The sequence below is a fragment of the Trichomycterus rosablanca genome, chromosome 7 (assembly GCF_030014385.1).
Source record: "Trichomycterus rosablanca isolate fTriRos1 chromosome 7, fTriRos1.hap1, whole genome shotgun sequence".
NCBI lineage: Eukaryota > Metazoa > Chordata > Actinopteri > Siluriformes > Trichomycteridae > Trichomycterus > Trichomycterus rosablanca.
The window spans coordinates 4441112-4504442 of NC_085994.1; the positions used below are offsets into that span (position 1 = coordinate 4441112).

Below are 63331 nucleotides of genomic sequence, written 5' to 3' on the forward strand. Positions count from 1 at the left end.
AGTTTCCGTAAAACAAGCCTCAGCCACTCGTTTAACATGCATTTAGAGGATACTTTTCTAAGCATGGAGGTTTCACAAGCACAGATACATACTGTCACAGCTTAGATCAAGCCTGGTCTTGCTCTCACCATAGTTACAGAAAGTACATTATATATCACTTCTGATAATTACAGCTAATGATTGTTAGTATCTTTTTTAAACAGTTTTGATTACTTGATTTGTGTTAAGAAAGTTACCCTTACACATTCCTTAAATCGGTTTTGCTCTTTAATCTACTCAATACGTTTCATAACTTGCTATATTTATTCACAGAGTGCATTAAAGATTGTATTATAATTACTCTGATCATTCGATAACTGCATTTCACCTACAGAAGAATGCAGGACATCTGAAATACACTGACTGGCTACTTCTAAGATTTGGAAATTTGGAAGCTTTGTAAAGTTTATGTTATAATGTGAGATGAAACATCGTGACAAAGGGAAAGCTTTAGGTTATCCTCAGTCAAAATTATCCTCCAGGAGCTGCACTTACTGTCCTAAACACACAGAATGTCCACGCAGGAGACTTTAATCGAAACCATCACAATGACAGACTCAGCAAACCCCCCTGAAATCCCACCGAAACCTGCTCTGGACACTCGCGTCAGATGTGAACGTTCTTCTCCATGAATCCTCCCACTTCTTTCTGTTTCACGGACTTCGCTATATGACACGGATCCTACCTGCTTCACGTCTTCGGTTGGCTCAGAAGGCAAGGTCAAAGGTGAGAGGTGATGGAGAGACAGACATTTGGCAAAGTACCCAAAAAGGGACAGTGAAAAAGGACAGTGCTTTCACCAACGCTACGAGAGACATCAGCTGTCCGGAGTTAGCTGGGTCTCAATGTCTACCCTGCAAATTGGACACTTCTTGTTGGTCGCGAGCCACTGGTCGACGCAGGCCTGATGGAAGAGGTGCATGCAGGGTAATCTCCTGATGAAAAAAAAGACAAAAATAAATGATTTTAATTTGCAGTACAAACAATAAATACTGCACATAAGCCTGATTAATAAAAAAAAACCCCGAAGATCATAAAATGAATCCTCTTGGATGGCGTATTCTGAATATACAGTATACACTATATGGACTAAAGCAGTGGTCCCCACATTACCTGGCTGCACAGAAAAAATAAATAATTAGAGATCGCTACAAGAGCAATTACATTTCCAATACTCTTTGGGTGTTATTGTCTCCAATCACCACTAGGTGGGAGCAGCGTCTTGTTGCATTGAAAAAAAGCTCAAGATTCACACTGATTTTCCATTCTATAGTTCTTCTATTTTAAATCCCAACCCCCGCCCTGCCGGTCCGTGAAATTATATCTTATATGAAACCGGTCCGTGGTGCAAAAATGGTTGGCAACCGCTAATCTAAAGTATTAGGACACCTACAAATTACACCTATACGAGCTTTTATGACATTTTATTTTAAATCAACATTTTTTGCATATTCATCCAGAAGAGCATTTGTGAGTTTAGACATCAATGTATTCGCTAATCTGTTAAAGCATATAATTTATTTTATATAACAGGTTTTTTTTTTTACATCTGTTAGCAAGGACTGTGTCTGAAACACCTAAGCTCTGTATTAAGACAGACATCCAAATACGTTTAGCTACATACTGCATGCTGGAGGTACTTCTTTAGTATTATTTATTCATTAGGGTAGTTAAGTAGGGAAGTTAAACATACAGACCTCACATCCTCTCCATCCTCGAGCATTGACAGGCAGATTGTACACTTTTCATCTGTGTCCAGCTCGTCCTCATCCATCCCGATTTTCAACTCCAGTGGTCGTCTCTGTTACAGTGAAACAATTATACATGTCAGAGAGGATTCAAAAACATGATAGAACATTATATACTATATACTATATACTTTATACGTTATATACACCGATCAGCCATAAGCACCTCCTTGTTTCTACACACATTGTCCATTTTATCAGCTCCACTTACCATATAGAAGCAATTTGTGGTCCTACAATTACTGACTGTAATCCATCTGTTTCTCTGCATGCTTTGTTAGCCCCCTTTCACCCTGTTCTACAGAGCAGGTATTATTTAGGTGGTGGATCATTCTCAGCACTGCAGTGATACTGACATGGCGGTGGTGTGTTAGTGTGTGTTGTGCTGGTATGAGTGGATCAGACACAGCAGCGCTGCTGGAATTTTTAAACACCTCACTGTCACTGCTGGACTGAGAATAGTCCACCAACCAAAAATATCCAACCAACAGCGCCCCGTGAGCAGCGTCCTGTGACCACTGATAAAGGTCTAGAAGATGACCGACTCAAACAGCAGCAATAGATGAGCGATCGTCTCCGACTTTACATCTACGAGGTGGACCAACTAGGTAGGAGTGTCTAATAGAGTGGACAGTGAGTGGACACGGTATTTAAAAACTCCAGCAGCGCTGCTGTGTCTTATCCACTCATACCAGCACAACACACACTAACACACCACCACCATGTCAGTGTCACTGCAGTGCTGAGAATGATCCACCACCTAAATAATACCTGCTCTGTGGTGGTCCTGTGGGGGTCCTGACCATTGAAGAACAGGGTGAAAGCAGGTTAAAAAAGTATGTTGAGAAACAGATGGACTACAGTCAGTAATTGTAGAACTACAAAGTGCTTCTATATGGTAAGTGGAGCTGATAAAATGGACAGTGAGTGTAGAAACAAGGAGGTGGTTTTAATGTTCTGGCTGATCGGTGTACATTATACACTAAGAGAGTTTTGCAAAATATAAATGACTAAACCAATTCCAATGAATGCATGATAATAGTAACATATTTAGAATGCCTTTAAACTAGTGGTACATCATAGTTTAATACACATTTTACTGGATACTGGTATTTTTGTCTTCACTTAGTTCACTAGACTTCAGATTTTTTTTGTATTTTTGAAAAAAAAAAACATGCTTAAGCTTCATAGTTTCTCAATGTTGTTTTCAGTGGTGCTTTTGAGGGTGTCAGTAACAGGGAATACATGAAATTTATCATACATTTTATTATAACTAGTCCTTTCAGCAAAGTCCCAAAACAATAATCATCTTGTGTTGTTATTAATATTAAAAATAGACAATAAATTTATTAGTTTAACAATAATCTTTTTAACACAACACACAAGTGACTTCGGAATACGTTTCTGAGCGTTCTTGAGTGGCCCAGACCAGATTAAAACCTCATCAAACTTCAGTAAAGAGACGTGAAGATTAAATTTAACAGACACACATTGTCTAATGTGGCAAAGCTTGAGAGGATCTCCAACTGCAAATCTGAGCAGTGTGCAATGCTAAAGGTAGCTAAATGGCCTCACTAATGCAAAACAGCTTTGCTACTTAGAGTTAGAAAGCAACCCAAGAGCAGGTATGGATGAGAATTCAAGAGTTTGGCCATCAGCAGACTTCTCTTGTATACTGCTAGCAAGAACGCCAAAATAAAAAGATAGGCAAATCTAGAACCCAAATGTGCAAGACCGAATAAACAATGGCTAAGAAAAGAATGTCTTGTTTAAAGGAAAACCCATCCTCCTCTGGGTAACCCTTTGAGATTTAGTGTTTAGAGAGTCCCAGTTTAATGTTACACAACATATGGTACACATATAAACAATGTTAGGTATAAATGCTGCTAATTAAAACCTTGTTGTTAGAAAAAAGGGTTAGTTAAACTGGAACAGCAGTTATTCAAAAGTGCCGGTCCCTAATCTTGGGGTCCAATCCCATGTTGGGTCATCTTATCCTTATCCTCAGATGGCATTTTCTCAAATCTCTAAACAATGGATGATTTAAAATAATTATTTTTAAAGTATTCTAAAATTATTCTATATTTAAGTATTCTAAAATGTCATTGGAATGGGCTCTTTATTACTCTAGATTTTGTATCTCCCTCTATCATTAAATGTTATTTGCAATCTTTAAATAAGAAACATACACAGCCAACATGCTAAAATGCTGTGGAACGTGTACTTTATAAATTTATATACATTCCTACAGCTAAAAAGTAATATGCTGGAACGAGGAGTGGTGGTATTGCAAAAAAAAAACCTTTGCTCAAGGCATTCAGGTGTAATTATGAAAGATGAAGATTGGGATGCTGTACAGACTGAGGAAGAAGGTTTGGATTTGAGTAAATCCAGAGAGGGAGCTGCAAGCACAGATAAGGTCAACCTGCATCAAGGACAGTTATAAGGGTCATTCCTGGGATTGGGCACCTTTTGGACCTTAAAACTTTTTGAAAATGAAACACTGTTTTAATTAGTTTTTCATGTTTTATTATAAAAAGGACGTGTTATACTTTTCTAAACTAATATTGGTCAAGCTAAATTACACATGAACCTCATACACTGTGACATCCACCCTCCAAAAAGATCATGTGAGCTCCAGGAAATGATGTCAGTATGCAAAACAGAGGGACTTAAGCAAACCTTTTAAACAGTATTGCAAGACTGAGATATTGTCCTGATTAAACCTCATATATCATCACTAAATCAGAATGTACAGCACTGGGGACATGGTAAAACATCTGCTATCTAACAGATAAAACAGTATGTATACAGTCATTTTATTTGGGGGGGGGGGGGGGGGGGGGGGGGGGGGTAGAAAACATTGTGTTTAGTATTTGAAAGTGTTTAGAAATTGTATTGTTTAAAATTTAATTCATAAATACAATGATCAGTACTGGCAACACAAAAGGCACCAAATTGTAGGAATGACCCATAAGTGTCTGGACATCCTTCAGTCAGTTGATAGCCAAAATGCAATAAAAAGTAGGAGGACAGCAATGTCTAAGCTAAGACAGTTTAAAAGGGCTAAATGATTAAGTAGACCAGGAATGTAAATGTCATTTCATTCAAACAATCTGTCAGCACTTAATTATTATGTGTAGAGAAAACGCAAGCTGCTGACCTAAGAGAAAATCCATCCAAGACACAAAAGCACTTGACCCAAACTCTATCCAGAAATAATGTATGAAAGGTCTACAGGAAATCCCAAGTAATGAGCTCCAAACATGTCTTGAACAGGGGGTGTTGATAGAAGAAAAGCAGAGCAGAAACCAAGGTAAGATAAGCCTGGCCATGGAATGTAGCACTTACAGATATCAGAGGTGGCTGACATATACCAATGACTTGAAAGGACAGGAATAAAGGACAGAACTAAGGCATGATGAAATCACAAAAGGGAAACTCTAGCTCCATCAAATGGCCAAAACACTGATAAGTCTGCTGAAGTTTATAAAAGTTAGCTGACAAAACGTTATGAAGATTTAAACTCTAAGATTACAAATAGTACTTTATCCAAAGACTTGTTTAGTTAATTGTATTATTTTTCAATAGGTCTATCATAGGTTACCACTTGTAAAACGTTAGATTTACTGAACCGTTTATCCTTTTTTATTTGCACTGTTTAAAATGTGTCTTGTTTTATTGTAACTACAACATAAGTAAAAATAAATCACTGCTCATGTTTTCAGTGAGTCTGAGTGATTTTGAGATTTTCCTTGAATAACTATGAATGAATGTTGAAGGGGGCTCATTTATATAATCTCAACACTGGCCCCTCATTTTTTAATAAACCTTGAAATCAATTATTTTTATCTAACCAAATGCATTAAACGAAGGTTTTTTAGGCAAAGAGCGCATTTATCCAGCCTGCAGTACTACTGCTAGCACATGACTGAACACACTTTTTTTTTTTTTTATGCATTTTCTCCCCATTTTCCTCACAATTTAGCGCACTCAATTTTGTCTTCCGCTGCTACCAGAGATACCAGATTGCATCCAAGGAGAGCACGTCGCTGTACACGCCTCATTCAACACGTGCACAGCTCTCCACTTTTCGCCCCTGCTTTCTGCACAGGCGTCTCTTCCGCCAATCAGGGTCCTTACATAGTCCGGCCCCCACCCTGCAGATACGGTGGCCAATTAGTATCTGCTGCAGGCACTGCCAATTATGCCCGCCAGATGGCGCCCAGCCGACCAGGGGCAACCGGGTGCTGGTGTGCAAGCGGAATAACCTGCTGTCCCACCTGGGCGCCCAGAACACACATTTTTTGACTGAAACCCTTGTCTCAATAGATGTGTCTGTAGATTTTACATGTCTATTGCAGGGGACAGTGGTAGCTTAGTGGGGGACAGTGCCAAGTTGCCACTGTTGAGCCCCTGAGCAAGGCCCTAAATTGCTTGAATTGTATAAGCTCACAACTGAAATTCACTTTGGATAAAAGTACAATGCCAGAGTGGGCTTGATCTCACCTATATAAGGAAAACTGTAGCTGTATTAATTTACATTTATACCATATGGGAATTCCCCAAATGTCTGGTTTAAGTTAAAAAATATATTAATGCAAGTGTACTAAAATGGGATTAAGTACAAGCAAATTGTTCATTAAACAATGCAGATACATTTTCTAATGTTTTGTATTTGCTTTATATATTTGTTCTTTAAAAATTCATCCAATTTAAAAAATGGTTGATGGTTGTAATTGAATCGTGCTGATCAAAATTATTTGTATTATTTCTGATTTCCTCAGTAGGACATAGATATCATTTAGTAGAGCTCACCTTTTTGTACTTATGGGGAAATGTAAACCTCTCAATGGTGGTCTGCACAGCTCCTCGGTTCACATTACCAAGTCTATCTTCCAGCTGTAATAGTTCCTGTAAATGAAAAGCACATGCATTTGTAGTTGCTGAAGCAGTTCATTGTATACATGCAGTCAGATGTGCTTCTATACACAACTGGATGAGTGATCTTGATGATCTACTCTGTAAACAACTTTAAAGAACTAAATACTTTTACGGAACTGTTATTAATTGGTACATGTTTTGTTCTGGTACATGTTTGGGAAACCTCTAAGCTTTGCATGTTCCTTCCATGTGCTTGTGCATTTTTTAAAAGACAGAATTTAATCCCATTTAATGAGATGAGATTGGAGCTGTGGGCTGTACATCCTGAAGAGTCATCAACACCACAACATGGACGGGTGAAGATAAAAACAAAGCCAAAGGAAACAGAAAGATCTGCAATAGTCCATAAACTTGTTTATAAAAGAGCAGTTTTTGTGAACAAGTTGATGTGAATTGTGTTCATGGAAGAACACCACCAAGAAAACCATACGGCTGCATTTACCAAGTTTGCAGACCATCTGACTATTCTACATAGAACCATTTTCAAATGACAAAGGGCACACAAACATTAAAACATTGTGCCAACTGTGAAATATGGTGGAGGAAGCAACATATTTCAGGTCGTGTTTTTTCCTCATGGCCTGAAAAGCTTGTTTTTAGCAAAATAATGATTTCACTTTAAGATACCTTAAGATCTTGTCGCATGACCTTAAGGGAACAGTTTGTGCAAAAATACAACAATGATTTAAAATTGTTTCTTATAGTTCTACAGGTCTATTCAACAGCTAAACAAAACTGTACATGGCACATCAATCACCGACCCGTCCGTGTTCCTTCTGCCAGCCAAAAATGGCAATTCAGATAGACACGACTCCAACATCATTGCCAAACTCCCTCAGCAGCTGAGCCACGTTACAACTTCCAAAGATTTGTAACTATCTTGCACCTGTACATGTTTTAGCTAAAATGAATCAGGTTTGGATCAGACAGTACCTCATAGCTTTCTCTCACAGCAGTGGCATGACGAGAGGGATTGAGGCCTTGCAGGGTCAATAGATGTAACTGTGGGTAGGGGTAGTTCCTGATCTCATGGACAACCTGTAAAAGAGCACAATTATCTGTATCTGTAATTATAATAAAAGTCAGGTTGATCTTAAATATATAATAATTATAAATCATTTAATACATTAAAAATAAGATGACCAATTAAGTCTCAATTAAGACTAAAATGCTGTACCAAATGCATAAGTAAAATAATAACAAGCATGTGTGAAGTTGCAATCATCTGCACAGGTTGACAGCAAGTTTAAGCATTAAAAGAGCTTTGACAATCAGCACTTAATATAAAAGATCTTAACGCAATAAACAAAGTTTCAAACGGTACAAATCATGGGTACCTACAATGCAGGTGCATTAATCAAAACAACCTTATAATAGGTGCATTAAGGGTAACAGTCCTTAAAGTCATAGAAGTGTAAGGATGCTTTCACATGATAAGCGTTTTGTGCTTCGTTCCTTGCAAGACTGAATGCATATTGCCGCTTATCTCAGCGTTGCACCAAGCTTGAAATAATAAAAGCTATATTGACAATATTGACTGACAGTATTGGCAGTGTATTCAAGTAAAGTTTTGATAGGATAGGATAGGATAGGATAGGATAGGATAGGATAGGATAGGATAGGATAGGATAGGATAGGATAGGATAGGATAGGATAGGATAGGATAGGATAGGATAGGATAGGATAGGATAGGATAGGATAGGATAGGATAGGATAGGATAGGTTATATTGATATATAATGTATAATGTATAATGTATAATATATAATGTAAGGTATCGAGCTGCTAGAAAAAATTGCACACAGTGTGCAAAACAAGTAATGTACTTTGTTATATTATTATGAATATAATATATACATGTAAATATGAATAATATATTATATATTGCACCTTGGTATTGCACTTATAGGAGGAGTATTACAAATGTTTTATCCAAGGCAACATGACTATAATACAAGCGATTAGGGAACCAACACTGTCAACTTGATGGAGTTTGAACCAGTAACCTTCTGATCACTAGTCCAGCGCCTTCAACAATGATCTGCCACTGTCTTTATTTAATATGAGTCATTTCTAAACAAATGTACCAGCAACTCTACTGAGCCACTGTAAAGACAACATAGAAGACATACCACTTGTGCTGAGGATGCATTTCTGGGGAAGTGATGCAGTCTGGGAGAGGCCAGGTAGTGCTGATAGTGCTGTGGGAGCTGAGGAACATGGTAGTGTGAATGTGGCAGCCCAGGGTCTACACTCAGGTCCCTGTAAAAGAGGACAGGAGAGAGTAAAAATCAGGTGCACTTCATTTCCTCTTTTGATAACAGTTCAATTTTATCAAGTTTTAATTAAATAACTATAAAATAATCTCTCTTTATGCCATAACATAATACACTATGTGGCTAAAAGTATGTGGCCACTCTTCCTCATTTGTAAATGCAGGTCTTCTGATGCTAAAAGAAACAAAAATGTTGAAAGCACATTTTTTATTTTAACAAAACCTCACAGACATCAATTGTAAGTCAGGCTCTCTTGTCCAAAATCAACCCCTGACCTCATAAAACCTCTTTTTAATAAATTGGCACAAATTTCAAAAGACTTTCAATTGTTAAAAGCCCTCCCAGAAGAGTGGAGATTGCTTTAGCCACAAAGGATATGAGGAAGGGAATGACTCTAAATAAACGCCAATGTTTTTGGAAAAGTTTCCGCACTTTTATATTTTGGTTATAAGCGGTGAGGGTGTAGTAGTAGGAGGAGTAATCTGTCATGTCTGAGAGACTGAGACACGCTTATAGTCCGGATTTTGCGCCATCTGATTTCCACCTTTTGGACGCTCAAAGAAGCTTTAAGGGGAAGAAGATGGCATTCCTGATGGCATTAAAAAGTTGGTACGTGTTGGGGAAATGAATCGGAAGGCGATTGTGTTGAAACGTGATGGAGTTTGTTTTTGAAATTCTTAATAAATAAAAGTGCGGAAACTTTTTGAAGTACCCTCGTAATTTGTGAGATTTAAACATAAATTTAAAAATAGGCTTTTCCTTAATATAACATTACCAGTCTGTTCCTTCAGCAAGGTAGCGGGGTTGCTGCGGTGCAGGTGGGGGAGGAGGAACGTGCATGGACGGGGCATATTCATAGGGGGTGCGCATCGTCTGAGGATGGTGTGCCGTCCTGTCTTGGGCATGTCTGTTTAAATAACCCAAGGGTGATACCAGCTATTATACTGAAAGCTTTTTCCCATCTCCATTTATTCTATATTCATATGATTTACAAGACTGAGGCACTGACCTGGGCTGTGGAAGGAACCTCCTGTGCTGTGCCTCCAGGATCTGCTGCTGGATGAGGTATTGCTGGTGTAAAGCCTGAGGTAGGAAGGGGGAACCTTGGATGTCCTGGAACTGTGGCGCTGGTATGTGGCCGAGGGGTGGATGCAGCGAGGTGGCTGGCTGGTGTGTCGGGCCGAGATGCGGGTTCATACCCGCCTGAGATTGTCCTGGATGGGGCATTGGGAAGTCAACAGGGATCTGGGTCTGGGGCCCTACGTGGAAATGCCGGCAAGAGGTAGCATGGCTATGCTGATGCCTGTTAAACTGAGATCCTGCAACAACAATGACACCACGTCAAATAACGTCGGGCTCATGGATGCTGGTGTATGTGCAGGCCCTGGTGTTTATTTGTCCTGAGCTGTTAGTATGTTTAAAAGAAAATTAAGGTCGGCGGCGATGGGAGGGATAAAGAATGTAGGGTGAAGCATGAGTGCTGGGAACAGATCTACAGGCTTGTAATACTAGCAGGGTGTCCTGGGGGTATTCGGCAGCAATGCATGTCATTCGGTTTGAGATTTCTCATGGTCGCTTCTCGTTTCTCCGCAGCTGACACTTAAACGACAGATGCAAGCGAGTTTACAATTATTTACTGTCTATTCCAAGCAGCTATCTGACTCTCAGAGGAAACTCCTTGGCCACACCTGTTGCTTCAAGGACTGTTAAAACTATGGGCTTTGGCTCTGATGGAATTTTTAGGTGACCCTACAAGTGAGCTGGCAAAGCACACAGTGAACTTACTTTACTATTTAGTCTTGGTTATATTTGTGCTATTTTTTTTCGAATTTATATTGTTGAATGTTATAGCGTGTATTTGATATATCATGCAACTGGGACTTTAATTTCCTTCGGGATCAATAAAGTATCTATCTATCTATCTATCTATCTATCTATCTATCTATCTATCTATCTATCATCTATGTATCTATGTATCTATGTATCTATGTATCTATCTATCTATCTATCTATCTATCTATCTATCTATCTATCTATCTATCTATCTATCTATCATTTATCTATCTATCTATCTATCTATCTATCTATCTATCTAGCTAGAGAAACAGTCAAAAAGAGGACTCATTTACATAAATTCATCCTAAAAGTATTAATAATTTAAGTTTTTTTTAATCCACATGAACGTGTATGAACTAAGGGGTATGTTATCTAACTATTTTTGTTAGTTACATTTCAATCCAAAATGATTTTCTTTAATTTCTAGTGAATAAACCAAAGCTCTGATTACTGACAATCAAAACTAAATATCCATGAGCGATCTAACAAGCCAAGTGTGTAATTAAAGGGTGAATTCATTCAGCCATTCATTTTTATTAACCACTTCATCCTGGTCAAGTGGGAATTTACCCTACACAGTTCATTTATCCACTGCCGGGCGATACACACTATTTCTATCACTCACACTTAGAGGCAATTTGAATTAGCCAATCCATCCTCTGCGAGAAATCATCAGAAGAACATGTTAAACTTCTTACAGGTTCTAACTTCCCACTCCGTTTGAACCACCGTTTGGTGTAATCAAAGTCTAAGATTTACTGTATACACCAATCAGCCATAACATTAAAAATCACCTCGTTTCTACACTCACTGTTTATTTTATCAGCTCCACTTACCATATAGAAGCACTTTGTAGTTCTACAATTACTGACATGGTGGTGGTGTGTTAGTGTGTGTTGTGCTGGTATGACTGATGGAGTTAAACACCTCACTGTCACTGCTGGACTGAGAATAGTCCACCAACCAAAAATATCCAGCCAACAGCGCCCCATGGGCAGCGTCCTGTAACCACTGATGAAGGTCTAAAAGATGACCAACTCAAACAGCAGCAATAGATGAGCGATCGTCTCTGACTTTACATCTACAAGGTGGACCAACTAGGTAGGAGTGTCTAATAGAGTGGACAGTGAGTGGACACGGTATTTAAAAACTCTAGCAGCGCTGCTGTGTCTGATCCACTCATACCAGCACAACACACACTAACACACCACCATGTCAGTGTCACTGCAGTGCTGAGAATGATCCACCACCTAAATAATACCTGCTCTGTGGGGGTCCTGACCATTGAAGAACAGGGTGAAAGGGGGCTAACAAAGTATGTAGAGAAACAGATGGACTACAGTCAGTAATTGTAGAACTACAAAGTGCTTTTATATGGTAAGTGAAGCTGATAAAATGGACAGTGAGTGTTGAAACGAGGAGGTGGTTTTAATGTTATGGCTGATCAGTGTATATTCAAACTCATTTTCACCGAGGGTCACATCTACATTCTGGTGGCCCTCAAAGGGTCGATTGTAACGTATCCTGCTGTGATTGCAGTCGCCTTTTAAGTCTTGGACAATTTGTTGTTTTTCTTGGAGGCTAAATTCTGTTTGGTATCAAAATGCCAAATTTATTCTGTATATTTATAATGTATATCTACATTCATATTGTACTCCTTTACCACAGACACGGCCTCATAACTCAAGAGACAAACTGTTTTTTCTTCTTAAAGCACAAACTTGTTTTCACTTTCCCATCTTTCATTAAATTACCTCCTTCTGCTTCAATTTTCTCTTCTTGTACATTTTGGGATTATTTGTAAATATTTCTTAACATCACTTGTTGGAAAACCGCCTCAGTTAAACGCTGATGTGGAAACACTGTCATCTAGTGGCGGGATGCGGTCACTTTGCAGGTCATACGTCTTCTACGTCGTGGGACACATAAAATGACGTGGCGGGCCGGATTTGGCTTGGGTTTGACACATGTGCTCTAGTACAAGAACATGAGTCTGCTGGTAGGAAAAAGATATAAAAGTGAAACAAAAGGGTTTTTGGTCCAATAAACCTTCAAGAATTTAAGTTCCTTTACAAGTTTATTGCCTGTACTTTCTAACGAATGAAATCAAACTGGCCTTATTTATAAGGGCTTAGAAAAGTCACCTGCTGTAGTCAATCAAAACCATTACTAAGTTTGTTTATTAGGATTTTAACATCATGTTTTACACTCTTTGGTCACATTCATGACAGAAACGATAGTTACTCATTACACAAGATTCATCAGTTCACAAGTTTAATACCAAACACAGTCATGGACAATTTTGTATCTCCAGTGCACCTCACTTGCATGTCTTTGGACTGTGGGAGGAAACCGGAGCTCCCAGAGGAAACCCTCGCAGACACAGGGAGAACATGCAAACTCCACACAGAAAAGGACATGGACCACCCCGCCTGGGGATCGAACCCAGGAACTTCTTGCTGTGAGACGACAGTGCTACCCACCGAGCCATCATGCCACCCAAACCGTTACTAAGACGTTAGGAGGAAATGCAGTAAAGTTTATGACATTTTAGGACTTTCTAGCCACCAAATGATTAGTCACTGTGTGTATATTTTTCATTATATTTTTTCATTTTACTCTCCTACTTGTGTATGTAAAAGTTCAACTGTAAGTAATTAAATGAATGATTTTGTGATAAACCTGAAATATTGATGAATAATTAATTGTTTTAACAGTTCACTTTGTTTTTAGTTATAATAGACATAATTCCAATAGACATAATACAACCATGGACACAGAGTGTGTTTAGATGTTGCACTTTTACGCCTTTTTAAACACTGCTTTTTTAACATGTATTCTAATGTAGTTATACTGTAGAAAAATACGAGTAAATGTGGGGTCAGCAGTGCATTCACAGCTAAGGGAACTCCTTATAAGTTGTAAGAACTAAACTGAAACACATTTAGGCTTTTTTAAGACTGGGCAACACCTGTCTCTTACAATCTGACCTGGCATTTGCTTGCGTCTCAAATGTGTCTCCAATGATCACAAAAGAACTGGATTTTCCACAACCGGAGCTGCGGAATTCTTATGAAAGCAGCTCAGTGTCATAGAACAGCCTGATACCAAAACTTAAAGTGTGTATTTACAATATACTGTAGACACCACTGACTGATGATATCATTAAGCACTAAGACAGTATCTGTACTTGAGGGATTAATTAGGATAAAAAATCTTTATCACAGAGCAGAAAGTTACACAGATCAGGCATAACATAATGACCACCTTCCTAATATTGTGTTGATCCCCCTTTTGCGGCCAAAACAGCCCCATACACAACAAACTGCGATGCACTGTGTATTCTCACACCTTTCTATCAGAACCAGCATTAACTTCTTCAGCAGCTCGTTGGATCGGACCACACAAGCCAGTCTTCTCTTCCCACGTGCATCAATAAGCCTTGGCTGCCCATGACCCTGTCTCTGGTTTATCACTTCCTTGGACCACTTTTGATAGATACTGACCACTGCAGACCGGAAACACCCCACAACAGCTGCAGTTTTGGAGATGCTCTGACCCAGTCGTCTAGCCATCACAATTTGGCCCTTGTCAAACTCGCTCAAATGCTTACGCTTGATCATTTTTCCTTCTTCTAACACATCAACTTTGAGGATAAAATGTTCACTTGCTGCCTAATATATCCCACCCACTAACAGGTGCCGTGATGAAGAGACAATCAGTGTTATTCACTTCACCTGTCAGTGCTCATAATGTTATGCCTAGTCGGTGTATAAACTTATTTAATAAATGTATTTAATTATTTAAATGTTTTAATGCTGTAAAAATAGTGGTAACAGCGTTCCTGTATGGTATTTATAGGTTTTGTATTTCTAGAACACTAAACAGTTTTATACTTGCTTTACCAGGGTTTTCTGTAGCAGTCCCATCCAAATACCACTAGTGCATGTTTCAGATTTCATTCATATGTATGCAATATGCAAAACTCACTGGAAAGAAACTATCATACAGCAATGCTGAGTAGTTTTAAAGCAGCCTGTGAGAAAACCGCAAGCTCAACAAAACTGATAAGCAGACCGTCCTGAAACAGAATTGGAATGCACCAACGTGTAAATGCTTCAAATGTTACAGCGAGTTGGAAGGGGTGGGGGGCTTCCTGAAACGTCCTGTTCTTATATCTGCTTTATGTCTACAGGCAAAAGTTTGAGCTTTAATTAAAAAATAACTTTATTATTTTAATAAAAAGTATGCATTTTAGGCATAAACAGGAACATGAGTCTGCTGGTAGGAAAAATATATAAAAGTAAAATGAAAGGGTTTTTTGTCCAATAAACCTTCATGAATTTAAGCTCTTTACAAGTTTATTGCCTGTACTTTCTAACAAGTGAAATCAAACTGGTCTTATTTATAAGGGCTTAGAAAAGTCACCATCTGTAGCCAATTTAAAGCAGTACTAATAAATTAGGAGGAAATGCAATACAATTAATGACAATTTAGGACTTTATGCTGCTTTATGTCTACAGGCAAAAGTTTAAACTTCAATTAAAAAATAACTTTAATATTTTAACAAAAAGTGTGTATTTTAGGCTAAACAAATATATGCGTTCTAAGTTTCTCAGTGATAAAATGATTTAAATTAAATCAATTGAATGGAAAAAGCTACAGAACCAAAGCAAACACCTTAAACAGCCATCAGTACAACTGGTTTAATAATCTGCAAGTAAACATTTATATTTATAGTATTTAGCAGACGTTTTCTATCCAAAGTGACTTACATTTATTATCGAAAATCATGAGGGTTAAGTGATTTACTCAGGGTCCCAACAGTGGCAACTTGGCAGTAGTGGGGATTGAATTAGCAACCTTCTGATTACCAATTCAGTACATTAAGCACTGAGCCACCACGATCCCTAATCAGTTTATGGAACAACAAGAAGTTGTTCACTGACTGCTGAGCCACAGAAAACTTAACTTTGTGCTCTAGAACTTATTTATTTATTAGGATTTTAACGTCATGTTTTTCACACTTTGGTTACATTCATGACAGGAACGGTAGTTACTTGTTACACAAGACTGATTGGTTCAAGTTTAATATCAAACACAGTCATGGACAATTTTGTATCTCCAATTCACCTCACTTGCATGTTTTTGGACTGTGGGAGGAAACCGGAGCTTCCGGAGGAAACCCATGCAGACACGGGCAGAACATGCAAACTCCACACAGAAAGGACCCGGATTGCACCCAGGACCTTCTTGCTGTAAGGCGAGACAAATCAAACAGAACTCTTTGGAAATAAGGAAGTTTGATATGTTTGGAAGAAGAAGGAAGAAATTTATACCCACAGTAAAATAGGGAAGTGTAAGCATCATGATATGGGACTGCCTTTTTGCCAGCTGTACTGGGGCACTGCATTTAATGACAAGAAAAGTTCCCAATAATCCCATTAAACATATACAAAGTATTTTGAAACCTGTGTTACCTTGAAGAAATGAAAGAATATGCCGGGAGATACGTCATCAAAAAAATTTAACCTTAATGCTGCACTTTATACTGTAGACAATTTGCCACTGTTATTGTCAAAAATGGCTTTGCAACCAGGTCCTAATGTTACCAATTTGTTTATGCTGAAAATGCATACTTTATTGTTCATATTTAGAGGAACAAAGTCAAAAAACATGGTGTGTAAAGTCACATGTGGAAATATGCTGGAGTATTTTTTAGTAATATAATAAAAAATAGGGTAGCACTGTCGCCTCACAGCAAGAAGGTCCTGGGTTCAATCCTCAGGCCGGGGCGGTCCGGGTCATTTCTGTGAGGAGTTCTCCCCGTGTCTGCGTGGGTTTCCTCCGGGTGCTCTGGTTTTCTCCCACAGTCTAAAGTCATGCAAGTGAGGTAAATTGGAGATACAAAATTGTATCCATGACTGTGTTTGACGTTAAACTTGAACTGATGAATCTTGGTCAGGTTAATTGGAGACACTGAATTGCCCTATAAGTGAATGGGTGTGTGTATGTGTGGTGTATGTGTGTCTGCCCTGCGATGGACTGGCATCCCGTCCAGGGTGTTACTGTGTGCCTTGCGCCCACTGAAAAGCTGGGATAGACTCCAGCACCCCTCCGCAACCCTAACTGGATAAGCGGATAAGAAAATGGATGAATAAATAATTAAATATAGGTTTCCCCCGTATTTTTCGTGACTGCGTCTCACCAACCACCAAGCACTGAAATCTCTGTGATGCCATTTGACCCAGTTTATACTTGTGATTAGCAACTTAACTCTTACAAACAAAAGTTTTGCAGCTAAATGTAAATAAACTCATCAACGGCCACAACTGGACTAGTCGTTTACCAAAACCTATGAACCTGTTTCCTGTCTTTTTTGCATTTCTGGGAATCCTCTAAGGTAAAGCACGGTGCAGAGTGAATGGAATGTAAATGAAAATGCGAACACAAAATTAAAAAAGCATGAGAGACTCAGACAGCAGAACAACAATTAAGCTACCTATGACATCTGGTTTAAGTCTCATGTAATGAGCTTCTTATGCACACTGAAGGATCCCCTTAAACCGCCGAATTTCTTTACAGAGTAAATGGGTCCATTCTTTTGTTAACTGAAAATGTTACAATACTTCACCCATTCCATGGGGTCTTAAATACAATGCTCATTTTCTAAATACTTAAATATTGAATTATTATTATTATAATTTTGGTTCCTTGGTTGGTGGACCATTTTCAGCACTGCCATGACGCTAGCATGGTAATAACATGGTAGTGTTCTGTACTGATATGAGGTTTGTTTGTTTGTTTGCTTATTAGGATTTTAACGTCATGTTTTACACTTTGGTTACACAAGATTCGTCAGTTCACAAGGTTATATCAAACAGAGTCATGGACAATTTTGTATCTCCAGTTCACCTCACTTGCACGTCTTTGGACTGTGGGAGGAAACCGGAGCACCTGGAGTAAACCCACACAGACACAGAACATGCAAACTCCACACAGAAAGGACCGGGACCGCCCCACCTGGGGATCGAACCCAGGACCTCCTTGCTGGGAGGCGACAGTGCTACCCACTTAGCCACCGTGCCACCCGTACTGAAATGAGGTAATACATGCAGTAGTGTTGTTGGGAATTTTAAACACCTCACAATAGTGCTCCAACCGAAAATATAAAGCCAACAGTGTCATGTGATCAGAAAGCGTCCACTGATAAGACTAGAGGAAGATTAACACATGATAGCTCTAGACCCTGTTTGCTAAAAGAGTGTTACAGTGTGCAGTAAGTTTAAACAGGATTTTAAAAATCCCAACAACACTGCTGCACCTGATACACTCATACCAAAACAACACACACTACCATGTCAGTGTTCTTAAAGTGCTGAGAATGGACCACCACCCAAACATCATTTGGTCACAGTTTTGTCTAATTAAAGGGGTACAGGAGGTGACAAAATGTACAGAACAATATATGGGCAACAGTCTGTAATTGTATACCCACAAAGTTCATCAACATGGTAGGTGTAGCTTATAAAATTATCAGTACGTTTGCTGAGCGAGTTATGTATGCATAAATAAATCTCAAATACTACCCCCTTTTGTACAATGTAATAAAAATGATTTGTTCATTCTCTTAAACCTTGACTTACCTGACAAACATAAAAAAGAGTGAATTTTAATGTTTTGTTTAACTTTGTATGCTTTGTTTTGTAATGTTTTGGCTAATTAAATAGATAGTTTTTGTAAATACACCGATCAGCCATAACATTAAAACCACCTTCTTGTTTCTATTTTATCAGCTCCACTTACCATATAGAAGCACTTTGTAGTTCTACAATCACTGACTGTAGTCCATCTGTTTCTCTGCATGCATTGTTAGCCTCCTTTCACCCTGTTCTACAGAGCAGGTATTATTTAGGTGGTGGATCATTCTCAGCACTGCACTGACACTGACATGGTGGTGGTGTGTTAGTGTGTGTTGTGCTGGTATGAGTGGATCAGACACAGCAGCGCTGCTGGAGTTTTTAAATACCGTGTTCACTCACTGTCCACTCTATTAGACACTCCTACCTGGTTGGTCCACCTTGTAGATGTAAAGTCAGAGACGATCGCTCATCTATTGCTGCTGTTTGAGTTGGTCATCTTCTAGACCTTCATCAGTGGTCACAGGACGCTGCCCACGGGGCGCTGTTGTCTGGATATATTTGGTTGGTGGACTATTCTCAGTCCAGCAGTGACAGTGAGGTGTTTAAAAACTCATACCAGCACAACACACACTAACACACCACCACCATGTCAGTGTCACTGCAGTGCTGAGAATGATCCACCACCCAAATAATACCTGCTCTGTGGTGGTCCTGTGGGGGTCCTGACCATCGAAGAACAGGGTGAAAGCAGGCTAAAAAGCTATGTAGAGAAATAGATGGACTACAGTCAGTAATTGTAGAGCTGACAAAGTGCTTCTATATGGTAAGTGGAGCTGATAAAATGGACAGTAAGTGTAGAAACAAGGAGGTGGTTTTAATCTTATGGCTGATCGGTGTATAGAACATTGAAGTTTTGACATCTTCCATAAAAAGCAGATGAACTGGTAACACGTATCATGATCGAGTATAAACGTTGGATTCACCAAAGACTTCTATTTTGCCTCAACATGTCTCGTGACTCACCAAATTCTGCCAAACTTTGTGAAGATTGTCAGTCAGTTCTCGACACGATTCCACAAAAAGAAAGACACACGGCAAAAATGGCATCCAAGTTACAAACCAAGGTGCAGACCAGAAAGACTCGTCACCTGTTCGCCAAAAATATCTAGATGACCCCCAGTATTTTTGGGATAATAATTAGTGGACTGATGAGTCAAAGGTGGATCTTTTCGAGAGACATGGAGCCGGTTACATGTGGCATAAAGCTAACACTGCATTTCACTACAAGTTACTACAAAGGGTGGCACAACCAGTTACTAGGTTTAGGGGAGCTATCACTCCTTACAGATTTAGATTTTTAATAAATCTTTATTTCTAATAGACAAAACAATCATTTAAAAGCTGCATGTTGCGTTTATTTATGTCGTAAAATTAGTTCGAAGATCTAAAACATTTAAATGTGAAATTTAACAAAAATAAAAACAAATCGATATTCACTTCAACAGCAGAGAGCACTGGTGCTATTCACCTCGCCTGGTTGATGGCACTTCACAAAGTTGCCAGGTTCAGAATTTTCCAGCCAAATGTATTAATGTGAGGATACTTTCTTTTTTTGTATTATTCGTTTATTTATATAATGTTGGATTTGTTTTAAAATTTCATTTCAGTTTTTTTTTTTACACAATAAGCATTATTTGGCATAGTTTGTACCTACCTCAGATATAAAAGGACATTCATTATTTAGATAAATAAAATATTTTATTTTATTGTTTTAAGAGAAATAATAAAAGGAAACTTTGTCTTCATTTCATTTTGTTTAAAAAAATCAGGAAAAATCATATCGTGAACCCAGTATGTGAAAATGTGAAAATATTAGTAAAAGTAAAAGAAATTGGGTGAGGAATAAATACTTTTTCACAGCACTGTGTAACAACAATGTGTAACAATATGTTTTAAGGTGGAAATTAATTCAGTAACATAATTCTGAGTTACAGCCCAATGAGCTTTTAAAGTTTCAGTCTGTGTTCATTTTGTTGTAAAATTAAATGGTGTAAGAATTTTAAAATAAATCAATGAATGGCCAAAGACAAGTTTAGCCTTAAATTAGTCTTTAAAAGTAGTCAGTTTAACCTTTGAATACCTAGACATTAAAATTTGAGCTAAAGAGCTACAGTATCTACATGGAAAATACTATTTATGAAGTTACTGTATGATGTCTCTTCTTACTATACTGTGAGTAACAAGAGACCTCTGTTGGATTAAGCAAGAATGAGCAAAAATAGCACAAAAGTGTAATTAATAGGTAAGATGATGTAACAGTAGTAAACATGCCTGTCACTCTTTCAAGTGCATTGCAGGCATAAAACTTTACATTTGTTAATATTTAGACAATTGAATTAAAGTGGTTATTCTAAATCTTGGGTTTGACTTTCTTACTCCACTGCATGTAGAAATATATACAATATAAAGGGACGTCTGTACCAGTGGCGGCTGCTGGTCTTTCAAAGAGGGGAAGCTCATTGTCGGCTTACATCATAAAATTTGTCAATTTATTTACACATAAATTCTGCCCTCTGTTCCTTTTACAAGAAAATGGCCTGAAATGGGTTGCAGCAGTTTGTCTTTCGACTTCACTCGCAAAATCCGCGATGGGACTGAAGCTCCCAGTGATTAAGTGACTAATGAAGTGTATTGCTTTGGCAATACGAATGTCCCTATTTGTCATGCCAATAAAGCTTCTTTTGAGTTTGAGAAGTGACGGTGTAGCGCTCAAACGAGCTGTCAATCAAAACGGGATTCAGCCTTTCCACTGATACTCCAATCATCTTGCAGAAGCTCAGCGTCCAGACCCGCCCACAGCTCCATTCACCCCCCAGAGACGCTCAGCGTCCGGGGGCGGGACAAAATTGAGGCATTTATCCAATGACCGGCGAGTTTCGGAGCATAAAAAAACCTCAGCGCAGTCCCATAGAAGTGAAGAGACGCTCAGCTTCTGCGGGCAAATGCATTGACGCTACGGGAATGTATGAGTTAAAATAAGAAAATCGAGTCGATTTGTGATATTTAGCTGATTCTGAACGAACTCGTCTTCGAGATGAACGTGTTCTAACGCATTTGTAGTCAATGAAACGTTAACACAACTGTACATATTTGACCATTTAATTTTGGACATTTTAGGGGAAGCTGAGCTTCCCTTGCAGTCTTAGAGAAATCGCCACTGGTCTGTACCTTTACCCATAACTTTGACAAATGTTGATCAATTTTCACATTTTTTTCACTGTTGCAGCACCAGGTCACGATGAATGATTCAGACTGATGATTGGTTACATCCAGTCTGAGGTGTGTCCTCATGCCTGAGCACCAGTTCCTGAACTCGCGCTATGCTTTCGTAGGTCAGCGCGCTTTTCGGTCGGTCGCTTCGTTTTCATCTTTCATATCAGTCTCAGATCTTACACTGCAATTTTTTAAATTTAATTTAATTTCTCTGGAAATTCAGCAAGTTTATTCATCTCATAGGGTTTATAACCTTTAATCAGATACGAGTTCATTTGATCTTGTGGTCTGATATTGTCGTCTGCTGCGGTTGAGCAAAACACAAATGGTTGTCATGGTAACAAATATGTGCAAAAAATTGAAAGTTGATCAACATTTGCCAAAGTTAAGGGCAAAAGTACAGACGTCCCTTTATGTTGTATATATTTCTACATGCAGTGGAGTAAGAAAGTCAAACCCAAGATTTAGAATAACGACTTTAATTCAATTGTCTAAATATTAACAAATGTAAAGTTTTATGCCTGCAATGCACTTGAAAGAGTGACAGGCATGTTTACTACTGTTACATCATCGTACCTATTAATTACACTTATGTGCTATTTTTGCTCATTCTTGCTTAATCCAACACTTTAGCTGCTCAGCAGGCTGTACAGTCTGTTGTCTGATTGTCCTCTTCATTATGCACATACTAATTTCAAAAGGAGACAGAAGACTTGACAACAGGCAGGTCAGTCAAGCACACGTACTCTCTGTCTGCAAAGCCACACTTAGTAAAGAATGAGGCCTGGCATTGTCTTGCTGAAATGACCATGACCGTCAAAGACAAAGATGTTGCCTCCACGGCAGCACACAGTGCTGTGATTAAGTATTTCTTCTATTTTTGCTACTTTGTCAAATTTTAATGATTAATATCATCCAACTATTTTATTATAAGATAAATACAAGTAAACACATCATGAATCTTTTAAATTATTATTTCATTCATTAAAAAAAGAATATTTAAAACCTGTATTACCCATGTGAAAAAGTAATTGCCCCTTAACCTACCATCTGGTTGTGCAACCCTTGATAATGACAACTGCAATTCAAAGTTTGTGATAACTTGAAATGAGTCTTTTACATCACTGTGGAGAAATGTTGACCCACTCGCCTTTCCCAAATTGTTTTGATTCGGCTACATTAGAAGGTTAAAGTCCACCTTTAAATCATCTGTCCACATTAATTATACCCCAATTTTTTTTATATTTATATAATTTATTTATTTATTATGATTTTAATGTCATGTTTTACACTTTGGTTACATTCATGACAGGAACGGTAGTTACTCATTACACAAGATTCATCACTTCTCAAGGTTATATCAAACACAGTCATGGACAATTTAGTATCTCCAATTCACCTCACTTGCATGTTTTTGGACTGTGGGAAGAAACCAGAGCACCCGGAGGAAACCCACGCAGACATGGGGAGAACATGCAAACTCCACACAGAAAGGACCCGGACCGCCCCACCTAGGGATCGAACCCAGGACCTTCTTGCTGTGAGGAGAGTCCTACCCACTTAGCCACTGTGCCGCCCGTGCAATCATGTAAATTGACCTTCATTTAAAGTAAGGCCTGCAGTTCTTTAGATGTTTTTCTGGGTTCTTGGTGAATTTTTTTATGCAATTTTCTCCGATTTTCTCCAAATTTAGTGTAGTCAATTTGTGTTCCGCTGCTGGGAATCCCTGATATTTTGCAGTCGAGGTGGGTATATTGCTGCTCACGCCTCCTCCAACCTGTGTGCAGCCCTCAACGGAACCCTTTCCCACCCATGCACTCTGCACAGGCGCCTCTATCCGCCAATCAGAGTCCTTACACAGTGTTTGAAGCGGTGGCAATGCCGAGTTTCACTGCACAACGGTAAGAACCTCGGTGCTGGTGTGCTAGCGGAATATCCCGCTATGCCACCTGGGTGCCGCCCTGGTGAAATTTTGGTAGGCCTGCCACTCCTGGATAGGTTCACCACTGTTCTACATTCTCTCCGTTTGTGGAAAATGGCTCTCACTGTGGTTCATGGGAGACCAAGCACCTTGGCAATGGTTTTGTAACCGTTTCAGATGGGTAGATTTCAATGATTTTGTTTCACATCTCACATTTGAGTCGCTTTAAGACGTGGCGTCATGTGCAAATAACTAACATTCAAGAAAATGTATTACTCAATGCTCTGCACAAATAACATGCTGTTTGGGACAAGATGCATACCCAGTATTCATACACACGACTCATGTAATTTATGTACTTTTAAATAGAATTCTGGTCAGAACTGGTCATTTAGTCCATTAACATGTATCCTCAGATCCTTAAATGTCATTAATCATGCTCTTTGCAGTATTTAACTTATTATTTTATAAATTGCACCCAGTTTGCTTAAAGGTTTAGTTACTTGCTGCAGTGCTGACACTAAATTAGAAGTAGAAAAGTGAAAGCAGAGGGATGATCAGTGAAAGCTACACTACTGCAAAATGTACTTGATACATGTGTAATGAATTCCATCCAGTGCCAAAATGTTTTCCAGGTGTTAGTGGAAAAAAGAACAATTGATCACAGAGATGGAATGGTGGATACCTTCACACACCACAGGAATGGGACATGTACAGTGTCAGAATCATATACAGTACCAAGAAAAGACTTAAAGGTGCAGTTCTAAATATTAATAGCCCACACCCCTTTAAATATTTGGGTTTTATAATTTCCAGTCGGTATTAACGAAAATCCTAAAGCTTTTACACTATAGTAATGTTCATGTTAGTTTAATGAAAGCTAACGTTCACACTGCACCTTTCACAAGTACCTAAAAATCAACATAAATAAGCACATAAAAACATACTGAGATCTCATGATGAAAAAGCAAAGAAATCAATCTATCTTTGTCACAGCAGGAGGGAGGAGGTGGGGGGGGGGGGATAAATGGAAATCAGCAAGAAGCACACTGGAGGTTAGGAAAATTACTATATTCTTTATTGAAAAATATTAGTATAGGTGGATTTGTGTCATAATAATAATTCCATGCAACAAATAAAACAACATTGACCAAAGGCAAGGCCCACCATGCTCCGTACAGGGTTAAACAGAACAAAAGCAGCATCCAATGAGCAGATGTGTTGGCTACAGCACATTACAGTACAGCAGGGTACATCTTTTCTACAGAAAGATTACATTGGAGTCTAATCAATGTTGAATAAATAAAAAAAAAATAATATGAATAATGTGATTCATGCATTGAAGTCTATTTTAGAACAAAAGGTAGAGAAACCACAACCAAACAATAGACATTTCCACTCTAATAGAGGATATTTGTAGCAATGCAGGAAATAAAACATCCCTGTGAAATGGATAGCATTTTGGAATTTGTTAGTGCTTAGATTTGGGTAAAGTGCATCAGTAATTGGGTGATTTTGAAGCAATTATCAAAGTAAAATAAGCCTTATTTAGGCGTATGGGCTCATGTCCGGGTTATTAACACAGGTGCAGTGTAGCTAACATATGGGCATTCAGTTAGTTTCAGCTTATTATAGAGATTTAAGTTGTTTTAAGTCCCTTCAGTATTAATGTAAGGTCACGGTATTCCATAAAGCTGCTCCTCAGAGTTGGAACTTTGTTAATTATGTTGTACCACAAATACCACAGCAAACTGTGATCCTGCTTCGTTCGCCACCAGTCAAATGAGAATCCACACACTTGCTAGTGCAAAGTGAGTGAATAATAATAATAATTAATAATAATAATGCAACATGTGAGGAATACAAATGGCAGCATGGAACGAATCTGAAGATGGGATGTAGATGTTGGGGTAACGATTAGAAAGCACTGTGTGGATTCCTGTTAACATTTTTAGTATTTCACTCAGCGAGCAGCCAGATGATTTTGGCTTTGCTGTTGTTACCGAACTATGAACTATGTTATCGCCTAGTGGGTAGAGCTTTGGGCCATCAACCAGAAGATTGGCGGTTTAAATCCCGGCTCTGCTATGCAGCCACTGTTGGGTCCTTGAGCAAGGCCCTTAACCCTGTCTGCTCCAGGGGCGCCGTACAACGGCTGACCCTGCGCTCTGACCCCAGCTTCCAAACAAGCTGGGATATGCGAAGAAAGAATTTAATTGTACTGTACGTCTGTATATGTATACACGACAAATAAAGGATGTCCTATCTTATAATGAACTAGTAAACTTGACTTGACTCTGGTTAACAGCTTGTTAGAAAACGCAACCAAATTAAATAGCAGAGATTCAGATGTGCATTCAGACATAATTTGTTGTTCCCAGTGAATGAAGGTTAAATTTGCGACGTACATCAGATCTCAAACACTTTGTATCATCCAGAATCTGTGTTGCCACTCCTTGGGATCCTGCCCAAGATCCTGGGATTTAGGGGATCAGCTTGGGATTTGGGGATTTTGGCAAGTAATCTTGGCACCCAAGCAATTAAAAAATCTGCACATAATTGTATGGTCTACAGTCATGAATAAGAAATGACAAAGCGAACTACTACTAAATAATAACCTCTGGTTGTCGCTGGCCATTTCTAGACTACATTTTCTTGGACGCAAGTTTGTTTGTTTATTATGATTTTAATGTCATGTTTTACACTTTGGTTACATTCATGACAGGAACAGTAGTCACTCATTACACAAGATTCATCAGTTCACAAGTTTAATGTCAAACACAGTCATGGACAGTTTAGTATCTATTGTGTTTGACTGTGGGAGGAAACCGGAGCCCCCGAAAGAAACCCACACAGACACGGGGAGAACATGCAAACTCCACACAGAAAGGATCCGGACCGCCCCACCTGGGGATCGAACCCAAGACCTTCTTGCTGTGAGCCACCGTGCCGCCCTGAATCAGTAATGAAGATTTATTTATTTATTAGGATTTTAACGTCATGTTTTACACTCTTGGTTACATTTATGACAGGAACGGTATTTACTGGTAACACAGTCATGGACAAACTCCACACAGAAAGGACCCAGACCGCGCCACCTGGGGATCGAACCCAGGACAGTGCTACCCACTTAGCCACCGTGCCCCCCCGCGTCAACAGTCGTAAGCAGTTTAAAATCTTCTCATGGCATCGTTTGATGATTGTGAATCAGATAGACATTAAGACATTAATATATATTTTTTAAATATTACAATGTGTAAATATTGATACTGATAATGATCCCACTTTTTCTTTATCGGTTAACTTTTAGTTTTTGTGAATAATTTTGAAAATACGTTTTGCCCTTTTCAGGTACTTGGGATTTTTGTGGTAAGATCTTGGGAATTCTTAAAATTGAGAGTGGCAACACTGTCCAGAATCAAGAGTTTACCAGTTGTAAATTTGTCATTGCTGGCACTTTGAGGACAATTTCCCAAAAAAGAAAACTCGAGCAGAGACGGGAACTAACTAGCGCTACGTAATACACTTCCCAGGAATATATATATATATATATTTATTTATTTTTGGTACTTTACTTAACTTGTATTTTATGTCTGTCTACAATGTCTGTGCAGTATATATATATATATTTTTTTTACTTAACGTATATTTTTTTGAACTTAATGTATATTTTGTCTTTTTTTTTCTTCATATTTTGCACATTGGAGCTTGAGAAACGCAATCTCGTTCAGCTGTGCGCTCCTAGTTGTATAGTCTGAATGACAATAAAGTCCACTTTGACTTCGACTTTGATAAATAACTGAACACCTTGACCTTACGGGCGGCACGGTGGCTCGGTGGGTAGCACTGCCGCCTCACAGCAAGAAGGTCCTGGGTTCGATCCCCAGGTGGGGAGGTCCGGGTCCTTTCTGTGTGGAGTTTGCACGTTCTCCCCGTGTCTGTGCGGGTTTCCTCCGGGAGCTCCGGTTTCCTCCCACAGTCCAAAGGCGTGCAAGTGAGGTGAATTGGAGATACAAAATTGTCCATGACTGACTGTGTTAGATATAACCTTGTGAACTGATGAACCTTGTGTAATGAGTAACTACTGTTTCTGTCATGAATTTAACTGTTAGATCTTAGTTACACTTATGTCCATATACTTATGGTATGATTAGTATTTCTGCTTTTCTCACCGCTTTTGTTGATCAAAACTAGCCTTCTCTCTAAAATTCTCATGTAGGCAAGCCGTAGCCTAGTGGTTAAGGTACTGGACTAGTAATCAGAATGTCACTGGTTCAAGCCTTACAGCTGCCAGGTTGCTGCTGTTGGGCCCTTGAGCAAGGCCCTTAACCCTCAGTTGCTCAGACTGTATACTGTAATGTAAGTCGCTTTGGATAAAGGCGTCTGCTAAATGCTGAAAATATAAATGTAAATGTTTAGCCTAAACACTCACTCACACACACACACACACACACACACACTTTTCTGGTCTTTATAAAAACTCTGTTTTATTTTAATAAACTAAGGCATTCATACTTTGACTTGGTGTCTGGTCTGGGTGCTTTCCTCGTACGGGATTCAACGAACGATTCTTCTCCTGGTTACGTTCCAGTCTAGTTTAAGGGACAGGACTTTGAGTGAATTTGAGAAACTACCTACATTTTACATTTTCAGCATTTAGCAGACACCTTTATCCAAAGCGACTTACGTTACAGTTACAGTCTGAGCAATTGAGGGTTAAGAGCCTTGCTCAAGGGCCCAGCAGCAGCAACCTGGCAGTGGTGGGGCTTGAACCAGCGACCTTCTGGTTACTAGTCCAGTTTTAACGTCATGTTACAATTACTAGTCCAGTACCTTAACCACTAGGCTATGGCTTGCCCTACCTAACAAATGTTAATACCTAACGGTAACCAAAGTGTAAAAACAAGATGTTAAAATCCTAATAAACAAACAAACAAACAAACCTTGACCTTACGTTAAACAGGGAATCTCATTAGAAAATGTAAAGAAAATGCTAGAAAAATAAATAAGCCCACGTGTTAGAGGTACAGTGCACCTTTGTGTACGACTAGATGTGATTAAACTACAAAATGCTTCCACTTGACAGGAATTTACACATGTTGACTACCAAGGCTGGATGGGAAGTACATGAGTCACTTGTCTAGAGCTGATAACGGGTTAACTGTGCTATTTAACATAGAGAAACACATCTGAGCTAAGTGTTATGGGTCTTATTATGAATTATTTTTAGTCTGTTTCATACGGGAACACAGTTCTTGGGTGCTCAAATACCAATGTCGTCTTCGGATGGAAAGAGGAAATGAAGAAGGGGGATCACAAAACAGCTAAATGCAGAGAACAGGCAGAGGCCACACCACACAGCAGCAGATGATCATTAGCTACACAATGGAGGGGGGACGACAAAGATCGGATAATGCAGAATGTAGAGCCAGCCTCGATACTATGAGACAGGAAATAAGAAACAGAAATAAAAGCACAATGAAATCGTTGATGCCATTTCTCCACGGAGAAAACAATCAGTGCGGCGCTAGCTCAGTTAATCAAACCAGCTAGGTTCGAGACCATGGGAGCAAGCTAGGCAGAGCTAGGTTAGCCAGCTAGCACGGGATTTCTCGGTGTTTTGAGTTATTTTGTTTTATATTTATATATAAATACTACTACTAAGGTACTACAGAAATAAATAAATAAATAAATAGAACACATACTAAGTGTGTGTGAGTTATGTTATGCAGTGCACATTGACCAATTAATAGGCGGTGCAGCTACTGTGCTGTAGGCCTTTGTTGTGTATCTTTAGCAGCCTATTATTAGCATCCTTAGCCACACACACACACTTGAATGAATTTGGTTCATTTCTGTACATTAAACGTGTCTTAATTCAATAATCCAACCAATGGCTTATTTATTTATTTATTTATTTATTTATTTGTCAAAAACATCCAGCTGCTAGCTGCCTAGCTAACGCGTTAGCTTGCCCTCGAACAGAACTCAGTCATGCAGCGATGTTGAAATCCTCCTATAGCCGCTTGGCTTGCTCGCTTTAGCCGACACGAACGAGGGCAAAACCCGCCACGATGTGTCATTATTACCAATCCAAAAAAACCTTCCAACCCGACCGCAATTCCCCCACCAAGGTCGCTGCCTGGTTCATCCACAGCCTCGAGTCCCAGCAGCTCAGCAAGCAAGTGCTATTTAGGGAAGATTTCGTCCCGTCGTTAATGTTAATCGTTTAAGACAAAGTAAACACAACAAATACCTCTATTTCTCACCGAGCCGAACACGGGAAGAACCAGGTATCCGACATGTACTAACACCATCTTTCGATCCTTCCGCTCGCCTAACAGTCTGTAAAAATTAAATGGCTCAGAATGACTCTCCGCTAGAAATAAAAAACGAGCTTCGGTTACATTCAGGCGGAGCGCAGCGCCGTGAGGACAAAGACGGAGAGAAGAGCAGCGAACTGCCGAGCTGCTGCTGCTGGAACCGGACGGGAACGCGGCTGGGCTGTACCGCCAGTCACCACCAGGGGGCGCAATGGGTCCCAAAATACACTCGCATCAATTACACTTTGGGTTACATTCATGACAGAAACGGTAGTTACGCCATATACAAGATTCATCAGTTCACACGTTTAATGTCAAACACAGTCATGGACAATTTTGTATCTCCAATTCACCTCACTTGCACGTCTTTGGACTGTGGGAGGAAACCGGAGCTCCCGGAGGAAACCCACCTAGGACCTGGACCGCCCTACCTGGAGATCGAATGCTTTTTGTTTTTGTAAATAAAAACATTTATAAATTGAACATTGTTGTATTTTATTATATTTTATGTTGACCGTGGTTTTATAAAATTGACATTAAACTTGTGAACTGATGAATCTCGTGTAATGAGTAAGATTTAAACTTATTCATGAATAAGTTTCTGTCATGAATGTAACCAAAGTGTAAAATATAAAGCAATAAGCCACAAGAGACCGTGCGTTACTGCGATTTTATCACGGGGAAGGTTGTTTTGGCACGACGCGAAGCGGAGCAGGAATGGTAGTTACTCATTACACAAGGTTCATCAGTTCACACGTTTAATGTCAAACACAGTCATGGACAACTTTGTATCTCCAGTTCATCTCACTTGCACGTCTTTGGACTGTAGGAGGAAACCGGAGCTCCCAGAGGAAACCCACACAGACACGGGGAGAACATGCAAACTCCACACAGAAAGAACCCGGACTTTCTTGCTGTGAGGCGACAGTGCTACCCAGTCACCATGCCAACCCATTTTAAAACTAAAATATTAAATAAACCTTAGATGATCTATCTTTATTCTAGAAAACCTTTCTATTTTTTAATATATTTACTTTATGCATTTTCTCCCTTTTTTCCTCCCTTTTTAGCGCGTCCAATTGCCCGATTGCAACACGCTTCCTCTCCACCAATGTCGATCCCTGCTCTGATTGAGGAGAACGAAGCTAACCCACATATGCATTTTATCACCTACCTTTGATAAGTGTAGTGCAGCTTAGCGTTGTGTATGGAGAGACACACCCTAAGAGCACTCTTTTCTCATCTCTGTGCAGGCGCCACCAATCAGCCAGCAGAGTCATGAATTGCATCAGTCATGAGAGTGAGACCCCATCCGGCTTAGTCCCGCCCATATCTGAACAGCAGGCCAATCGTTGTTCATGTGGCCGCTCAGCCTCAGCCTCAGCCGGCAGGCAGGGCTGGGATTCGATACGATGTATTCGAGATCCAAGCTCTGGTTCCAGCGTGTGTTTTTAACACTGTGCCACCTGAGCGGCCTGAAAACCTTTCTTTAAAAACAAATCTTCATTCATGTTTTCATTTTCACCAACTGCCTTATCCTGGTCAGGGTTGTGGTGAGAGGGACAGGATTAAATATGCTTCCGGTTGGTGTATTTATTGCATTGTTTTTTTTTAACATATTATTAATAATAATAATTTAAGATCCCAGTCAAGAATATTTAATAGTAACATAACATTGAAAGGACTGAATTTGACTTGTACTTACTCTTTTCTATTCTTTCCTCTCCTGTGATCTCTCTGATTTTGTTTTTTTATTCCCTTTTAATTAAAATTTTAGGTTATATGAAGAGCTTTTTCAAACTTTTGGACTGTCCTTTTTATTTGCTTTTTATTGTCTATTAACTAATCTATTAAATATACCTCAGGCGATCTATATATTCTATATATATTCTATATAATATTATCTTTTATAATAATTAGAGATTTTATTGAGAACATTTAATAGTAACACAACATTAAAAGGACTGAATTTGACTTGCACATACTCTCTTCTATTCTTGCCTTTCCTGTACTCCCTCTTCTCCCTTCTGTCTCATTTGTTTAATTATTAAGACATGTTCTGTTTAATTTGTTTATTATAAAAACTTGGTACATGTCCCAAATGTCTCATTTGTTTAATATTAAAATGTTGGTACATGTCCCAAAATGTCTCATTTGTTTAATATTAAAATGTTGGTACATGGGTACTTGTAGCCTAGCAGTTATGGTGCAGGATTAGAAATCTAAAGGTGCTAGTTCAAGCCACATCACTGCAAGGTTGTCACTGTTGGGCCCTGGAGCAAGGCCCTAACCCACAATTGCTCAGACAGTATACTGTTGCAGTACTATAAGTCGCTTTGGATAAAACCATCTGCTAAATGCTGAAAATGTCAGTGTGAGAAGGACAGGATTGAATATGTTTCCACTTGTGTCTGTTGCCCTGTTGGTGTTATTGCATTGCTTTTTGTTTTATTATCAATAATATTATTATATTATTATATTTTATAATAATTTCAGATCCCAGTAAAGAACATTTAATAATAAAACCCCATTAAAATGACTGAATTTGACTTGTACTTACTCTTTTCTGTTCTTTTCTCTCCTGTACTCTCTTCTCCTCTCTGATCCTCGTTGTTTGTTAACAATTTTGTTGTTTTATTTTCTTTCTGATTAGAATTTCAGGCTATATGAAGAACTGTTGGACAGTTCCTTCCATTTGCTTTCTAAAGTCTATTATTTAAACTAATCAATTAAATTTACTTATTAAATAACATCACATGATACATCCTGGTCAGGGTTGTGGTGAGACAGACAGGATTAAATGTGTTTTCTTGTTGGTGTGTTTATTGCATTGTTTGTACTTTTCTTTGCACATTTGCACTTTATATAGTCTTACAGTATAGTCCAGTGTTGTGTTTTTGATGCACCACAGTCCCAGAGAAACGTTACTTTATTTTATTGTGTATTTCTATATACAGTCATGACAGAGGTGTTACTAAGATATCATCGTTGTTGTTGTTGTTGTGTTGAAAAGCCCTGTTTTAAAGTTTGTTGCCTTTTCTCTTTAACCTAAATACAAAGTAAAAGATGGTAAATGTGTGAATAAAACATGTGAAGTTTGATCATTTAAATTATTTAAATTTACAGGAAGAATAAAAATCATCAATGCAAACTTTCCACGTTAGTGCGCATGCGGGTTCACGCATTAGTTTAGATATCCACGAAGCAGCGGTGCGGTTATGTGACGTGCAGTGGTCCAGGTCGCGGTGCTGCAGGTCCTTAAGGAGGATGATGACTTCATCACTTCATTACTGCACGTGTGAAGGAAGCATCGCAGAGAGAGAGAGAGAGAGAGAGAGAGAGAGAGATGTGAGTACAAATACTATCTGATCTCATTTATTCTAGATAATCTATAGATAATCTAATCTGATATAATCTAATTTGATCTAATATAATCTAGTCTAATCTGATTTCTCATTTGTTTAATATGAAAACATATTTGGACATGTCCTGAAATATCTTATTTGTTTAAAATAAAAACATTTTGGGACATGTCTTAAAGTGTTTTATTTATTTAATAATCTGATTCAGTCTCATCTGATCTAATTTGACCTAATATAATCTGATCTGATCTAATTAACATTTACATTTTTTGAACTATTATTTTTATGTGAGAAATTAGACACTACAGGTCATATCCAATGTGTTTTAATTTTTTTATTATTAATATCAATAGTTGTAGCCAAAATAACTTTTGTAGTTTGTCTACTTTAAAGGTTTAAAGGTAATTAAATAAATAAAACATTTACCCTAACATTTTTTAATTATAAATAAATTATACATTTTAGTTCATGTCTCAACATTTTTATATTAAACAAAAAGATATTTTAGATAAAAGATATTCTTGCCAAAATGTTTTAATATTAAACTAATGAGACATTTTGGGACATGTCCCAATAATTGTAATTATTAAACAAATGAGAGCTTTGGGGCATGGTCCAATTTTTTTTAATATTAAACAAATTAGACATTTTAGGACATGTCCCAATATTTTTAAATTTAAATAAATTAGACATTTAGCACATGTCCAATTTTTAATATTGAATAAATTAGACAATTTAGGACATGTCCCATTATTTTTTATATTAAATAAATGAGACATTTATGACATGTTCCGTTATTTTTTAATACTGAATAAATGAGACATTTTAGGACACGTCCCAATATTTTTAGATAAAAACAATTATGTATAATATTACTAACTTAATTAATCTAAATGAATGTAAATTAAATAATATCAGTTAGTTATATCAATATTAAATAAATTATACATTTTAGGGCATGTCCCAACATTTTTATATTAATCAAATAAGATATTTTAGGAAATGATGTTTTAATATTAAACAAATGAGACATTTTAGAACATGTCCCAATATTTCTTAATATTAAACAAATGAGGCATTGAATAAATTAGACAATTTAGGACATGTCCCGGGCGGCACAGTGGCTCGGTGGGTAGCACTGTCGCCTCACAGCAAGAAGGTCCTGGGTTCTATCCCCAGGCTGGGTGGTCTGGATCCTTTCTGTGTGGAGTTTGCATGTTCTCCCCGTGTCTGCGTGGGTTTTCTCCGGGAGCTCTGGTTTCCTCCCACAGTCCAAAAACATGCAGTCAGGTTAATTGGAGACACTGAATTGCCCTATAGGTGAATAGGTGTCTGTGCCTTGCGCCCATTGAAAAGCTGGGATAGGCTCCAAAAAGAGTGAGACATTTTAGGACATGTTCCAATATTTTTAGATTAAATTAAAGAAATTATTTTAATTTACTTTCTTCTCCTCAGTGAAACATTGAATTTAGAGAAAATAATCAGCTATGGATCGTCCTCGTTCATCCACTCAGATGATTCCACCAGAAAACAGTAACGCCATCAAGGAAATTTTCAGTGGCATCCTGAAGCAGATACAGGAGGAATTATCCAGCTTGGATTCCAGTCTGCCAGGATCATCCTCTTCATCAGGAAGCAGCAACATAATATCCCTGACAGAAAATCTGAGGGTTCAGTCTGGTTTAAAGGAGAAGCAAGACAGAAAGATCTCAGCTTCTGTCAGCAGTCCTGCTTCTGTAAAATCTACAGATCTCATTACCGAGCCAGAAAGATCCTCCGATGAGAGGCAGAAGAACGACAATGATGACCACAAGAAGACAATTAGGCAGATCTTTAGCAAGTTCAACAGTAAAAAAGACCAAGCGGAAACTGTTGAAAATCTCACCAAGTCACTGAGTGATGCCCTCTGCAAACATCTGCTGGAGAAATGCCAACCAGAGATTCAGAAGATAAATGAATACACCAGCTCTCAGGTTGAGAGCATTCTCTCCTGCACCAGTGTGGCCTCATCGGCTCTTCAGGTGGCCTCTTCTCCAACGACTGAATCTGTGCTGAATCAGCTGGTCACTTTTGGAAAAAAGGTGAAGAACCTCACCAGTAGTGAAGGTCAACCAACAGTTAATACAACCCTCAAAAAGCTCCTTGTTCAGCCATTCAAGAACAACACTGACTTGACTGTCGGCAGAATTACTGTTGAGGAGGTATCTAGAGATCTGAGGAAGGTTTTCCATAAGGTCTCTGATGGCAGCAGCAAATCTCCAGGTTCTGCTGGTCTGATCAACCTGTCTGGATTCCACAGCAGAATTCTGGAGAAGGTGGTGAGCAACATAGTATCAAAAATGCTCATGGAGAAGTTCAATCTTCCTAAGTCTGTCTTTAATAAAGAAATCGTTTCCGACCAGGAATCAAGTAGATCTTTGTCTCCTCCATTAAACCTGCTGCAAGATTTGATTGTGGCGAAGATCATGGAGAATCTGTTTCCTACACCAGCTGGTAACATAATAATTCTAAATTAATAGAATTTTAAAATGATCAATGTTTCATATCTGTTTATTTGTGCAAAATTTATTCATCCAACAGAGACAAAGAACAGTGCAGTGAAGGAATCAGTCAGAAATGTTCCGCCCATACAAAAGGCTGATTTAAGAGATGAACCCAGTGCAGCTGAGGCTTTGGGTGCAGCAGGAGCTTCAGCTAGCAAAACTCCAAACAAAAAATCAACTGGTGAGTAACAGCTTCACATACACCGATCAGCCATAACATTAAAACCACCTCCTTGTTTCAACACTCACTGTCCATGTTATCAGCTCCACTTACCATATAGAAACACTTACTGACTGTAGTCCATCTATTACTCTGCATGCTTTGTTAGCCCCCTTTCACGCTGTTCTTCAATGATCAGGACCCCCACAGGACCACCACAGAGCAGGTATTATTTAGGTGGTGGATCATTCTCAGCACTGCAGTGACACTGACATGTGGTGGTGTGTTACTGTGTGTTGTGCTGGTATGAGTGGATAAGACACCTCACTGTCACTGCTGGACTGAGAGTAGTCCACCAACCAAAAATATCCAGCCAACAGCGCCCCGTGGGCAGCGTCCTGTGACCACTGATGAAGGTCTAGAAGATGACCAACTCAAACAGCAGCAATAGATGAGCGATCGTCTCTGACTTTACATCTACAAGGTGGACCAACTAGGTAGGAGTGTCTAATAGAGTGGACAGTGAGTGGACACGGTATTTAAAAACTCCAGCAGCGCTGCTGTGTCTGATCCACTCATACCAGCACAACACACACTAACACACCACCACCATGTCAGTGTCACTGCAGTGCTGAGAATGATCCACCACCTAAATAATACCTGCTCCGTGATGGTCCTGTGGGGTCCTGACCATTGAAGAACAGCATGAAAGGGGGCTAACAAAGCATGCAGAGAAACAGATGGACTACAGTCAGTAATTGTAGAACTACAAAGTGCTTCTATATGACAAGTGGAGCTGATAAAATGGACAGTGAGTGTAGAAACAAGGAGGTGGTTTTAATGTTATGGCTGATCAGTGTAGATTTCTACATCAAATGATCATGAATTATTGTTTCATCTGAAATTATATTTCATTGTTCTGTTCTCTGATCCAAAGGTACCACAGTGAAGGAGATCATCCAGGTCTGTGCTTTACAGGCAGTGAAAAAGACCTTCACCAAATGATCAAACTAGATTTCCCCTGCCGAGTTCTTCTCACAATTCATTTCTTCTCAAGCCAGAAAGAAGCAAAATTATATTCATTCCTCAGCCAGTATCAACATCATCAGGGATTTATTCTCCGTGCAAGCAGAAGCTTTACAATTGAGAGCTCTGCTGTACCAGAATCTTCTCTGGTGCTTTTGGGGTAGGGGACTTGGTGTAGGGTACGATTGCTGTTCCTGGTTCCTGGTGTTTCTAAGAAGTGCTGATTGATAAAATCTGGAAACAAAATGAATTCTCCGACCAGCTGGTTTCTTCTCTGCCTCATTCCATTAAATAAAGCTTCTGTTGGACGAACATTGGTGTAGGAGTTGTGTTTGTGTTTGTGATAAAATCATTAACCTGTAATGTAAAGCATGTAATGAAAGCTTTTTGACGGCTGTGGTAAATTGTTAAAGTGCGCACCCTGGGACCTTTACATTTTCACCCACAACTGCTTTCTCAAACAAGCCCAAATTGGTGGGAAACACAACCCTGGCAATTTATAGGTAAGGCCCTACCGTGAAAATCGCATCACGGACGAGCCTTACCTGGGTAATATGCAATTTGCTGTGTTTGTTTGTTTATTAGGATTTTAACGTCATGTTTTACACTTTGGTTACATTCATGACAGGAACGGTAGTTACTCATTACACAAGATTCATCAGTTCACAAGTTTGTCAAACACAGTCATGGACAATTTTGTATCTTCAATTCACCTCACTTGCACGTCTTTGGACTGTGGGAGGAAACCGGAGGTTCATTAAAACACGGACAAAAATTTCCATCTTTAAGACAGAACATGACGCCTTGCACCATCGCTGGATGTTCTAGGTTTATATTTCACCATTGCTGTGCTGTGTATTGTGGGCCCCATTTATTCTAGCATTCAATTTATGAGTGTTATTTAATTACTGGATTTAGCCAGAACTGACCTGCAGAAGACACAATCCTTCTGTGAGAGTGTCCTATTGACAAATGAGACGAAAAAACATCATTGCATTTACACAAAAAATGAGCCTTTTTAAAAAACTATTAACCCAGTAGATTTACTGTCTTCTGAAAATAACTCAACACCCAGCCATTAATGTCTAAATAGCTGGCAACATAAGTGAGTACACCCCACAGTGAACATGTCCAAATTGTGCCCAAATGTGTCGTTGTCCCTCCCTGGTGTCATGTGTCAAGGTCCCAGGTGTAAATGGGGAGCAGGGCTGTTAAATTTGGTGTTTTGGGTACAATTCTCTCATACTGGCCACTGGATATTCAACATGGCACCTCATGGCAAAGAACTCTCTGAGAATGTGAGAAATAGAATTGTTGCTCTCCACAAAGATGGCCTGGGCTATAAGAAGATTGCTAACACCCTGAAACTGAGCTACAGCATGGTGGCCAAGGTCATACAGCGGTTTTCCAGGACAGGTTCCACTCGGAACAGGCTTCGCCAGGGTCGACCAAAGAAGTTGAGTCCACATGTTCGGCGTCATATCCAGAGGTTGGCTTTAAAAAATAGACACATGAGTGCTGCCAGCATTGCTGCAGAGGTTGAAGACGTGGGAGGTCAGCCTGTCAGTGCTCAGACCATACGCCGCACACTGCATCAAATCGGTCTGCATGGTCATCCCAGAAGGAAGCTGACGCACAAGAAAGCCCGCAAACAGTTTGCTGAAGACAGGCAGTCCAAGAACATGGATTACTGGAATGCCCTGTGGTCTGACGAGACCAAGATAAACTTGTTTGGCTCAGATGGTGTCCAGCATGTGTGGCGGCGCCCTGGTGAGAAGTACCAAGACAACTGTATCTTGCCTACAGTCAAGCATGTTGGTGGTAGCATCATGGTCTTGGGCTGCATGAGTGTTGCTGGCACTGGGGAGCTGCAGTTCATTGAGGGAAACATGAATTCCAACATGTACTGTGACATTCTGAAACAGAGCATGATCCCCTCCCTTCGAAAACTGGGCCTCATGGCAGTTTTCCAACAGGATAACGACCCCAAACACAACCTCCAAGATGACAACTGCCTTGCTGAGGAAGCTGAAGGTAAAGGTGATGGACTAAACTCAATTGAGCACCTGTGGCGCATCCTCAAGTGGAAGGTGGAGGAGTTCAAGGTGTCTAACATCCACCAGCTCCGTGATGTCATCATGGAGGAGTGGAAGAGGAATCCAGTAGCAACCTGTGCAGCTCTGGTGAATTCCATGCCCAGGAGGGTTAAGGCAGTGCTGGATAATAATGGTGGTCACACAAAATATTGACACTTTGGGCACAATTTGGACATGTTCACTGTGGGGTGTACTCACTTATGTTGCCAGCCATTTAGACATTAATGGCTGTGTGTTGAGTTATTTTCAGAAGACAGTAAATCTACACTGCTATACAAGTTGTACACTGACTACTCTAAGTTATATCCAAGTTTTATTTCTATAGTGTTGTCCCATGAAAAGATATAATAAAATATTTGCAGAAATGTGAGGGGTGTACTCACTTTTGTGATACACTGTATATAATCTCTATCTTGCACTTCTGGTTAGATGCTACTGCATTTCGTTGGCTCTCTACTTGTTTACTCTGCACAATGACAATAAAGTTGAATCTAATCTAATCTAATGTTTTGGGGTTGTTTGGCTACTTCTGGCATTGGATGCCTAGACTGTGTGCATGGCATCATGAAATCTGAAGACTACCAAATAATTTTGGAGCCCAATCTAGGGCCCAGTGTCAGAAGGCTGGGTCTCCATCAGAGGTCATGGGTCCTCCAGCAGGACACTGATCCAAAGCATCCTCAAAAAGCACCCAGAAATGGATAAAGACAAAATGCTGGAGGGTTCTTAAGTTTGTTTGTTTGTTTATTAGGATTTTAACATCATGTTTTTTACACTTTGGTTACATTCATGACTGAAACGGTAGTTACTCATTACACAAGGTTCATCATTTCACACACAAATTTATATCAAACACATGGACAATTTTGTATCTCCAATTCACCTCACTTGCATGTTTTTGGACTGTGGGAGGAAACCGGAGCACCCAGAGTAAGCTCACGCAGACACGGGGAGAACATGCAAACTCCACACAGAAAGGACCCGGACCACCCCACCTGGGGATCGAACCCAGGACCTTCTTGCTGTGAGGTGACAGTGCTACCCACTTAGCCACCGTACCTCCCAATTCTAAAGATGCCAGCAATAAGTCAAAATCTAAATTCAATTAAAACACATGTGGAGAGATCTTAAACCACAGTTGGGAGAACGCACCCTTCAAATCTGAGAGAAGTTGAGCGGTTGGTAAAGGAGGAGTGGTCCAACATTTCAGTAAGGAGAAACCAGAAAGAAGAAGTTCAGTGTGGAATGACATCAGATTCGACTTTTTATACTATTTGTGTTCTTCCAATGCAAACAAAAGTCATAAACATACATAATACCAAAGCATTTATATTTTCTGGGATAAGTGGTGCATTTTCTAAATATTTGTATTTGTTTGATATACGTTTGGCAATGACTGTAGTTTAATTTACAGTAAAGCCTTCTGAATACTCTTTTTTTGTAATCAACACCATATAAACATTTAACCCCAAATCAGAAAAAGTTGGGACGGCATGGAAAAAGCAAATAATAAAAAAACACAGAGTTTCTTACATTTACTTTGACTTTTATTTGATGTCAGACAGGATGAACCTGAGATATTTCATGTTTTATCTGCTCAACTTAATTTCATTTATTAATAAACATCCATTCCTGCATTTCAGGTCTGTAACACTTTCCAAAAAAACTTTAAAAAGCATTTACCACTTTGTAATGTTGCCATTTCTTTTCACCACACTTAAGACGTTTTAGCACCGAGGAAGATGTGCAACAGTACGGGGTCGTCGTTGTCACATTTTTAGTTTCAAAATTCACCACACATTCTCTATTGGGGACAGGTCAGGACTGCAGGCAGGCCAGTCCAGTACCCGTACCCTCTTCTTCCGCAGTCATGCCTTTGTAATGTGTGCAGCAGGTGGTTTTGCATTGTCTTGTTGAAAAATGCTGGACGTCCCTGGAAAAGACGACGTCTTGAAGGCAGCACGTGTTGCTCTAAGTTGTCTGGATGGTCCTTTTCATCTTTGGTCCGGAGCTCACGGCCTGGAATGCTGATTCATCTGACCGCAATACACATTTCCACTGAGTTATGGTCCATCCTAGATGCCTCCGAGCCCAGAGAAGTCGACGCCGCTTCTGGGCATGGTTAACATAAGGCTTCTTTTTTGCACAGTAAAGTATTAAGTGGCATTTGTACATGTAACTCTGTATTGTAGAGCTTGACAAAGGTTTGGGAAAGTAATCCTTCACCCGTGTGGTTATATCAGCTATTGTTGAGTGGCAGTTCTTGATGCAGTGCCGTCTGAGTGATCGAAGATCGCGGGCACTCAGCTTAGGCTTGCGCCCTTGGCCTTTACACACTGAAATTCCTCCAGATTCCTCGAATCATTTAATGATTTTATGCACTGTAGAGGGAGAAATGGATGTTTATTAACAAATTAAATGAAGTTGAGCAGACAAAACATAAAATATCTTGGGTTCAAACTGTCTGCAATCAAATAAAAGTCAAAGTAAATGTAAGGAACACTGTGTTTTTATTTAATTTGCATTTTCCATGCTGTCCCAACTTTTTCTGATTCAGGGTTGTAGAATGGTCCCTGGCTGCTCATTTCTCTGCAACACACACAAGATGTTATCCATTCAAAGTTATATAAGATTCTAATGTTTTGCCCAGACCATTTAATGACTTTTCCATACTGTATTTTTCCTTCATGTCTGGTTTACACATTATGCTGGTTCATATTTCTTTTTTTTTTTTTTTACAGCAGGTTTATGTCTTTTCATTTTCCTTACAGGGTTTTTTTCTGGATTTCTGAGAATGCCTCTGACGCATCTGTGTTTTCACTGTTGCTTTTAGTTTTATGTAGTGTGACTGTCAGTGAGATATCTTGTGATGTACTGCTGAGAGATCCAGAATGTTTTTTACACATAATACACAAGCCTCCACATTTCCTGCTCTACCTCTGTGTTGGCTAACACTCACCTTTTTATTATGCAATCATACACCGATCAGCCATAAGATTAAAACCACCTCCTTGTTTCTACACTCACTGTCCATTTTATCAGCTCCACTTACCAAATAGAAGCACTTTGTAGCTCTACAATTACTGACTGTAGTCCATCTGTTTTTCTACATACCTTTATAGCCTGCTTTCACCCTGTTCTTCAATGGTCAGGACCCCCACAGAGCAGGTATTATTTGGGTGGTGGATGATTCTCAGCACTGCAGTGACACTGACATGGTGGTGGTGTGTTAGTGTGTGTTGTGCTGGTATGAGTGGATCAGACACAGCAGCGCTGCTGGAGGTTTTAAATACCGTGTCCACTCACTGTCCACTCTATTAGACGCTCCTACCTAGTTGGTCCACCTTGTAGATGTAAAGTCAGAGATGAGGTGTTTAAAACTCCATCAGCGCTGCTGTGTCTGATCCACTCATACCAGCACAACACACACTAACACACCACCACCATGTCAGTGTCACTGCAGTGCTGAGAATGATCCACCACCTAAATAATACCTACTCTGTGGTGGTCCTGTAAGAGTCCTGACCATTGAAGAACAGCATGAAAAGGGGCTAACAGAGCATGCAGAGGAACAGATGGACTACAGTCAGTAATTGTAGAACTACAAAGGGCTTCTATATGGTAAGTGGAGCTGATAAAATGGACAGTGACTGTAGAAACAAGGAGGTGGTTTTAATCCTATGGCTGATCGGTGTATACCAGAATAAAACTAGTTACTGGATGTAAAACATGCTTTATTGCTTATCCTTTTAATAATTCATTAAAATTATTATTAAAATGATATCATTTGTATGAAGTACAATAAAAGGAGAAAGAGGTACTGAATGTCTTTTAATCTTATCAAGACAAATACAGTAGAAATAAATAATATTTGTTTTACCACAGGGGGGCACTTGTGTTTTCTGTTCCTTGAAGGTCAAGTAGTTTTCCAGCTTTATTGTCATTCTGCAATTTTGATAATCGTTTTATTGAGTCTTTTAAAATAAATTAACTTGTGTATGTTGAAATTTTTTTTTGTTTTTAATTCAAACAGCCTATATAATATATATTATTCCTGTTTTTATATAACCCCAGTTTTGACCATTCCATCACTTTCTGTGTGACTTCTTTCTGTGTCTGTGTGGGTTTTTATCTGGATATTTACGTTTCTTCCAAATGTGTTATTAGATAAACTTACTGCTCTGAACTGTCTGTTAGGTTTTACTATGTGAAATTAATTATTAAGCAAGCTTACTGCTTACAAAATAGGCTCCACACCCACTGTGACACTTACCTGAAGGAAGGTATTGTGGTGAACGCTTAACTTGATAGGCTAATGGGAGCCACTCTTGGGTTGAGCAGATTTTGTTGGGGATCTCATTTGTGTTTTTAATGTAAACTGTAAAATCTCTTGTTTTATGTTAATTGCCAATATATTATGTCACCATTTTCATGTGCTGTGCTGCTTTTGGTGGGCTTAGCCTTGTTTCCAGAGTGTAAGTAATGCTTAGTTCACACTACACATCTCTTGTAATCGGGAGTTATTTAAGTTTTTTAAAACAATTTTGTATGGTTATGGAATATGTGTAGAGTTCTGTGTTTCAGCTGCTGTAACAAAACCCCTCAGAATTAATACAGTTCTTATCTATCTACCATGGAGACAACAGTGAGTATAGGGAACTCACCAAGAACTTTGTGGCTTGTGTCAACAGAACCACCCCCAGATCAACACCAGTAAAACAAAAGAGCTGGTGGTGGACTTTCGCAGGACTAAGCTAAATCCACTGAAACTGGTGAGCATCCAGAAATGGAATATTGAGGTCATCAACACCTAGAGGTACCTGGGTGTTCACCTTAACAATAAACTGGACTGGTCTGACAATACACAAGCACTGTACGGGAATGGCCAGAGCAGACTCCATTTGCTGAGGAGGCTCCAGCAGCATTATGACAGCAGACAGGAAGAAACTGGATAAACTAATCAGGAAGGCCAGTTCTGTCCTTGGCTGCACCCTGGACTCAGTGGAGGCAGTAGGTGAAAGCCTCAGTGGAGGCAGTAGGTGGCCAAGCTGTCATCCTTAATGCTCCTTAAGTGGCAGGCTTCTCCACCTGTGTTGCTTGAAGGAGAGATATCGTAGCTCCTTTCTTCCTTCTGCTGACTCTATAACCAGCACCGCCCTAAACACAGACAATCACCATCACTATAATTATGTGGTTTTTATATCTGCACTTATCTAAAGCAAACTTGAAGCATGTGCACTTTTTAAAACAGTGAAACATTTGTTGAACTTTTGTGCAATACCAGTCGGTGAAATCAATATACACCATAATCAGCCATAACATTAAAACCACCTCCTTGTTTCTACACTCGATCCATTTTATCAGCTCCACTTACCATATAGAAGCACTTTGTAGTTCTACAATTACTGACTGTAGTCCATCTGTTTCTCTACATGCTTTTTTAGTCTGCTTTCACCCTGTTCTTCAGTGGTCAGGACTCTTAGTGTGTGTTGTGCTGCAGCGCTGCTGGAGTTTTTAAATACCGTGTCCACTCACTGTCCACTCTATTAGACACTCCTACCTAGTTGGTCCACCTTGTAGACGTAAAGTCAGAGACGATCGCTCATCTATTGCTGCTGTTTGAGTTGGTCATCTTCTAGACCTTCATCAGTGGTCACAGGACGCTGCCCATGGGGCGCTGTTGGCTGGATATATTTTTGGTTGGTGGACTATTCTCAGTCCAGCAGTGACAGTGAGGTGTTTAAAAACTCAAGCAGCTCTGCTGTGTCTGATCCACTCATACCAGCACAACACACACTAACACACCACCACCATGTCAGTGTCACTGCAGTGCTGAGAATGATCCACCACCTAAATAATACCTGCTCTGTGGTGGTCCTGTGGGGGTCCTGACCATTGAAGAACAGCATGAAAGGGGGCTAACAAAGCATGCAGAGAAACTGATTACAGACTACAGTCAGTAACTGTAGAACTACAAAGTGCTTCTATATGGTAAGTGGAGCTGATAAAATAGATCAGTGTAGAAAAAAGAAGGTGGTTTTAATGTTATGGCTGATCGGTGTATGAATAAAATTTTCTGTAACACTGCAAATTTCACCCAGTGGGATAATAAAATGCTATTTTATCTTATCTATCTATCTGTCGATCTACTGAAAGGGGTGTGAACTGTGTAAGGAAATAACCATGATTTTGCTTTCAGTGTTAGCTGACTAAAGTAGTGTGAAAAATGGTATATTAATGATAATAAAAGAAAAAGACAGTAAATATGTGAGGCGCAGCCGCCATTTCTCTGAACGTGCAGACGGTCACGCGCGCCGCGCGCCCCATTCAAGCGTCTGGATGAATGTGTGTGCACAGTGATCCGTTCATGACGTCACAGCTCAGGTGGGGCCACGGGCGAGCGCGCGTCGTTTTGCGCGTCCACGAGAGAGCCCACACGCGAGCTGCTGTGTTGTGTTGACGGAACGAGTGAGTTGAGAGGGGAAACATGTCCGCCACAGCCGTGCAGCACAACAACAACGAAGAGCCAGGCCTGAACGGTAACGTGTCTTTATTTTAAATAACGGTATCGCGGTAAAGCCGCTCGTGGTGTTTATTCTCCGTGTCGCGTTCGGTTTGAACAACATTATGCAACGTCTATTGTTGCAGTTCGGATTTCCTTCTCTGCTCAGACAGGGCGGGGTGGAGGCGGGACTATCGACTCGCGTCGTGTAAGAATAGCCAGTAGAAACGCAGCTTTAGGGATAGATTCTGGTCGTTGCTTAGCAACGGGGTATGATTGATTGTGTGTGGACCAATCCGGAGCGAGATAGTGTGTTAGCGTGCTCTGGAAGGAGGGGCTCAGGAGATACAAACAAGGCGAAGGGGGGCTTGAGAAAAATGGAGGCAGGGACGTGGAATTGTTAATAACTAGTCGACTGTTACATTTGGAAGAAAAAGCTGTTAAACAGCGTCCTAATATTCAATTTGTTCTTTATTTTTATGCATTATTATCTAAGTTATCTTAACTCGCTGTGTTTACGTTTATTTAGCACCAGGCACACACACTGAACTGTGTCAAATCTGTTGTTTACATTTACATTCACAGCATTTAGCAGACGCCTTTATCCAAAGCTTACTATAGTACTGTGGCAGTGTACTGTGTTAACCTGGCAGTAGAGGGGCTAGAACCAGCAACCTTTGGATTACTAGTCCAGTACCTTAACCACTAGGCCACAACAGTCCTTAACCTGTTGTTTACATTTACATTGCAGTGTACAGTCTAAGCAATTAAGGGATAAGGGCCTCGCTCAAGGGCCCAACAGTGGCACCCTGCAGTAGTGGGGCTTAAACCAGCGACCCTCTGAATACTAGTCCAGTACCTTAACCACTAGGCCACAACAGTCCTAGTTCCAGATCTGTTGTTTACAAATGTAAATATTTACAGCACATCTAAGTATCAACTTCAATATTTCTGCAAAGACTGCAAATTTATATCAGCCAAGCATTTGTGTGTAAGCCGTCTAATGCCAAGTTCACACTACACGACTGGATCTCTTGTAACCGGGAGTCTTTCAAGTTGGTGTGGCTTTCACACTACACGACTGATCGGCGATAGGGGGTTTCCATCTATCACCAACTGGAATCGCAGGCGGGCTTCTTTGCTGTCCCAAAATACAATTTGTCATGAAAAGCAAACGCGAGAAGTGACGAGGGGTTTAATGATACCATCTCTAAAAATGCAGGTCAACAAGTAGCGAGCGATGAAAGTTTGTGTGCTGATGTGCAGCGTAAAAACAAGTAGGAAAATAGGAAAGGCAGGGATTGTTCTATAGTCAGTTGGAGGTTAATAAATTTTTTTGCAATGCAGCGTTGGTGTTTTGTAGAGAACGATACGGTCAGAAATACTGTAAAACTTGTGTGTGTGCTGATGTATTCTGATATAAACTATATTATGCTCCTGTCCCACCTTTTTACACTCCTCCTCTGCGTTTCCCCTAACCCTGTATCTTGTGTTCTCATTAGCTGTTCGACATAGCACTCATTGCCAGTCGGGCAACTCAGATTCAGATATTTGACAAGCTAGAAATCTTGCTTCGGAGTTGTTGAGTAGTTCACACACAGCGATTGAGAGCAGAGTTTCGATCGCTGCACGAATGCCGAGTTGCTCCCGAGCCGGCAAATCTAGCGCAGACTGAAAAAAATCAGGGCGAAAATGGTGTAGTGTGTGAAAAAGTGCTGTGCATTTTTATGCATAACATTTGTATGCATAGTTGCATACATTTAATAGTTTTCATTTTATTAAAAACTGCATGAACATGGATGACATTGTTCACAGTAACAGTCCTGGTTTTAGAGGCTGCCATGCAAAGAGATCACCTGTTCCTGCATGTGATCAAGCCTGAGATAAGCTGAATAGTGCTGATTTTGTTGCAGGGCCCTTTTTCTTTTCTAGTAGCTTGTACTCCAAACCAATAGCAATTTCAAGCTTGCATGTGTCAAAAGCTTCTAGTTCTTGGATTATGCCTGATTGCCATTCCAAATTTTGCATAAGATAAGAATTTAGGTCTTGGAAAGAGACCACTTTATGCACCATGGATTTTTTTTTTTAAATAGGGTGCCATCAAACTTGCCTTTTTTAGATAGATAGATAGATAGATACTTTATTAATCAGGAAGGAAACTAAGGTCTCAGTAGCAAGTTACACAGATCAAAAGTATTAGTACACATTAAACAAACAAGTACCTGCATAATCACAACAACACTACAGCATCAGGCCCTGTGGGTACATACAGTGTATCACAAAAGTGAGTACACCCCTCACATTTCTGCAGATATTTAAGTATATCTTTTCATGGGACAACACTGACAAAATGACACTTTGACACAATGAAAAGTAGTCTGTGTGCAGCTTATATAACAGTGTAAATTTATTCTTCCCTCAAAATAACTCAATATACAGCCATTAATGTCTAAACCACCAGCAACAAAAGTGAGTACACCCCTTAGTGAAAGTTCCTGAAGTGTCAATATTTTGTGTGGCCACCATTATTTCCCAGAACTGCCTTAACTCTCCTGGGCATGGAGTTTACCAGAGCTTCACAGGTTGCCACTGGAATGCTTTTCCACTCCTCCATGACGACATCACGGAGCTGGCGGATATTCGAGACTTTGCGCTCCTCCACCTTCCGCTTGAGGATGCCCCAAAGATGTTCTATTGGGTTTAGGTCTGGAGACATGCTTGGCCAGTCCATCACCTTTACCCTCAGCCTCTTCAATAAAGCAGTGGTCATCTTAGAGGTGTGTTTGGGGTCATTATCATGCTGGAACACTGCCCTGCGACCCAGTTTCCGGAGGGAGGGGATCATGCTCTGCTTCAGTATTTCACAGTACATATTGGAGTTCATGTGTCCCTCAATGAAATGTAACTCCCCAACACCTGCTGCACTCATGCAGCCCCAGACCATGGCATTCCCACCACCATGCTTGACTGTAGGCATGACACACTTATCTTTGTACTCCTCACCTGATTGCTGCCACACATGCTTGAGACCATCTGAACCAAACAAATTAATCTTGGTCTCATCAGCCAATAAGACATGGTTCCAGTAATCCATGTCCTTTGTTGACATGTCTTCAGCAAACTGTTTGCGGGCTTTCTTGTGTAGAGACTTCAGAAGAGGCTTCCTTCTGGGGTGACAGCCATGCAGACCAATTTGATGTAGTGTGCGGCGTATGGTCTGAGCACTGACAGGCTGACCCCACACCTTTTCAATATCTGCAGCAATGCTGACAGCACTCCTGCGCCTATCTTTCAAAGACAGCAGTTGGATGTGACGCTGAGCACGTGCACTCAGCTTCTTTGGACGACCAACGCGAGGTCTGTTCTGAGTGGACCCTGCTCTTTTAAAACGCTGGATGATCTTGGCCACTGTGCTGCAGCTCAGTTTCAGGGTGTTGGCAATCTTCTTGTAGCCTTGGCCATCTTCATGTAGCGCAACAATTCGTCTTTTAAGATCCTCAGAGAGTTCTTTGCCATGAGGTGCCATGTTGGAACTTTCAGTGACCAGTATGAGAGAGTGTGAGAGCTGTACTACTAAATTGAACACACCTGCTCCCTATGCACACCTGAGACCTAGTAACACTAACAAATCACATGACATTTTGGAGGGAAAATGACAAGCAGTGCTCAATTTGGACATTTAGGGGTGTAGTCTCTTAGGGGTGTACTCACTTTTGTTGCCGGTGGTTTAGACATTAATGGCTGTATATTGAGTTATTTTGAGGGAAGAATAAATTTACACTGTTATATAAGCTGCACACAGACTACTTTTCATTGTGTCAAAGTGTCATTTTGTCAGTGTTGTCCCATGAAAAGATATACTTAAATATCTGCAGAAATGTGAGGGGTGTACTCACTTTTGTGATACACTGTATGTAGGTGCTATTTCGGTATGCATCTTAAGGCTGGTGTAGATTGTAAAGTAAAAATTATAAAGTGTACTGCAAAGATTAAAAAACGACAACTGTAATATGGCTTTTTTGGCAAGCTTAAAAACCATAAAGGAACTCTTTACCAAGACAAAAGCAACAACACTCCTAAAATTCCTGTCATTAATAAAACTGAAGCAACACATATAAATGAACATACATAGACCACAGACATAACTTCTCAAAGTCAAATGAAATAAGTAAATAAAAGACAGATCACAACCTTTCCTGCCATGAACATGACCCAAAGGGCAGACATGGCGTTAAAAACTAAACACTAAACTTTTTGGCAAGCTTAATTACCTTTTATATAGGGCATATATGGCCTGCTTAAAAGCCTGGGTTAGACAGTGCTATCTGTGCTATCAACTGGTTGGGTGTCTACATACAGACATAATTGGCTCTGATGTCTCTGTGGAGTAAATATACTTTGTGTAGAGATGCAACTAAAAGATAATATTATTCCCAAGGTTCACATTTGGATTTCTTAAGTGCACATTTAGATGGATTACACATTTAATAGTTTAGACTTCTACTGTTTTTGTTTTTACAAGCTTCTGTTTGTAAAATTCAAAACAATGCATTGACTACTAAATCCGCTTTAATTTGTATTTAAACAAAATAGTACAAATATGCTCAACCAGTAACAATGTCTTTGTAAACAAAACAAGCACTTTTGACAAACAAGCTTTATTTGATTGTCTTGGGTTTTCTTGGGTTATTTATATGAAATTCCCAAAACCAGACAACTTGCAACAGTCAGGTGTAAAGCAGGCAGCATAATATTGTGATTTTGAATTTAAATATGGTATATATTCTAAAGTAACATCTAAATTCTTTGCCTTGATTTGAATCTGTTGGCAGATCTGTAATTTTGCTGTAGCTTTGTGGTCATATGCTGGTTTGATGTTCAGAATCAGAATCAGATTTATTGGCCAAGTATGTGGATACACGCAAGGAATTTGGTTCCGGCTGATGGTATCTCTCTAGTGTAAATACAGTATACAAGCAATGTATACATTAAACATTAAACACAAAAATATACAAACTATTAGACTATATACAGGCAATATATAGAAAATATATGGACGTGTGCATGTATGTATTACAGTATTCAGTGACCTATGTATGTACATATGAGAAGAGGTACACAATATCTGGTAACATACCGATGGTATTATACAGAAATATACAGATACAGTAAGTTAGCAGTGTGTGGAATGTTATCAAGAGTATGTAAATCTAAGATAGACCCACCACTGATATTATACTATACAGGTATAGGTATAGATAGACATTACTCTTCCTAAATCACTACAGTTCATGAACAGTTCTGTCTGTATTTGGCATCACATCTTTGTGTAATGTTCTGGTAATAGTTCAGATTATTGCTGCTTGTTTGTATTTTATTTATTTATTTAATGTTGCCACATTTTCCGATGTTGGTGAACTGTGATAAAGTAAGGAGATGGAGTTTTTGTATCAAAGAAACATAGATTATTATCTTTTGCCATATCATCAGGATTACAGGCACTATAAAGAAGCAGAATAGCACAGCAGGGTTTTGACTTGGGCAGCGGTGGCAGGAATTCATCCCCAGGCTTTTTATTGTTTTAATGCTAGGTGACAACTCATGCTTCTCAGATAAAAAGACAAAAGAATGCTAAAATGCCACAGCAACTGGTCCAGAACTAATGGAAATAGACCTCATGGCTTTGGCAACAAAGTAAACACAAAAGTAAACACACCAAAAATGCTTATGGTTCATAATTTGCCCTTTTTAAGTCTAAAACTTGTGAATTGTTTTTGATATGGAGAATCATTCGGTTAACGTTAGTATGAATTTTTTCATGGTAGAACGTAGTTTTCTGAGGAAAAAAAACAAACTTTTCCTGTATAGCATGTTCCATAGCATGCATTAAGTGACTCCACATGCGCCATCAAGGTGCTTCTGCTTAAAATCAGGGTTGTCTAGCATCACAGAGGGTCAGACAGTGCCCAGACGAGGGCTGACATACATGCAAAAGCCAAAAAACATGTCACATTTCACAAAAGCACCTAATATAATTCATTTATTTATTTATTTAATCAAAATTGGGTCATGTCACCTTTCAACCAATAAATCAGTCATGTAATATGACAAACAAAAACACACTTTCTAATAAACAGAGGCTAAAACTATTACACTGTTGGTTTGCAACGGTACACAGGCTGTTTACAAAAACAACTGTTATCTGTAGTCACGAATAAGAATAATTTTGAATATAGTTTTAAAGGATGTACGCAATTTGATAGGTGGATTTCTTTTTAAATAAAAACTTTAATTAAAAAATATCGACTTTAAGCCTGCAGACGTTTTACCTTTTATCTGGTGAAGTTCTTCATCATTACATTAGGTTTACAGAACTAATAAAACCTCTAGCATAACTGGCCAAAAAATGTAAAGATATTACCATACTTAGGGGTTTCTAGGGGTTAGGGTTAGAATACATCGGCACACACAAGCTTTACAATATTTGTGAATCTATCATCCACGCCAAACCATAAAACCAACACTGCATTACAAAAAAATATTTGTTAACCTCCAACTCGCTACAGAACAGAACAATCCCTGGTCGCGTTGCCAAATCCACTCGGATTCGTTTATTTTTCTCTTTGATTTTACGCTGCACATCAGTGCACAAACAACTTTGATCGCTCGCTACTTGTTGACGTGTATTTTTGGACGTGTTATCATTAAACCCCTCGTCACTTCTTGCGTTTGTTTTCGTGACAAAACGTAGTTTGGGAGACCAGAGAAGCTCGCCTGCGATTCCAGTTGGTGATAGATGGTGTAGTGTGAAACCCCCTATCACCGATCAGTCGTGTAGTGTGAAATACACACCGACTTGAAAGACTCCCGATTACAAGAGATCCAGTCGTGTAATGTGAACTGTACAGTGACCTGACCACTTGGAAAGTCGTGTAGTGTGAACTTGCCATTACCTAGACCACATATGAACTAATAGTTACATTTTGTTTTCAGGGTCCTGGGTTGAGTTGGAGTTGAATGGGAACACGGCTCCTGGCTCCCAACAGCAAAACCAGAATCTGGTCTCCTCTGTAACTAATGGGAACACAGGCGAGCTGGCGGCACCGCAGGGCCTGCAGGCTGTAGTGGAGGGGGAGGAGGAGAGCCTGTCTGGGGGCCTGGAACATGTGCCCTCGTCCTCTTCCATCCACAACGGAGACATGGAGAAGATTCTGCTGGATGCCCAGCATGAGTCTAGCCCCAGCAGCTCCTCTTGTAATAGGTGAGGGTGAGAGAGAGAGAGAGAGAGAGAGGGATGTTAATGATTATTTCATGTATTTGTGTTATGACTAATGAGCAAAGGGCGGCACGGTGGCTCGGTGGGTAGCACTGTCGGCTCACAGCAAGAAGGTCCTGGTTCGATCCCCAGGTGGGGCTGTCCGGGTCCTTTCTGTGCGGGTTTGTGTCTGTGTGCGTTTCGTCCAGGAGTTCTGGTTTCCTCCCACAGTCCAAAAACATGCAGTCAGGTTAATTGGAGACACTGAATTGCCCTATAGGTGAATGGTGTGTGTGTGTGTGCCCTACGATGGACTGTATGCCTTGTGCCCATTGAAAAGCTGGGATAAACGGTAAAGAAAGTGAGTAAGTGTTTAGCAAAGGCTTTTATCCAAAGCGACTTACAGTACTGTGACAGTATATTGTCCAAGCAACTGAAGCCTAAGCGCCTTGCTCAAGGGCCCAACATGGCAGTGAACCAGCGACCTTTTGATTACTAGTCCAGTACCTTAACCACTAGGCAACAACTACAGAAATGGGTGAAATTTGCATCCCTAAGGAGAGACTTGGGTAATATAATCCCAATAATGCTTTGATCTTCTGAGTTCACTTAGAACAAAGGACCATAACATGTAAACTGTCTCTACTTTAAAGAGTGAAGAGCTGTAAAAAATAAACTTAAATGGAATCCAGACAGACCACCCGACGTTTGCTTTTAGGACATTTTGTTTCTGTAGGGAGGCCATTGTAAGAGTAAAGTCTGTTAGTCTGTTCTGATTCATGATTTGTATTGCTTAAGGTATTGTTTATTTAGAAAGCACAAAATATCTTACTAATGTTAGAAAGCGGCTTTCTAAAGCAACTTTGACACGACTATTAAACAGTCTTTGACATTATTTCAGTTTTATTAAGACTTACTCACAGATTTGCATTAGAGCTGATCTGGACAAAATGACCAGATGTTTCTTTTGCCGAATGAAATGCTGTTCTACTTTCAAACCCTCAAAAATACATTAATGCGGTTAAAGATGCAGATACTATACTGGCATTAGTAGACTATATATGAGGTATCTTCAGAAAGTTTCCACACTTTTATATTTTGGTTATAAGCAGTGAGGGTGTAGTAGTAGGAGGAGTAATCGGTCGTGTCTGAGAGACGCTTATAGTTCGGATTTAGTTTCATCAGATTTCCACCTTTTTGGACGCTCAAAGAAGCTTTAAGGGGAAGAAGATTTTCATGTGATGATGATGTGAAAGCAGCGCTGCATCAGTGGCTATGAGCTCAACCAAAAACGTGTTTTGCTAATGGCATTAAAAGGTTGGTACGACGTTGGGGAAAATGCATTAGAAGGTGACTGTAGAAAAGTGATTTGAAATTTTTAATAAATAGAGTTTAAAAAGTGTCGAAACTTTTTAAAGAACCCTTGTATTATACACTGAAAATGACTATAAAGCAAATAATTTGAAGTTGATTACAAAACAAATGACAAAATACACCGATTAGGCATAACATTATGACCACCTTTCTAATATTGTGTTGGTTCCCCTTTTGCTGCCCCATACGCAACAAACTGTGTATTCTGACACCTTTCTATCAGAACCAGCATTAACTTCTTCAGCAGTTTGAGCTACAGTAGCTCGTCTGTTGGATCAAAGCACACGGTCCAGCCTTTGCCCCTCATATGCATGTGAGCCATGACCCTGTCGCCGGTTTACCACAGATTTTTCTTTGGACCACTTTTGATATATACTCACCACTGCAGACTGGGAACACCCCACAAGAGCTGCAGTTTTGGAGATGCTCTGTCCCAGTTGTCTAGCCATCACAATTTGGCCCTTGTCAAACTCACTGAAATCCTCACGCTTGTCCATTTTTCCTGCTTCTAACATCAACTTTGAGGATAAAATGTTCACTTGTTGCTTAATATATCCCCCCCACTAACAGGTGCCGTGATGAAGAGATAATCAGTGTTATTCACTTCACCTGTCAATGGTTATAATGTTATGCCTGGTCGGTGTAGACTGATGAGAAAAAAAACTTGAGATCTGTAACATTTCTATGCGTTTACAATCCTTTGTAATGTTTTCATCTTATTAAATGTGCAGTATTTTAAATTAAGCTTATACAAAATGTGATTATCAGCATTTTAAATACTAAAGGATATGCATTATTAAATGTAATTATATCACAAACATTTGTAAAGGACATGTGTGTGTGTTACCTCCTTGCTGTTGCAACAGAACGGTGCTCCAGCCAAAAAAAAAAAAAACAAAGCCCACAGGGTTCTGTAATTAAAAACCTCCCACTGATGCACAGCTGACGTAAGATTAACACACGTGTTCAAAAAGAAACTAGTTATGATATACACACATTCACTGCCCACTTAACCAACACCACCACACTAACACTGGGTGCATCCCCATTTGATCTCATATTGGCATAATTCTTTGTGGCATGCTTACATGTCAGCTGCACATTAATGCAGTTAATTTCCTGTTTTAGCACATCCCACAGATACCTGGTTGGATTTAGATCTGATAAATGATTAAGCCATCAAAGTACAAGGTAGTCGTCACAGAACCAGTTTGAGATGTTGTGATTTGTTTTTTTGACATAAAAGTCAATCGTCATTTTACGATGGGTAAACTGTGGCCATTAAGACTAAAACTACAAAACAAATTCTCAGTTGGTATAAGGAGGGCAAGAGGACATTTCCAGCACCGCTACAACACAACCATCCTGAACTAAAGAAAGATTGGGTTAATTCATTCATATAACAAACTCTATCCCTATCGTCTGCATGCTTTTATATTATGAGAAATAATTACTATATAAATGTGTCTGCAAATATGTGTTATTTACTTATAAATGTGAATTATCTTGGCTTTGAGTACACAGCACCAGTTCATTAACTTTCAAACTCCCTGGCTGTGTCCCAAATCACTCACTATCATACTGAAGATATGTAAAATAATACTACACTATAAGGGTGCTTGGGTGATAGAACGATCTACTGTATTATGATAGCCCACCGCCTCTGAAATCGAAGTTTAAATCTCAGCGGTGCTATCTGCCGGCCGGGCGTCAGACATGATTGGCTATATCTGAAGGAGGAGGATAGCCACAGCTCTGCAATGAATTGGCACCCTTTCCGGGATATTTCTGCATTGTGCCCAGTGATTCTCGTTAAAACTGGACTCACTACTGCTGCTCTGACAAGAATAAAGATTTTCTGAAATGAACAATTTTGTAATAGATTTTAATAGTTTAATTTCTATTCTAATTCATCTGATGAAAATAAATAGCCAACTACTGCACACTTGTTGGAGGGGGCATGTGTTAGTCGTGGCCCTCCTCGGTTAGAAGTAGAGGTCTGCTGCAGTAGAGGAAGCAAAATGTGATCAGGTACAAATAGATTGGGAGGAAAATTGGGAGAAATGCATTAAAAATTAACATTGGTTATTCTTTTTTATTTAAAAAGATAAATTGTAAAACGTTGTATGCCATAGTTTGTGTTGTATCTCAATTACTAGTATTTATTTTTTAATATGGTATGCTTGCTTTACAGTCCTCCCAGACCCCACAGTCCTGAGCATGATGATGGTCAGATTACCTTTGATGTGGAGATGCCCAGTGAGAGAGATGGTCAGGTAAGACATTTAGAGATTTTAATAAAAGATGTAACCACAAAAAAGGCTGCATCCCTGTGCTCTGAGTAGGAATTTACCATTTGTGATTAACTAATGTGCTACAAGGGTGATGAGTAAGGATGTAACGATGCACCACAAGACAGTTAAAAATCGGTGCACATGTACATTTACATTTTCAGCATTTAGCAGACGCCTTTATCCAAAGCGACTTACATTACAGTTACAGTATATAGTCTGAGCAATTGAGGGTTAAGGGCCTTGCTCAAGGGCCCAACAACAGCAACCTGGCAGTGGTGGGGCTTGAACCAGCAACCCTCTGATCACTGGTCCAGTACCTTAACCACTAGGCTACAGCTGGCCCTGTAGCCTGTACATGTACATGTGCCACGATTCGAATCGATTATTCATTTAAGATGAATCAATATTCACTTTAAACAGCAGAGGGCGCTGGCACTATTCACCTCGCCTGGTTGACGTCACTACAGGGTTGCCAGGTTTGGAATTTTCTTTTTTTGTATTATTAATTTCTTATTTATATAATGTTGGATTTGTTTTACAATTTCATTTCAGTTTTTTTTACACAGTAAGCATTATTTGGCATAGTTTGTATTTACCTCAGAAATAAAAGGGCATTCCTTATTTATTTGTATTTTTTAAAAGAGAAACAATAAAGGTAGATTTTGTCATCATTTGTCTTCAATTTCATTTTGTTTAAAAAAATCTGGAAAAAATTGTGTCGTGAATTGTATCGCATCATGGGTAGAGTGTATCGTTACATTCCTAGTGATGAGATGTTTTAAAGGTTCTTACTCTTTCGTCTGTTTTATGCAGTCTGAAGATGACAATGTGGAGAAGGACAAAGATGATGACATACTTCCGGTCAAAGGGGAAAGCTGGGTGGCAGACTGGTCCAGTCGACCTGAAAATATTCCTCCTAAGTAAGTTAGAAGTGCATATTTTTATGAGTACCAGCAGTATGATGTTTTGCTTTGCAAAGACGTTTGTATGTTTGTTTTTCTTTGATTTGAATTTGTGTGGAAATTGTGTAGAATGATCATTTTATAGCTTCTGCTTGCAAATTTGTTTTTAGAGGACGTCATTGCAGGTCATAAACACCAATGTACATGTACTAACGTATTAATTATACTGAGATGACATCCACACAGCATCTAGGACTATTGCAAGCAAAGAAGTTAATTGATCACATGCACATCAGGTTAGAAATGTAAAATCCGACCCAGTACTGGTAGTAAAGCATTGGTGTATCGCTAGTCAGTTGACTGGTTATATTTTTCCATCAGCCTACATGCCGCCTTAAATCTCATATTGGACACATAACGAAACATCCACTAGCACTGAGTTTTTATGGTTAAATGCTTTTGAGGGCAGCACAGTGGCACAGTGGGTAGCACTGTCGCCTCACAGCAAGAAGGTCCTGGGTTCGATCCCCAGGTGGGGCGGTCCGTGTCCTTTTATGTGTGGAGTTTGCATGTTCTCCCTGTGTCTGCGTGGGTTTCCTCCGGGAGCTCCGGTTTCCTCTCACAGTCCAAAGACATGCAAGTGAGGTGAACTGGAGATACAAAATTGTCCATGACTCTGTTTGATATTAAACTTGTGAACTGATGAATCTTGTGTAACCAGTAACTACTTGTCCTCTCATGAATGTAACCATAGTGTGTAAAACATGACGTTAAAATCCTATATAAATAAATAAATAAACATTCATGATGCATTCTGTGTACATATTGAGAAACCTCATGTAATGTAAACAATCTGCTTTTCTTAGGGAGTTCCAGTTCCGGCACCCAAAGCGCACAGGGTCAGTTTCTCTGAGCATGAGAAAGACGGGTGCTATGAAGAAAGGCGGGGTGTTCTCAGCTGAGTTCCTTAAAGTGTTCATTCCCTCTCTTCTGCTGTCTCACATCCTTGCACTAGGACTGGGGTAAGTGTACATAGGAAAAGCTTTCTTATTTTATCTTACGTTAAATAGTTATATATTTAATACACTCACTCACCTAGTGATACACGCACTCGCTTTCTAAGCCGCTTATCCTAATCAGGGTAGCGGGGGGTGCTGTAGCCTCTCCCAGCTCTCAATGGGTGCAAGGGCGGCAGACACACAAACGCATTCACAACTTAACACACACACACACACACACACACACATCTAAGGGCATTTCTTTAGTACATCTCCAATTTACCTGACTGCTTGTCTTTGGACTGTGGGAGGAAATCGGAGCTCCCATAGGAAACCCACACAGACACGGAGAGAACATGCAAACTCCACACAGAAGGAACCCACACCGCTCCACCTGGGAATCGGACCCAGGTCCTTTATGCTGTGAGGCGACAGTGCTACTGTGCTGCCTGATCTAATAATACATTTACTTACAAATACAGCACAGTGTTGTTCAATCTTCATCATAAGTCAGAATAATAGAAAAAAGGTATACTGCCTAACTGTAACAGAAAGCTCTATGTTGATGCTAAGCTACATTTCCCATTAACTGTATGTAAGTGCATGCATTGAAATAGTGTCTTCTTTACATTCAATACTGGGGATGTAACGATGCAGCACAAGACAGTTCATAACCGATTAAAAAATTCCACGATTCAAATCGATTTGACATGTAAAATGAATCGATATTCACTTTAAACAGCAGAGGGCGCTGGCGCTATACACCTCGCCTGGTTGACGTCACTGGCGCTATACGCCTGGTTGCCAGATTCAAGGATTTTCAGCCAAATTGGGCTTAAATCAAAATTGTTTTGCATAGTTTGTACCTACCTCAGAAATAAAAGGGCGTTCATTATTTAAATAAATAAGAGGTAAGCACAAATACAGGATTTTATTTAATTTTTTAAGAGAAATAATTAAAGGAAACTTTGTCATAATTTGTCTTCAATTTCAGTTAATCGGGAAAAACTCGTATCGTGAACCCAGTATCGTGAATCGCATTGCATCGTGGGTAGAGTGTATCGTTTCATCCCTATTCAATACAAACATTTTTTACTATATGAACTCTTCCAGCTAGTTAAACAATATATCAAACACACACGTACAAGAAAGGACATTCAGTAACAGACAAACCTAATATGTTGTTACATGTCATTATGTCATTTTAGTTAAGCAGCTTCCAAACATGCTGATATACACTATATTGCCAAAAGTATTCACTCACCCATCTAAATCATTGAATTTGGGTGTTCCAATCACTTCCATGGCCACAGGTGTATAAAACCAAGCACCCAGGCATGCAGACTGCTTTTACACACATTAGTGAAAGAATGGGTCGCTCTCAGGAGCTCAGTGAATTCCAGCGTGGTACCGTGATGCCACCTGTGCAACAAGTCCAGTCGTGAAATTTCCTCACTACTAAATATTCCACAGTCGACTGTCGGTGCTATTATAACAAAGTGGAAGCAATTGGGAACGACAGCAACTCAGCCATGAAGTAGTAGCCACGTTAAATTACAGAGCGGGTCAGCGGATGCTGAGGTGCATAGTGCGCAGAGGTCACCAACTTTATGCAGAGTCAATCGCTACAGACCTCCAAACTTCATGTGGCCTTCAGATTAGCTCAAGGACAGTGTGTAGAGCTTCATGGAATGGGTTTCCATGGCCGAGTAGCTGCATCCAAGCGTTACACCACCAAGCGCAATGCAAAGCGTCGGATGCAGTGGTGTAAAGCACGCCGCCACTGGACTCTAGAGCAGTGGAGACGTGTTCTCTGGAGTGACAAATCACACTTCTCCATCTGGCGATCCGATGGACGAGTCTGGGTTTGGTGGTCGCCAGGAGAACGGTACTTGTCTGAATGCATTGTGCCGAGTGTAAAGTGTGGTGGAGGGGGGATTATGGTGTGGGGTTGCTTTTCAGGAGTTGGGCTCGTCCCCTTAGTTCCAGTGAAAGGAACTCTTAATGCTTCAGCATACCAAGAGATTTTGGACAATTTCATGCTCCCAACTTTGTGGGAGCAGTTTGGGGATGGCCCCTTCCTGTTCCAACATGACTGCACACCAGTGCACAAAGCACAAGCTCCATAAAGACGTGGATGAGCGAGTTTGGTGTGGAAGAACTTGATTGGCCTGCACAGAGTCCTGACCTCAACCCAATAGAACACCTTTGGGATGAATTAGAGCAGAGCCAGGCCTTCTCGTCCAACATCAGTGTCTGACCTCACAAATGCACTTCTGGAAGAATGGTCAAAAATTCCCATAAACACACTCCTAAACCTTGTGGAAAGCCTTTCCAGAAGAGTTGAAGCTGTTATAGCTGCAAAGGGTGGGCCGGCATCATATTAAAACCTATGGATTAAGAATGGGAGTCACTCAAGTTCATATGTGTGTGAAGGCAGACGATCGATATACTATATAATATAGTGTATGCAGATAATGAGGTGATAATAAGGTGTTGGAATATTTATTTATATAGTTGATTTGTTAGTAACAGTCGGAAGTCCAGGTTATTCAGATGTGTAATAAAAACTTTTTGGCAAATCTACATTACAGATCATTAACATTTAATTTACTCTGTTCATTTTAGGGTCTACATTGGAAAGAGGCTCACCACACCTTCAACCAGCTCATTTTAAGCCTGAATTCATATCAGTGCCCAAAAAAAATCCATCAGACGCAATGGAGGCAAAGTCGAGTCCGAACATCCGTAACATATTTGCTAGACTCTCTCCTCACCTGTACTCTCTCTGTGTCCTTCTCATCTTTCCTCTCTTCTCAGCTCACACGCTTAACGTCTTTATATTCTGTTCACAGAAGAAACTGGGAGAATGTATTCGTTCACTTCATTGAACATGTTGTGTTGTGTTGTGTTGTGTTTTCCCTTAATGCTGTGGGTAACCACTTCAGTTTAGGTGTTCCATCTCCTTTCATTTTATTTTAATTGGTAAACTTTCTTTCTTTTTACACTGGTATGCAAGGCAAACAGAAGTTACACGTGTGGCTCCCCAAACCCATAGAACTGTTACAACGAGTAGCACGTTACCATACTCACCTTCCTAGTGTGTTTTTATCTGATACAGAAGTGGTAGTGTTGTTAGGTTAGACACTAGATTATCAGATTGAAAATTACAGATGCAAATTAGTGTTGGAAACAGTCCATCGTGTTGTGGAATATACAGTATTTGGCTCCTATTTAAATGTACATCTTACTCATTATAAGACTAAGAAATGTTCTGTAAAAGCCAAGCAATTATTATCTTTAGGCCTTCCTTAAGCATGTTTTTAAACTTCTGCTTCCAGAACTATGATCTTAATTTAATTTGAGCATTCCCAATGTAGTGTCTAAAGGAAAGACATTCTCCTTCATGTGTAAGGGCACCATAACGACATTTTGTCATGCCTCCATTGTTAAGAGACTGTTTAGAGCCTCTACATTAACATATTGGTTCTGTAGATTGCTCTCTGATATATAAAGCCTTATGTTTAAGTTCAGCATGTTTATCTTTGGCTAGAGAGAGAGGAAGGAAGTGAGCCTGAAAGCCTATTAACCAAAGTAGTAGAGTACATTACAGTTCCCCCTTCCCTGGTTTTCACTTTATTTCCTCTTACCAGCAGCTCAGAAAGTGAGCCTCGTTCTTGTTCTGTAGAGACATGTTGCTCGACATTCTCGTTTTCCAGTCTGGAATATTAAGGAGAAAGTCTGCATTAGGTACAGATTATAAACGATTGTATTTAATCCCAAAATACAGAAATATGCCACCCCTCACTTGTTGGATAGATCATAAGACTAAGAAATGTTTTGTAAAAGCCAAACAATTAATATTCTTAGGCCTTTTTTAAAGCATGTTTTAAACATCTGCTTCCAGAACTATGAGCTTAATTTAATTTGAGCATTCCCAATATAGTGTCTAATGGAAAGACGTTCTTCTTCATGTGTGAGGGCACCTTAATGGCATTCTCTCATGCCTCAATTGTTAAGAGACTGTTTCGACTCGGAGAAGTGAGCCTCGTTCTGTAGAGACATGTTGCTCGACATTCTCGTTTTCCCGTCTGGAATATGAAGAAGAAAGTCTGCATTAGGTACAGATTATAAACAATTGTATTTAATCCCAAAATACAGAAGTTTTGCTCACAGTCCTGACAAAATAGCAGCAAACAGACCGCTATAGGTTTACGGTAAAGGTTTGATGGACTGTTGAAGGCATCACACGTGCTCTCAATTCGAAGATAGGCTACACTGCAGTGAGTGCCACATGCACTCTTATTTGCCTCGATACATATTGTTCTGTCCTTGACCGGACTCACACAAACAATATACTATGCTTCTGTGTGCCAAAGCGTCTTCACTGTGATGCTTACGTTTTTGTAACTCTCCCATTTTACAGTATCTTGCACATGCTCGGATCCCTGTAATTTATACCTGCTTTTGTTTAATGTGGATGTAGTGCTATATAGAGTCTTTTATTAACTTTGGTTTGTTACTTTCTTTACTTTGGCTTTACACATACCACATAAGGCTTTCTGCCTAGTTACATTATTTATGTTTGTGGAATGTGAATCATTTCTGTTATCATCTTTCATAATAATGTGAAGTGTAAACTTTGTTCTTTCTCATTTTCAGTAGTGAAAGGTACATCCAGTGATTTTTGATTTCTCTTTTTTAGCTTTGATTACCATAGTTGTCTTGGGATTTATGCTTCTAACCTAGCCAAGTTGTATTGCAACGATACTTAAATGGTATTGAAATGTCACTGCATATCATAATTTGGAAAATGT

General features: G+C 39.6%; 2 protein-coding genes across 2 annotated transcripts in view; one reads left to right on the forward strand and one right to left on the reverse strand.

Annotated features, from left to right (window-relative positions):
* Positions 1-505: 505 nt before the first annotated feature.
* ark2cb (arkadia (RNF111) C-terminal like ring finger ubiquitin ligase 2Cb) lies at positions 506-30117 on the reverse strand. The gene is made up of 8 exons (XM_062998277.1): positions 29936-30117; positions 10016-10325; positions 9782-9913; positions 8863-8992; positions 7665-7769; positions 6606-6701; positions 1737-1840; positions 506-974 (listed from the first exon to the last, which is right to left on the reverse strand). Exons 1-8 carry the CDS (start codon positions 29994-29996, stop codon positions 857-859), a joined length of 1056 nt encoding a protein of 351 aa, XP_062854347.1. The 5' UTR covers positions 29997-30117; the 3' UTR covers positions 506-856.
* Positions 30118-45582: 15465 nt separating this feature from the next.
* The window catches only part of bnip3la (BCL2 interacting protein 3 like a), an 18354-nt gene continuing 605 nt past the window's right edge, over positions 45583-63331 (forward strand). The window contains exons 1-6 of the mRNA XM_062998875.1: positions 45583-45728; positions 52685-52952; positions 56515-56596; positions 57428-57534; positions 58383-58538; positions 61143-63331. The exon at positions 61143-63331 is cut by the window's right edge and continues 605 nt beyond it. Coding sequence (XP_062854945.1) covers positions 45677-45728; positions 52685-52952; positions 56515-56596; positions 57428-57534; positions 58383-58538; positions 61143-61191 — 714 coding nt within the window. The 5' untranslated portion in view covers positions 45583-45676 and the 3' untranslated portion in view covers positions 61192-63331. The remainder of the gene's footprint in view (positions 45729-52684; positions 52953-56514; positions 56597-57427; positions 57535-58382; positions 58539-61142) is intronic.

Excerpts from the sequence above, each read along its gene's own strand:
- ark2cb (XM_062998277.1), bottom strand. The coding sequence starts at position 29,996 with ATGGTGTTAGTACATGTCGGATACCTGGTTCTTCCCGTGTTCGGCTCG. Across the intron at positions 9,914-10,015 it reads AGGTTCCTTCCACAGCCCAG|ACATGCCCAAGACAGGACGG; the intron begins GTCAGTGCCTCA and ends TTATTTAAACAG. Across the intron at positions 7,770-8,862 it reads ATGCATCCTCAGCACAAGTG|GTTGTCCATGAGATCAGGAA; the intron begins GTATGTCTTCTA and ends GCTCTTTTACAG.